Raw genomic sequence first — 71,586 nt, 5'->3', positions numbered from 1 at the left:
GTAGTGGAAGTTTTGGATGAATTAAACTGAAACTTGAAATGTGTTTTCAAATGCATGCAAACTTGTTTAAATTATATCTTGAGTTTCTGTGCTCCAAAAATTATGAAATTTTGTTGGTAAGCTATTCTTGCTTAGTATAAGCTCTGGTAAAAATTTGAGAGTCATTGCCTATATGATTTTTGAGTTATAGATTTTCATTTTATCATTGAATGATCCTTGTGTGAATTTTTGTAATTTATCTATGAATCCAATGACCTATGAAAATTTGTGAGGAATGTCCTAGTACCTTAAGGAATGCTAGGAAAAATATAAAATCTATTGCTTGACACTTTTCACTAGGGCTTTCCTAATTATGTCATTTTAAGCCTTTATGCCTTGTCATTTTTGTATTGGATGTTATACTTGCTCAAATGATGTGAAATTTTTATAGGAGTCTACCTGGAGCATGTGGTACCTACTATAATTTTTGTAGATTAAATGGTATAGTTTTCATATGTGTTTACCATTTCCCCTAATTAATTAAATAAATTAAGAAAGGCATTAAAAGAAATGAATTGGTGGTGAACACTTTACTTTCTGGTGTTCTTGTGACATGTGTGATAAGTGAGTAGAGTTGGTTTTGTCCAAGTATTTGTTTGCAACATAAGTTAATAAATATTTTCTGGCATTATGTCTTTCTGGATAAGTTCTCGGGACTTTACAAAGTTCCCCATGATATTTTAGTTTGCTAGGAATGTGGTGAATACAAAAGTTGTAGATAACTTATGTATCTAGCTCCTTGTCAAAATTTTGTGGCAATTGGCCCTAGTAGTTTAGGAGCTACAGCAGTTCAAAGTTAGATCACAGTTTTGCTTGCTCTCTGTCTTGTTGTACCTGATTATGTGGTTCTATAAATTCAAACTGTTAAAGTTTGGAATCAAGCCTTGAGGTCTGAAAATGAATTGTAGGCAATTTCATAAGCTTTCCAAATTATCTTGTGTCCTATCATTTTGATTTGTAGATCTCCAATTTTGGTCAGTTTACTATACCGCTATATAAGTTCCTGTTTGGCTGAAATACGAATGATTGTGTGTGCTCAGTTGTAATGTTCTTGTTGGTTGTTTAGGTGTTAGCCTAACTTGAGAACATGCTTAGGTGCAGGTGCTAGGTCCTTAACTGAAGATGAGCAATTGTATATTAGATTGTATAAACTTGGTAAGTTAAAGTAATTTGAATAGAGCTTAAGTCAGAAAATGCGGACTGCAGTAAGCATGTGCATTCCCTGAGCATTTCTAACTTCGTTCATGTGCATCCATGATATTTATCGTGCACATACATGCAATAGGTGTGCCGGAGGGAGTGACTGCTGCTGGAATTCGAGGGAGGCAGCCAGGAGGAGGAGCCCTGAGTTGCAGGCAATCGACGAAGCAGCCACCGAGGAGGAATTGCCCGAGTGCCCTGACCACCATCCTTCCTCTTTCCTGAAAGGCAAGCCCTAGGAGCATATTAAGTCTCCCATAGTTTTTACAAATATCATGAGTATCTTTTATTCAGTTGATGATGCATTAAGTATAGGAATTGGTTGGAACGAATTATTGCATTATATATCCATCCTTGTCCAGGTATCGCACTTGAATCCTATTTAAGTTCAGGAACGGGATTAAATGCTTAGCCATGCTTAGTGCAGGTAGAAGTCAGGTGATTTCCTATCACCTGCGAGCTTTAGGATGAGGTGGATCACGGTTGTCTATATTTGCTATCGTGGAAAAGAACCATATTAATAATGAATTAAGACCGAGCGGAGTCTTGTGTAGGGTTGGACATAGTGCCTCCGTCTGTGTCGTTTAAGGACTGATACGTTGTATGTCCTCATGTCATGTTGAACGTAGCCTAACACTTAGTTGGCCAGATAACTCGTTCCGACCATGAAGCCTAGTAGCTCGACTCAGGCCGGGAACGCAAGTAGTGTCGTGCATTCTGGAGGTAGTGAGGATGTGCAGAGAGCCATTGGCATAAGTCCAAGGCGGGTTAGAGTCCCAAGCAACCTTGGTAGAGTGGTTCTCTGAGAATGTCGATCTGTTCAGACTCGTGACTCCTGAATTGTGCCAAAGGTGACTTATTTGCGACCCTGATGGGGGAAGTAGGGTTTGTATTTAGGAATACCCCTCCAGCTGGATATGAATCGATTTGAATCGCCATCTCTCTCGGATAGTGAGAACTTGACTGAGCAGCGGCAACGTAGATTCAATTAATTTAACGATATGGTTAAATGGATGATGATGATAATGTTGCCATGATTTATACCTGCTATGGTTATTAATGTTTGCATCTTAATCAAATGATTGCTTAGTACACATGCTAATATAGATGATAGGTTAATGGCTAAAAGTCACTGCTAGCTCAGGTTAAGAGTTGATCATTATTACTTATGCTTTTCCGCAAAAAGAAAGTGTCAGCTAGATCCACTAAATTAAGCTATGCATGATCCTTGGTGTCATTTGTTTGGTTTTCGACGGGTAAGTCTAGCTGAGTACATTCTCGTACTCAAGGGTTTATTCCCTCTTGTTGCAGATGACCTTCTATATCAGGGCTTCTATAAGTATTGTCTCCACCCGGCGGGTGACGAAGACTAGATCATGGGCATGATCTCTGTTTCTCTTATCCGAATGCTTTTGCGGGTTGTGATTAGCAAACCAGTATTTGTATTTGAACTCGAGTGTATAAGTTAAACTATTTGCTTCCGCATACTTTACAACACTTGTTTTGTAATAATGATGACTCTGAGGTGATGTAATCTATTTGCAAACTAGTCTGTGAAATGATTGTAATATATGATATGTTATGTTGAATTACTAGGATCTTAGGTTGTATGCAAGTTGGTTTGAAATCCTTCGTGGTTTCAGTTGACTACCAGGGTTTATATGGGCTCAAGTGCGAGAAATTGATCGTTTCGACTATTGTTTTTGTACTTGTGCTCTTATAAATTGGTCGGTTTCTATGACAATCTTTATCTTTCCAATAGTCATAGCATGTGCCATCAAGGAACTGATGGTTTGCCTCCCACATGGTTGAACACAACTTGAGCCATCTTTTAACACCTGAGGTTGTTAAGCCTTCAATCAAATGATGACCACAGCTCTGATACCAATTGAAAGGTCATAATATGGCTAGAGGAGGAGTGAATAGCCTATTTAAAAACTCTACAAAACACTAGAACAATTTATTAGTACAACAAATGGACATAATGTAATTTTGCTCTAGCTCTACAAGGGTTACAAGCCACCTATCCCAATAATTCTAGTTGCTATGATCACTAGGCACACACAAGAGCTAAGTCACTACTCACTAAGCTAGTGTACTCTCAAAGACTAACTAAATAGCAACACTAACCAAACTAACAAGCTCTCAAAGACTAACTACACTAAAGAGCTTGGCAACTAGTTTGCAAGAAATAGTAAATGAGTGAGTAGGGTGATTATACCGTGGTGTCGAGGAATGAACCAATCACAATATGAAGTCAATCCAATCACCGGGAGAAATCCAATCACATAAGGGACACAAGATTTTTCTCCCTGAGGTTCACGTGCTTGCTGGCATCGCTAGTCCCCATTGTGTCGACCAACACTTGGTGGTTCGGCAGCTAAGAGGTGTTGCACGAACCTCATCCAACAAATGGACACCGCAAGGACCTACCCACAAGTAAGGTAGCTCAATGGACATGCGTAATCCAATACAGTACCTTTTGGCTCTACGTCCAGGAGAAGGTCAAGAACCCGCACAAGCAACCGATCGAGGCCGGAGATAATCACCAACTCTGCTCAACGATCCTTCAATCACTGGGCCATCTAGGCATCAGGCAAACACCAGGAGTAACAAGCTCACAACTAGTCCAATTCACCCAACTAGTGCCACTGAGATGATGCGAACTCAATGCAATGCACTAGAGGCTCACCAATCTCACTCAAATAATGAAATCAAGTGTGCAAGTGAGTGGATTGTGTTTGCTTAGCTCCCAAAGGTGTGCACAAGTGTATGAGACTGCCAAGAGAGTGGCCAAGGCCAGCCACACCCTCACCCTCTATTTATAGCCACATAAGCAAACAGAGTCGTTCTACCACTTGGAGCTATTTTTGCGAGGTCACCGGAATAGGGCAGTGCCAGGCATCGGACATGGTGGTGGCCTGCCCAACGATTGAAAACCAACAGGCTAGAAACTAGTCGTTGGGGCACCTGGAATAGGGTGGCGGTGGCACCACCATAGGGTTGGCAGGTGACCACCCAGCCGAGCCCCCCTGGTTTCCCTCCTCTCTAGAAAAAAGAGGCGGTGCACCGCCGTCACCATGGTGGTGACCATGGCGGTGACCATCCCAGCTTCGGTTGCTCTCAGGAATAAAGTGGCTGTGGCACCGGACAAGGGCGGCAGTGCCCATGGCGGTGCAGCACCCTCACCAAGGCGGTGCACACCGGACACTTTGGTGCCACCCCTCAAACGCTGCTCTCGGCCGAGCCTAGGTGGGCACCACCCTAGGGGTGGCGGTGCCACCGGACAGGCAGTGACGATGCCACCTAGGCACCTCCACTAGCCCACCAAGTTGCAAACTTTTTTGCGATTCGTTCCATGGCAACTCGAGCTACTCCCTGCAAATGATGCTAACTCTCAAAGTGTTTTATGAAAATATGTTAGAGCCAAGTTAGCATTTCTCAAAACATTTGCGATAAAATATTTTCGCTTGCTCTCCGATTGCGCACTAGGCCTAAATGCAATGCATGAAGTCCAACACCTAGTGGCACTAGATGACCAAATTGTCTAGTTGAGAACCCCTCTTAATAGTACGGCCATCTATCCTAAACGTGATCACCCTCTCTATAGTGTCTTGATCACTAAAATAAAATACCTATTTATACCTTTGCCTTGATCTCCATAGGGTTTTGTTTTTCTCTTTCTTCTTTTCCAAGTTGAGCACTTGATCATCATCACATGTGGCCATCTTCGTTATTTCATGTGATCAACACCTTCTCTTGAGTACCACCATGCTCCGCACTTGGATTGCACCAACCTAGCTCATATCATAACTCATGACAAAGGTTAGTGCTTAGGTTTCATCAATTATCCAAAACAAAACTAGGGCTTTCAGTAGCATGGCCCGTCAAGCACTGGTACATTACGATCGTTTTTGGACCTATTTTGAATTCTTAAAAACTGGCTTGTTTGGATCCCGCCCAGTTTACAAAGCCAAGATTCTTAAAAACTGCCAAAAACTAGAGGCATCCAAACAGGGCCTAAGTTGATAGATTTGTAACGAAATTATCATCAAATTGCTCTATTGCTAAGCATTCTAAACAAATTGGTTTATAGGCCACCAAAAACATTGGTCCAGCGACATGACATAATACTAAGAGCGATGACAGCAAAAGAAAGAACCATTGGTCGGAATATAATTTTTGTTTATTACTTTATAAAATATATAGATACATTTCCAACGAGTGGTTGTACTCGTCCACAAAGATAATACACCTAAAAATAATCCTCTCAAAGCAAGGATGATGGTCGCCTTGGTCGCTTTGGAGGAGGCCCGTCATCATTCATCGTCGTCATCGTCCTCGGGCTCCTCCTCCTCGTCACCGTCCTCGTCGTACTCCTCCTCAGTGTCCTCCTCCTCCTCCTCGATGTCGGAGCTCTTGTCAGGAATCAAATCAGGATCCATGTATTCCCTGGAGGCCTCCTTAGATGATGAGTGTTGCTGGACCTCATCCTCATCGGAGAACGAGTCGTAGCTAGGAAACTTGAAAAAACTGTCCGCCGACATGGTTCTATTTTGATGGAAGAATGGGATGAACAAGGAAGATGGGTGGTTTCAGAGGGCAGCGGGCTTGAAGAATATATGTAGAGCGGGCCAGCGCGGGGGGTGTTGGTATATAGTTGGGCACTGGGACACACTCTCATTTACTCACCTTCACTATTTAGTTATTTACCGCCGGTTCACCAAATGGTCGTGTAGGTGCGGCGGCCATAACGCGTATCTCAGTCGGCTCGGCATTCCAAACGACGGTGGAATTCAACCCCACTGCCGTTGCCGCATTGATGGTTTTCAACTGCCGGTTTCATTCCTTACGAGGCCTCCCTATCGGTCCAACCAACGATGGAAGTATCACACCGACGCTTTTATCGCTACGGCAGTGAAAGTGGTGATAGTGAAAAGTCAATCTAGTAGTAGTGAGTGGCAATATGGTTTTCTACACAAAATCTTCGAATTGGAATGTCTTGCTTTTAAGTTTCTTGTCATATATGCCCAGGCAATTCCAACTTCAATTTTTGGGATGATTTTTTGACCTCGCACGCAGCTGGGTCCGCACGAGGTCGGCTAGAGACGACGGCTCGTCCAACGCGAAGCCAGGGGTTAAAGTCCACATTACCTCCCTCAATTTTTACAAAAGTCTATTTTTTCTCTCTGAACTCTAAAACCGGGTAAACCGTCTCCCTAAACTTTTAAAACCGTTCGTTTTAACTCCTTGACCGGTTATAAGCAGTTTTCAAAGGCGGTTCGATCTTTTTTTATTTATTTCGGCTGAATCTTTGAAAAATCATAGTAAATCATAGAAAAATTATAAAATAAAAAATCTAATTTTGTTGAACTCCACATGAGTAGATCTACACAGTGAACATATAATATAGTATGATTTAGTATATTTTTTTGCTATAGCTTTAGATCTATGATTTTCTGTAATTAATTCATAGCTGTAGTTTGTATGGTCCTATTATGGTGAAATTTTTATGATGGACTAATTATTGTATACTTGAATTATAGTAAAAATTTTATACTCATTGGAAAATATATAACTTAGCTATAGATTTATAAATACTCCCTCCATACTAAAAAATGAAGTAGTTTTGGATAAGGCCTGGGTCAAACATTGGAAATATAAATCATGAATAACTTTTAAGTTGTTGACTTTAAAACGTGGAAAACCATATGTATAGATTTGTCTTGAAAAATATTTTCACAAAAATTTACATATATCACTTTTTAATAAATATCTTTATTAAAATAAGTAGTCAAAGTTATGCTTTGGAGATCGTGTCGCTGTCTAAAACGACTTTATTTTTTAGTACGGAGGGAGTACTTTTTAACGAGCATAAATGAAGAAAGGGTTCGAAAGAAGAGCGTGGATTAGGAAAAGCAGATTGAGAATTCAGGCGTACCCAATATCCATGTGGCACCGAATTCAAAAAAAAGTATCCACGTGGAACCCCATTTCCACATAATTTCTCTCTTGCACTTTTCAACAATGTAGAAATGTCTTGCAAACTTAATGAGATGTTTGTATGACAGTGATCATCAAAGTCAATAAGTAGCTCAGCGGATCCTCTTTGACACCTAAGCAATCTACAAATAATGCATAATTCAGCATAGTTCTGCATTGGCACTGGTATAATCTCAAAAGGCCACCTCCATACCTCTTTGATGGATGATGAGCCACCAAAATTTGTAAAAACCTAATAAGCGAGTCGCGAGTGTCTGGTTTGACCATCTACAGTTAATTTTGCAGGTACCATTAGCATTAATCATAAAAGAGGAGCAGGCAGCACATTAGTTGTAAGTTTTGATCATTTGACTCAAACCTTGTATGAACATGCAGGTTGAATGCAAAACTGTGTATGATCAGTCCTACTAGAAGATCAAACCAGTTTGAGTGCAATAATGTGCAGTTGAGTGAAATAATGTGCACATTAGTAGGGTTTAGGGTTTGATCATTTGACTCAAACCTTTATATGAACATGCAGTCCTACTAGAAGATCAAAACTGCGTGATCAAATAGCAGTTATCTCTGTGCATATGAGACTAAAAATAAATTTAATGGTGTGCAGCCTTTGTGACAGAACTCAAAGTGAAACGCCTCAAGTTTAAGGGCGTGTTTGGTTACACGCCATGGCTGGCCACGCCGTAGGTTTGGCGGTGCCGTAGGTGTGTGATGGGAAGAATAATGCCACGACACGCCACACCTTCGCCACAGACAAAAGGACAAGTCAGGGAAGCGAAACGACAGCTGCGGCAGCCAAAGTTTACATGGCAACTAAGCAGCGGCCAAGTTGCCGAACTTTTGGCGTGCAACCAAACACGCACTAACTTTCCAAGCATGTAAAGTATCTGACAGTTGATACACACTCAGAAGAGCTTGTGCCGTTGACATGTCACAAAAAAAAGTTTAAGGGCAATGTCCGTTCAGAGATCGTAGAATCGAAGCATAGCAAGCTACTTGCTGGACTAATGATAATTCATAACAGTCGATTAATCGTGAAACTAAGCTGCAATTTTCACGAGAATGTAAACTCAATAGAAATTTGATGCACATTATTGCACATGGACCAAACAAAGCAAACAAACGAAAAAAGAACAATAATACTTAAACGCGTTTGTCCGGTCCGATAGACCCGCTCATCTCTAAGTCTCCTCCATCTCTCTCTATCTAAAAAGATATCTCCCCACTCCACCTCGTCTGTTGTGGCTTCACCGCGCTGTGCCGCCATCCGCCTGCCCCACTCTACCTCGTCGCCACGGCCATCCCCAGATGCGCCCCATCCCCTGTCGCACCGCGCCGCATTCCACACGGGGCCCCAGTCTGCCTCGTCCGTCGTGGCCATGACATTCACTGCGCCACCACCACCCCGGCGCCACCAGAAGGTCACCGCCAGTCCATACATCGTCCCCCGCGGCCGGCCGAAGACACCGCGGCTGGAAGGGGAGTCCCGTGCCTGCGCCTGGGCGTACGTTGGGCTGTTGTTCTTGATGCCCCCCTCACCCGAGCTTATTGCTAGCTAGGCAGTTCCCCACTGGGTAGGCCGTGCCCACCGGCGACGCCGTGTTTCAAGTTCCAGGTGTTTCGAACTTATGTTTCAAGTGTTTCATCTGGATGTTGCAAAAGTAGATTTGGGATGTTGCATATGTTGCAATCCTATGTTTCAAGTGTTTCAGATGTATCTTCCTAGATTTTTCATCTCGATGTTGTATATGTTGCTATGGCTATAGACGCATGTTTCAAGTGTTTTAGGTGTTTCAGACGTATGTTGCAGGGGTTTCATCTGGATGAAGCAAAAGTAGATCTAGATGTTGCATATGCTGCTATGGCTATACACGCATGTTTCAAGCGTATGTCTCAATTGTTTCATCTATTTTAGACCTATGTTGCAAGTGTTTCATCTGGATATTGCAAAAGTAGATCTGGTGTTGCACATGTTGTAATGGCGTTGGCGGCTGGTGGACAGCGGCCTTCCGCAGCCACCTACTGCTGCTGCTGGGGCGCTCTCGTGGGTCAACATGTGGGCTCCTGAGGCCAGCAGACACATCCCCGGCGCCCGGCGCACATCCGCAGGTGGGGAAGGTGGTTGGGACCCACGTGGTTTTCCACATGTGGACGCACAGATAGGACGGGAAGCAGTGTCGGCGTGGTGGTCAGGGAAGAAAGCAGGGCAGGGTCCACACGATGGGGGGCAAAAACAGGTGGCACGGTTTCTCGTCTATTAGCACGACTGTGTGATCCACGTCCGACACGGAGCGTCCGTCCCGACCTCCAGGCACTAGTCCTTCCTAAAAAAGAAAGAAAGAAAGAAAAAATCCCCCCCCCCCGGTCCTCCCCCTTATCCGCCACCACGAAGCCCAAAACCCAGCACGCCGTCTCACCCCCAAATCCATGGCGCCACCGCACTAAACCCCCAACCGCCGGTAAGCCCTCTGCTCCCTGCGCCCAATGGCGCCTCTCCGAGCTTCCACTTCACCACTCCTTCCACCTCTCGTCTCGCTCCAACATCCACCGCCTCTTCATTCTCCTCCTCCTCTGCCGCCGCCGCGGCCTCGGCCTCCTCCCCTTCCTCCATCGGAGGCAATCGCGCGGCCCCAGCATCGGCACGCTGTGGCCGGAGAGGTGGGGCCCTCCGACCCCTCCCGTCCCGCCGTAGCTCCCGCTCCCGTCCCGTCCCCAACCACGTCCATCAACCGCATCATCCTCGGCCTCGCCTCCGATGACGGCAACCCTCCGTTACCGCATTCGCAATAGAGTTTCATAGAGTTGTTTCTAAAAATGTAGAATGCGAATGCAGTGAAACACGAATGAACAATCATTCTCAATGTATAGTTTTTTTTCCATAGATATTTAATTTTATAGCTCATCTAAACTTAGAAACCGAGCGAAGAGAGTTTCATCCACATAAACTCACATATTCTCTCTTCTTAAAAATCTTGACACATCATAAAAAATACTTATATATATGATATTAAATGTAGAGGAAACTATTATTGAGACTGGTCTAAGAAGATTTCAGAGTTGCTATCTAGCACTTCTAGGCTGGTCGTTTCCCTGTGCCTGGAGATAATGATTATGGTGGACTGAAACACCATGAGCATGGAAATGGACTGCCTTCACAGGCTCACAGCCACATCTGAACGGCGAACTGGCAATGTGTTTCCTTCACCCAAAAAAGAAAAAGAAAAAAAAACTGGCATGCTTTCTTTTGGGCGGCTTCGCAGTAAAAACCAACAGCTCTATTCCTAGCCCTTCCTCTTCGGTCTTCAGTTCTTCACTTTTTGACTCTGCAAATTAATAAAGGATGGACGAGAGTCGAGGAGATGGCGGTTGCGGAAGTTTGGTCCTGCTACTTGCTTGCCCAACGAAGAAACGAACCCAAGCCCTGAAACGCTGCAAGCTAAGCCGTGTTAGTCCCATGCCACGGTAGTCGTCTGGAATCTGGATGCCTCGTCCTCCGGTGCGCCAAAATTCCTGGTCCTCATGCCTGGATACCTCACCGGCTCCTCCCGACCTCCCGTGGCCAAGGGGCAAAATCCATCTGCTTCCGCTCCGTGACTTCATCGTATGTTCGAAGTTCGACGCCACGCCGGACCGCGGAAAATTTCTTTACCTTTCCGGCTTCCCTGCTTTTGGGATAGGACTCCCAACAACCTGCCTAGGTCTTGCCGTAGGTCAAGTACAGCAAAACCTTCGTGAGTATTAATAGAGAACCAATAGAAGCTAACTTGGAGTAGAATTTTACCGTAGAGGAGGTGGAGAAGAGAGAAGATAAAGAATACTGTAATAAAGAATCAACAGGAAGCTCTTATTGAATCCTGAGTCCTAAATGTGCAAATCAAATTTCCTATTTAAATTATACACCGTTGATTAATTTAATTCTGAAAGTGTACGTAGCATATGCTGTATAGATGCGTCACAGCCAAATAGGTTGATAAGTAGGAACAGTGGGATACTTTAGACTTGCTTGGATAATTCTGAAAGTGTACGTAGCATATGCTGTACATGGAATGCAGTTTCCCAGTAATAAAGCGACAGGAGTTCCCAGAACAAGAGAGCGGCCAGATGGACGATTCCGATGGTTGTGGTACGCTCTGGCGCTAAAGCTGATCGTTATATTCCTTCCATCCATGCTTAGTAGCCGTCCATTGTTTAACGAAACGTCGATTCGTACCATCCCTGCCCTCTTTTTGTTTCATATATAATGACATCCTGTCCTCTCTTTTTTTCTTCTTTTGACCACAGACATACTACGAATTGCCTACACGGAATCTTAGAATGTATGAACGCTGGACATGACTTGTTCTATCTGTATATATGAGGACGGATCACGGATTCGAATCACAACATTATATTATATATAGTGTAGTACAGGTAGAATTAAAATACAGGAGAAAAAACCCAGAAGAAATAAAAGTAGATAGTAGATATAGATAAATATATATTAGAGTACGCGAATTATTATTACTTATATGAGTACGGGTCATATGGGATACAAAAGGTACGAGGCCAGTTTTGAGAAGTAAAAAAGTGAGACAAGAAGAACAATTGAGAAAGTAAAAACATGGATTAGAAAAACACACTTCCCTACTCTATCCGTCCCCTTTTTAACTATTCTATGGCCTCGTTCGCTTCGCTGAAAAAACAAGCCGAAACACTGTTCTGACTGATTTGTTGCGAGAGAAAAACACTGTTCCAACTGAAAAAAAAAGCTGAAAAAAACGGATTATAAGAGAAGCGAGCAGAGCCTATAAATCAAAGTTTAACTAGCAAAAAAATCTAGGCAAAGAGCAGAGATAACCATTTTCAGCCATCCATTGGTACCGCTGTGGCTATACTCGCTCTGTCTGGGAAAAAAAAATAGGTTCAAAGCTAGAATTATGTTATTTTTTGAACGGAGGGAGTATAATATAACGGCAACTAGGACATCCTTTGTACCATGTGCACTTGAGCATCGACTAACACAAGCACGCTCTCCAGGCTGCAGCAACAATCAGCATCCCACGCAACGCAAGCAATCCATGGCAGGTCCACGCCCGGCCCCCTACCACTTGCCACTCATGCTGCTCGGCGCGTCGGTGGTCCTGTTCTCCGCCGTCGGCATCAGCAAGCCGTCTGCTGTCCACGCCGGGTGCACGTTCACCGGACTCCTGCTCTGGGTCCTAGGAGTGGCGCGCCTGGTACTGTTCGCCACGAACACGAGGCTGCCGCTGCCGGGAGGAGCACCCACGACAGCTGCTGGTGCTGCGAACTCCGCTGCTGTGGAGGAGAAGCCGAAGAAGCATTGCAGCATCCTCGGCCGTCAAGACCCGGAGCCGGCCATTTCCCGGGCACCGTGAAAAGCTGCGCCCCAGATGAACAGAGAGACGTCGTCGGTCCACATCTACTCCCACCGCTGTTTACGCGGAAAACTACTGCTACCGCTGCTCCAGCAGCAGTGCTTTCTGGTTTGCCGATTGTATGCTTCTTTATTTACTTGACGCGTGCATATATGACTGAAAATAAATTTAATGGCGTGTAGCCTTTGTGACAGAACTCAAAGTGAACGGATTAAGTTTAACTTTTCCAAGCATGCAAAGTCCCTGACAGTGACAGTTGATACACACTCAGAAGAGCTTGTGCTGTTGACACGTCACAAAAAGTTTAAGGGCAACGTCGTTCAGAGATCGTAGAAGCAGACCGAGCTACTTGCTGGACTAATGATAATTCATAATAGTCCATTAATCGTGCAACCAAGCTGCAATTTCCACGAGAATGTAAATTCAACAGAAATTTGATGCACAGCACACAGATGACAGACCAAACAAGCAAACAAACAAAATAGAAAGGGAAAAAAATATCCTTCGTTCCTCCCCCTTACCTGCCACCACCCACCACCAAGCCCAAAACCCCACACGCCCTCTCACCCCAAATCCATGGCGCCACCACGCTAATAAACCACCCAACTGCCGGTGACCGTTCCGCCCTCCGCTCCCCGCAGCCATGGCGCTCTCCGAGCTCCCACTCCACCACTCCTTCTGCCTCTCGTCCCGCCCCAACATCCACCGCCTCCTCTCCTCCTCCTCCTCCTCCTCCTCCCGACACGTCTCCTCCTCGTCCGCCGTCGCGGCCTCCTCCCCTTCCTCCACCGGCGGAAATCGCACATCCCCACCCTCCAGCAGCACTGGTGCGCCGTGGCTGCAGAGGTGGGCGCCCTTCGACCCCTCCCGTCCCGCCCCACCTCCCTCTCCCGTCCCGTCCCCGACCACGTCCATAGACTGCATCGTCCACCGCCTCCGCAACCTTAGCCTCGCCTCCAACGACGACGACCCCTCCACCTCCGCATCCGCTGCCGCGCCTCCCGACAGCACCGAGCGTCTCGGCGACCTGCTCGACCGCAGCTGGGCGTGGCCCGATCGCCAGTTTGCGGCCGCTAGCTTCGACGATGCCGTCCTCCCGTGGGAGAGAGACGACGAGCCCACGGGGCCGGCGAGGGACGAGGAGGACGGGGTTAAGAGGAGGCGGGTCAAGGCGCCCACGCTGGCCGAGCTCACGATTGAGGACGAGGAGCTGCGCCGGCTGCGCAGGCTCGGGATGACGCTTCGCGACCGCATCACCGTGCCTAAGGCCGGAGTCACGACGGCCGTCACGAAGAAGATCCATGACGCCTGGAGGAAGTCGGAGCTGATAGATTTCAAGGATCATCTAGGCGTAGATCAGTGGGTTTTTTCTCTTCTATTCAGGATAAACAAGTAGTTCGTCCTAGAGAGAGAACTAGAGGGAGAGAGAGGGATGTAGAGAGGCAGACCATCGGTGGGCTTGATTGGAGGAGGAAACCATGACGTAGGTATTGATGACGCGGGTGTTGATGTAGGGTAGCAGTGGAGTCCAGCGGCGGTGTCCATGGCACAGTGGAGGCGTGGTCCAGTGGCGGCGGCGAAAGCGGTGGAGCTTCCCGTCGCTCATAGCGCGCCCTCTCGATCGGACTAGGGTTAGGATGTCGGTGGGAATTGGCGGCCGCGGTAAACCTCGTGTCACGAGCCCCAGCCCCCACCTCCTATTCATAGCGCTACGTGACGGTGACCCACCGACCAGAAGAACGGCTAGGCGCCCCCGATCAAAGCGCGAGTCAGAATTCGACTCGGTCGTTGGACCGAGCTGGTCGGGCTCAAGTTCCACGAGGACCTCGCGCACGACATGAAGACAGCTCATCCGCCTGTCCTCTGATCTCGAGTTATGTGGTACTTGCAGCTTGTTCGTCGATACTGATTAGTTTAGTGACTCAATAGTGGCAATTCAACCTCGTTCTCAAAAAAAATAGTGTCAATTCAACCTGCATTGTCCAGTTATTTGCGGTGAATTTGAGTCTCACTTTGGTTGTCTTCCAAAACTGGATTCCTAACTAACACGAGTTTTTTTTTTTTGGCATTGATCAGCGATGCACAGGCGGATTGATCATATGGAGGTCTGGAGGGAGCAATTACAAAAGGCCTTTGAAATCTCAATCTCTAAGTGGTGCCTCACCACCAGTGAAGGGGGAAGAACGGAAGATCGTGCATTGTTCATCCCAGATGCCTCCAGCCCTCTTGAGAATGATATTCAGGGCAAGGATTTGGCTACGCAGCATGCAAACGTGTCCCAATTGAACACGCAGAATACTGAGGACATGACAAGAGGAAGAGCTGGAGTTCAATTAGATGCTTGATTAGCTGGGGCTGGGTCCTCGTTCTGTGGATTGTGGGGAACGGGTATTTTACCAGTGGATGTCGACTTGCTGCCTCAAACGATCCCTGGTTATAAAACACCATATAGAGTTCCTCCGACTGGAATGCGTTCGACGCTTACCAACGCAGAGCTGACTAACTTGCGAAAGAGCGAGGAACCGTCCATGCCATTTTGCTCTTCCACCATTCCTGACCTACTTTTGACTTTGCAAAGCAATGGACAAGGAGTCGAGGTGATGGTCCCGCTAACTACTTGCTTGCCGAGTGAAGAAACGAACCCCAAGCCCTGACAGGGCTGAAGGCTAAGCCATGTCACGACGTCCCTCAGTCCAACGGTGCGGTGGTCGTCTCTCGTGGCCAAGTGCCAAAAGTCCTGGTCGCCTCGCCGGGATGCCTCACCCGCTCCTCCCGTGCGTGGCCATGGGGCAAAAAGGAGCAAAATCCTGACCACCCGCTCCGTTACTTCATGGTATGGTCGAACCCTGCACACCGAATCGCACAAAATTCGATTCGACTCTTGACCTTTATCTTTACAAGCCCCGGCACCTGGCTTCCCAGCTTTTGGGACATGGCTATATGGGATCAGGATGGCCACTCTAAACAACCTGCCTGGGTCTTGCCGATTTGACGTAGATCAAATACAGCAAAGCCTATAGCTTAATAGAATCTTAGTGTGGAGAAGACACAAAGAATAATAGAGAATCAATAGAATCTCTTCTTGACTCCTAAATGCACAAATCAATTTTCTTTTTGGATAAAGGAATTTTATTCTTGCCTCTGCAAGAGTTTTGCACTCAACCGTTTATTATTACATCGTTTCAGACTTAATAAACAAATTAAGCTCTAAGCCTATTAGAAAGCAACCATCCTTTTTTGGTGAAGACCTTCATTGCTACAGTCTCCATCACTTGCCAATGCCTTTTTCAAGTTTGGTTGGTCTGCCTCCTTTTGAAGAATGGACTAGAACCGTGTCCAGTGGGACGTCCTGAAAATAACCTGTAAATCAATTTTTTTTACTCCCTCTATTTTAGTAAAGTTGTTCTAACTTTTCTACATACATAATTTTCATATATTTAAACATATTATATATTTAGGTGCACAGTAAAACTTACGTATCTGAAGGCCAGACGAAGACTTGGAAGTGGAAAGAGTAATCTGAGCTTGAACCCCTTTTGAGGACGATGGTCTATGGTTGGGTCTGCTACGGCCTGTTTGTTCTCTTCTTGTTCTGTTAGCTTTGTTGCCGTCCTGGAACGTAACTGCTGGAGTGCTGGTGGTGGTTTAGGCGAACTCAGCTTTAGGCGCCTCTCTACGTCTATGCTTGTTTTGTAATGCCGGTAACCCCAGCAGGTGTGGGTGCGAGTTTGTATCAAAACACGTTTTCTATAAAAGTCAGGTTTTCCTCTGTCAAAAAAGAAAAGTCAGTACGATTTATAGTATTTATTAAATTTTACATCATTGGTTAATTTACTTTTGAAAGATTTACATCGTTATCCTACGAAAACAGGCTTTTCCTCATCGGTAATCATTCCTTGATCATCACATGGATCGGCAAGTACCACAGAAGCTTCAATCTCTGATAGTAAGCGTTCTGCTCTATGTATTTTTGCCTGAGCCTGAACATTTGAAGAGAAAAATTAAGGAACAAGTAGTGACTAACTAAAGGAAGCAGAAAAGGAATTGCACAACTAGAAGGTAAGAAAGTCAACCTCACAACAACATATACACCACTAAATTGAAATATCCTAGTTTAAATGTAAGCTAACTTTTATCCTTTTCAAGCTATGGTAATTCAAGAAGAACAAACAGAATCTTTAGTGCTCACAATGGAAAGCTTGTGTTCGAGTTTCCTGTAAAGCTTTTGCTTTTCTGATCTACAAGAAGCTTCTTTCATTTCTTCTTGCTCCTTAGCAGTTACTTCTCTTCCCCAACGAGCTTGGGCCACCTGAAACTCAGCAAGAGTACCCACAAGAGCATGCCCATCTAAGCCATCATCCGGAGGTTGTGCAATCAAAACGTTTCTTCTCTGCTCCTCCGTATTCTGAACATCCTTTGTCAACTCCTCTCTTTCAGCCAACACAGCTGCCACAGATGTTGGGAGGAAGTCTTTTCCACGATATATTACAATGTAAAATTTATTTCGAAGAAGCAAGGTACCCCCTGTTAGATTCTGAGTAACATGAGAAGGAAAATTGTAAGATATTAAGCTATTCCATGAAGCTTGAACATACAAAATCACATATGGTACATCAACACACTTGGTTTGTATCTGTAGGGAGAAACTTTTGGAACTATAAGAAATTTCAACAACAACATTAACAACCCCAACTTGTTTGGGACTTAAAGACTTTGTTGTTGTTGTTGTTGAAATTTCTTATAGTTCCAAAAGCTTCTCATAAGCATTCTCTACTGCAACCTTACTGAACCATTCTCAACTTCAATGTTGGGAAGATAGAGTTTACTGTAAAGGAACCAAACTATGCAAGTATGGGAAGCAAAATTCCGTTACTAATATTTAATAAAAAAAACTGAATGATAAACTGAATGACAATCACTGTGCCGAACACCGTAGGCGGGAGCTGGAGCGGTAGGAGCCGTGCCAAACGGGCCCCGGCGTGCAAGCGTGGAGGACTGGAGGAGACAAGGGTCACATGGCGTCTGCCTAGGGTGGGCCCCTCACAGCAGTTTTGGCTGAGAGCCGATGCCTTCCACGCTCGAGAGGAGGTGGAGGCGTGGAGCAAAACGGATCGTCGGTTCCTTGATTCCTTCCATCCGTCCGTTGAATCGCGGTTCCGCGCCTCTATATAACGAACTTCTTACCAGGCACTCCGCCCTGCACTTAACCATCGACGAACACGTACAAGTACGGCCTCCAGTTTTCCAGTAACCAGTATCCCACGCAACGCAAACAATCCATGGCAGGTCCACGCCCAGCCCCCTACCACCTGCCACTCATGCTGCTCGGCGCGTCGGTGGTCCTGCTCTCCGCCGTCGGCGAGCCGTCTGCTGTCCACGCCGGGTGCGCACTCACCGGGCTCCTGCTCTGCCTCCTCGGAGTGGCGCGCCTGCTGCTGTTCGCCACGAAGCCGCCGGGAGGAGGGAGCTCCGCCGCGGTGACGTCGAAGAAGCATTGGAGCATCTTCGCCCGTGAAGACCCGGAGGAGGCCGGTCCACAGCGCCTCGGATGAACAGACGACAGTCCACACTTCCACAGCTACCGCCACCGCTGTTTGCCTGTTTCGCCGAATAACAGCTACTACTCCAGTAGCAATGCTTTGTAGTTCGCCGATTGCAGACTTCTTTATTTATCACTTCACCGGTTCACCCATGCATGACCGAAAATAAATCGTGTGGCCCTTGTGACAGAACTCAAAGTGGACGGCTCAAGTTTAACTTTTCCAATCAAGTAAAGTCTCTGATACACACTCAGAATTAGGACTGAGAAACTGAGAAGAGCTTGTGCTGTTGACACGTCACAAAAAGTTTAAGGTCAATTTTGTTCAGATATCGTAGAAACAGAGCAGGCTACTTGCTTGACTAAGACTAACTATAATTCATAATAGTCGATTAATCGTCAAACTAAGCTGCAATTTTCGCAAGAATATAAGGGCAGTCCCAATAAAAAAACTACTAGTTTCTATAACATAGGATACCGCACAAAAAAAGTACTGCTTTCCCACCCATGATTTCTATGAGTAATAATTATTTTCTCTTTCTCTCTCCAAACTCTATCTTCTTCCTCCAATGGGAGTGCGACACGAGCTCCCTAGAAACTGTTAGTTTCTCCCCAATGGCGATTTCATGGTTTCTTCTGCATTGGGTCAAAGAGTAGACCTGATTTCTTCATAAAGAAACCATTTCTATGATTTTTGCTCTCTTTCTTCATTAATTACGTTATCATGTCAGCGTTTTACCTACGTGACAAGTCATTTAATGAGGATAGAAACCATCATCAATGCATCATTGGGACTGCCCAAGAACTCAATAGAAATTTAATGCCACAATATTGCACACAGACGGACAAACAAGAAAAAAAGAATAGAAAAGAAAAAAAAATCGTAAGGTACTTTTCAGCGAAGTCACCACAAATCAATCTCTTGCGGTCCTCCTCCCTTATCCGTCACCACCACGCCCAAAACCCCACACGCCCTCTCACCCCCAAATCCATGGCGCCACCGCGCTAAACCCCCAAACCGCCGGTCCCGGTCCGCCCTCTGCTCCCCGCGCTCCATGGCGCTCTCCGAACTCCCACTCCACCACTCCTTCCGCCTCTCCTCCCGCCCCACCATCCACCGCCTCTTCCCGCTCCGCCTCCTCTCCTCCTCCTCCCCCTCCCGCCACGTCTCCTCCTCCTCTTCCTCGTCCGCCGCCGCGGCGGCCTCGGCCTCCTCGCCTTCCTCCACCGGCGGCAATCGCACATCCCCACCCTCCACCAGCACCGGCGCGCCGTGGCTGCAGAAGTGGGCGCCCTCCGACCCCTCCCGTCCCGCCCCTGCTCCCGCTCCCGTCCCGTCCCCGACCACGTCCATAGACCGCATCGTCCACCGCCTCCGTAACCTCGGCCTCGCCTCCGACGACGATGACCCCTCCGCTGCCACGGCCGCCGCGCCGGCCCCCGACGGCACCGAGCGCCTCGGCGACCTGCTCGACCGCAGCTGGGCGCGGCCCGACCGCCAGTTCGCGGCCGCCAGCTTCGACGATGCCGTCCTCCCGTGGGAGAGAGACGACGAGCCCACGGGGCCGGCGAGGGACGAGGAGGACGGGGCCAAGAGGAGACGGGTCAAGGCGCCCACGCTGGCCGAGCTCACGATCGAGGACGAGGAGCTGCGCCGGCTGCGCAGGCTCGGGATGACGCTTCGCGACCGCATCACCGTGCCCAAGGCGGGAGTCACGACGGCCGTCACGGAGAAGATCCATGACGCCTGGAGGAAGTCGGAGCTGGTCCGCCTCAAGTTCCACGAGGACCTCGCGCACGACATGAAGACAGCTCATGAGCTCGTTGAGGTTTGCACCATTTTGCCCCTGCCCTCTGACTCTGATCTCAAATTATGTGGCACTCCCAGCTTGTTCGTCAAACGTCAATACTGATTAGTTTAGTGATGCAATTGTGGCAATTCAACCTGCATTGTCCAGTTAATTGCGGTGAATTTGAGTCTCACTCAGAGTTATTGGTTGTCTTCCAGAAATGGATTCCTAACACGAGTTTGTGTGCATTGGATCAGCGACGCACAGGCGGATTGATCATATGGAGGTCTGGAAGTGTAATGGTGGTTTACCGAGGGAGCAATTACAAGAGGCCTCTGAAATCTCAAACTCTAAATGGTGCCTCATCACCAGTGAAGGGGGAAGAAGGTGCATTATTCATCCCAGATGCCTCCAGCCCTGCTGAGAATGATGTTCAGGGAAAGGATTTGGCTGCGCAGCATGCAAACATGTCCCAGTTGAACACGCAGAATACTGAGGACATGACAGAGGAAGAGCTGGAGTTCAATCAGATGCTTGATGAGCTGGGTCCTCGTTTTGTGGATTGGTGGGGAACGGGTATTTTACCAGTGGATGCCGACTTGCTGCCTCAAACGATCCCTGGTTATAAAACTCCATATAGAGTTCTTCCGACTGGAATGCGTTCGACGCTTACCAATGCAGAGCTGACTAACTTGCGAAAGTTAGCGAGGAACCTTCCATGCCATTTTGCTCTAGGTATTGCTTTCGACGGTGTCAATGTCACTTTTCCCTGTCATAGCTTTTACCAATTGGCAGCAAACGCCTTCTTATAACTTGCTAAACTTCATTGAAGGGAGAAACCGGAATCATCAAGGTTTGGCAGCAGCAATTGTTAAGCTCTGGGAGAAGAGTTTGGTGGTGAAAATAGCTGTCAAACGTGGAATACAGAACACAAATAATAAGATAATGGCTGAAGAAATAAAGGTTTGAATGCCATATTCTGATTTTTCCTCATTGACTGACATGACGACTTGGTAACTTTTTTTCCTGAAGGAATCTTCAAAAAATAGTTATGTCAGTTTATAACTTTGTCACAAAGCCCTGAATATAATACAAACACAGTTGTGTTATTTGAGGCAACTAAAAATCAAATGCTATTCCAGATTCTCTTAGCACTCTTATATTAAAAGACTCACTCAAAGCAAAAGGTTCCTAAAATAATGACTATAAATCAGTTTATAATTCAGTTTTTTTATTAAATATTAGTAACGGAATTTTGCTTCCCATACTTGCATAGTTTGGTTCCTTTACAGTAAACTCTATCTTCCCAACATTGAAGTTGAGAATGGTTCAGTAAGGTTGCAGTAGAGAATGCTTATTTTGCTTTAGCCTTATATTCCTATGTTGAAATTTCTTATAGTTCCAAAAGCTTCTCCCTACAGATACAAATCAAGTGTGTTGATGTACCATATGTGATTTTGTATGTTCAAGCTTCATGGAATAGCTTAATATCTTACAATTTTCCTTCTCATGTTACTCAGAATCTAACAGGGGGTACCTTGCTTCTTCGAAATAAATTTTACATTGTAATATATCGTGGAAAAGACTTCCTCCCAACATCTGTGGCAGCTGTGTTGGCTGAAAGAGAGGAGTTGACAAAGGATATTCAGAATATGGAGGAGCAGAGAAGAAACGTTTTGATTGCACAACCTCCGGATGATGGCTTAGATGGGCATGCTCTTGTGGGTACTCTTGCTGAGTTTCAGGTGGCCCAAGCTCGTTGGGGAAGAGAAGTAACTGCTAAGGAGCAAGAAGAAATGAAAGAAGCTTCTTGTAGATCAGAAAAGCAAAAGCTTTACAGGAAACTCGAACACAAGCTTTCCATTGTGAGCACTAAAGATTCTGTTTGTTCTTCTTGAATTACCATAGCTTGAAAAGGATAAAAGTTAGCTTACATTTAAACTAGGATATTTCAATTTAGTGGTGTATATATAGTTAATATGTTGTTGTGAGGTTGACTTTCTTACCTTCTAGTTGTGCAATTCCTTTTCTGCTTCCTTTAGTTAGTCACTACTTGTTCCTTAATTTTTCTCTTCAAATGTTCAGGCTCAGGCAAAAATACATAGAGCAGAGCGCTTACTATCAAAGATTGAAGCTTCTATGGTACTTGCTGCTCCATGTGATGATCAAGAAATGATTACAGATGAGGAAAAGTCTGTTTTCCGTAGGATTGGTTTAAGGCTTAAGTCATATTTGCCACTTGGTAATTTCTTGAACAATTATCTTCTAACATGCTCCACAGTTTCTTTTGACTGATCATTTTCCTTGTGTATTTCAGGAGTTCGTGGCGTTTTTGATGGTGTAATTGAAAATATGCACTTGCATTGGAAGCACAGGGAAGTTGTCAAATTAATTTCAAAGCAGAAGACTTTGTCATTCGTTGAAGAGACGGCACGACTTCTTGCATATGAGAGTGGTGGTATATTAGTTGCAATTGAAAGAGTTCCAAAGGGTTATGCACTCATTTTTTACCGTGGAAAGAACTATAGGAGGCCTATTAACATAAGGCCAAGAAACCTCTTAACAAAAGCTAAGGCATTGAAACGTGCAGTTGCTATGCAACGTCATGAGGTTAGTTTGCCTTATGAAAGTAGAGTTTTTTTATTGAAAATTCTTCTAGGTAACAGTAGAATCTTTCTGATTTCCTTTAAACTAATAATTTATTATGCAGGCCCTTAGTCAGCATATAGATCAACTGGAAAGCAATATCAAGCAGATGAAGTTGGATCTGGTATGTAACTTTTCATTAGGATTTTTTGGGGGGTATTGCACTGTATTATTTCCACAGCATCTGAGTTAATTTCTGGATGCATAGCAATACATATCATCAAAATTATGGCACTCCTGGTGGTTCCTTTCCTTTTCTTGATGACATTTCCTTTGGAGTTCTATAGATGCATTACAGTTGCTCCCTCAGCCTTCCTTAATCCCTTTATTTCATCAATATTTAGTAATTGCCATTTAGTTGTAGCAGTCCCTTGGACTTCCATGCTAGATTCAACAGAGGTGTGCCAGATAAATGTAGCTGCACTAATGAATATCTAATATGATGTAAAACAAAACAGGGTATTGAGGACTATGAGGAACAAGACGAGGATAGCTCAGATTCAGAAAATGAATATGGCATGGCAGTCACCTCTGCTAGCTATGATGAGGTATGCATCCTTTCCCAAACCGCATGCTGTCTGTTTCTGAACCACCATAAAGTTCACCCTTCCCTTCGGTGTCGCCAGGATCAAGATGATTTTGATGAATCAGCTGTTGAAGATGAATATGATGATTACGATGACGACGATGAAGATGAGGAGATTGACAGCTAGTGATTTGGAATTGTTTCTTGTGATGTGCTGAATTAATGATTCTCTGGACAGTGGTACTACTGTTTCTGGGACATTCGTGGTAAGAGAAAACACAGTTGCTTCTTTGGTTCCTTTTCTGTGTTTATATAGGATCGCAAAACAATATATGTAGAAAGTGTCACTCTTGCTGTTTATCTCTATATCTGTGGCATTATTTATCAAATCCAAGGGCAATATGTAGTAACAAGTCTCATTTATTTAGAGGTAAATCAACCAGACCTATGTGAGTGGATGGATATTGTTGCTGGTTTTTTTTATAGAATACGTCTCAATTCTCAAATAACTCAAATCTTTAGAAATACTTGTATAAACTTAATGCTCTCTCTATAGACTTTTTTTCTCGAGCCTGACAGAGGTGGCATATTTTAAATCCTTTCCTGTGGTTTCTCTTTCTGTTGTGTATGTAGATCGTGACCTGTTGCAGGACACAAGTTTGCTGATGGACCATCATGACCGGTACTGCAGCGTCTGTGATGCATGTGCTCCGTTTGTTCTTGGAATCTGGCGTAGAAGTGTTGGTGCTGATCTGGGAAACTTGTCGCACGATGTAATTTACGAGATCTCCCTGCATGCTTACAGCATCCTCTTCTTTCCTTTTTGTTTTGCCTTCTCATTTTGTGACTATATAACTTATAAGAGGGCTTAGGACTTAGGAGGTGTTTCCTTTTCCCCATTCCGCTCCAGAAAATATACCTGGACGCAAGCATTGTGTAACAAATTCCAGGCCAAATGCTCAAATTGTACACCGGTACAAGATAAAATTGGCCAACAAGTAACTGAAGGATGCCCCACTGTACAAACTTCTCTCTTCACCTATAATAAATATATATAATATTGGGGTGTGAGTCTCATTTCTTCTTCTTTTTTGAAACTCGTGTGAGTCTCATTTCTGTTCTTCTCGACGGACCTCGACATGCATCCATCCAATTGGCGGCGGCTGCCAGCCAATCAGCTAGAGTATTTGTTGATCTCAAGCCAATCAGCTAGAGTATTTGTTGACCTCAAGGTTTAATTTCCAAGTTTCAACCAGTCCTATCTCGAGAAGGACAGTAGAGTGTAGAGAGACGAATGAATGAATATTGGGAAGCTTGGCTCAGATTAATCTGCCCCCAAAAGACCATCATGCAACTGGGCTTCTTGCAGATAGTAGTATAATGCCCGTGCTAACGTAACGGCAGCATTTCAGGGATGCACATGACAACAACCAAATAACTATGGGCCTGTTCGACAGGACTGAAAAATACTATTCCGGCTGATTGTTGTGAGAGGAAAATACTGTTCTGGCAGGACGTGAACAGTGCCCCGCTAAGTGGCCCAGCCAGCCCCAGCCAGCCGAATAAGCTAGCCGAACACGCCTTATATTTTTTTTTCCAAGAAACAACCAAAGTGGTAGGAAGCTGAGTAAAGCACCAATTTTTTTCACGTAAAAGAAAAAGTACAAGGTTGCAAATTGAACAATTAGGACAGCTTTCATGACATCTCACCTCTGATGGAGTAGGCTGGTGTCATTGGTAGCATCATGGCCTGTTGCCCATCGGTAATCAACACAACCTGCGTCATTTCCAAACTAAATTTGAGCTCCGCCGGTTTGCAAGTTTCAAAGTTATAAAATTGTTTGCACTGACATTTATGCAGATATTCAGAAGGTTGCAATACCAAAGAGCTTGTAAAAAGCAGTCACCCTCTTACATTATTTGGGTTGCTGACAGAATTTTCATGCATCATATTATTGGCCGTCAGAACAGTGACTCTTAATCCCTTTGCATTGACACCAACTTCAAGTCAAGTCACATGTATTGTGAGCTTCACAGCATGAGATCCGAAGTTACTATCTGCAAAGGTTTTTGTGGTCATTTGAAATATTTCAGCACAGCACAGCAAGGAGTTCAATACTGTTGCCAAGAGTTGATGACTTCACGTCCAGGAGCCACCTGATTATCATGTTTTTAGATTTCACTACAAGTCTACAGGTGTTAACCAATAAAAAAGGTAGGTTAAATAGAGCAATAATATCCTGTGACCATGGCAAGCTCACTGAAGTCTGCACGGCTGTCATTGCGAAGAAAGCAACACTGATAAATGACCGAGCACATTAAACCAGAAAGAAAGGATTAGGCTGACATGAATTTTGTAACGGTAATTGAAACAAGAATAAGAGTTTTGTTCCAAGAAAGCATGTTCTAACCTGCAAAAATCATGTTTCTAAAATGGGTCTACAAGAACCCAGCATAGAAGTGTTTCATAGACCTAACGGCATGCAGTAGCATTAGTATTTTCAAGCATCCCAACAACACTAATGCCCTCCGCTTGAAGCACATCAAGAAGAAATTTTCCATATATTTCCTCTCCTACATGCCCCAGAGTGGAACAACCAAGCCCAAGCCTAGTTGCAGCAAAGGCTAAATTGCAGTTTTCACCAGCCTCCCAAAATTTCTGTTAAAGTGATAGAATACAAAATGTTCAGAACATACAAAAACCAGATATTGCATTACGTGGGGCTCATGAAGCGTTAGACATAAGTCACTCGTGTTCTTAGATGACAGAATAGTAAACATACTGATATACAATCCGGTTCTCGATATTTCTCCAGAAAGTAGCAACAAAAAATATAGCTACCAACTACATTTTTGCCGTTCCATTTCTGAAATCATGATCAGCCTCACAAAAACAGCTACGGATTACAAGCTTATCCATATTGAACCACCAACATCTGTTGTTAAGGCTCGACATATCCTCCACCCAGCTAAAAAACGACATAAAGTGGAAACAATGCAAGCCTTCCGGTCAACAGCGGAATTTGTAATAACCAAATAAAAAATCGCCAACGATCATACATTTCTGGTTCATCACACTATATCCAAACAACAAATAGCTCCGGAGCACTGTTTTGCCAACACGATTAGGGAAGGGTGACCATACCTGATTGGGCGGTGAGGCGGCGAGGCGCTCAATGTATGCCTTCCGCTACTCCCGCGGCTCGGGCGGGAGCTGGGGCACGCTGAGCACGACGTCGACGCAGAGGTTCCCGAGTGTGCCGATGTCCGTGTTGTTCCTCCCGTCCTCCCCGGCCTCTTGCGGCGCCCACGCCTCTTGGCCTCGTTGACCGCCCCCGAGACAGCGGCACCGACGATGCGCCACGTCCGCACCGCGCCGCCGCTTCCCTGCCGCAGCGTCGTCGTGCCGCCGCGTCCGCCCCGCGCCGCCGCCGGTGAGACAAATCGATGCCTCGCCCGGCCCATCCTCGGCACCGGCCTGTTGGATTCTGTCGACGGGATCTGGACGGAGCATGCCGGAGTACTCGAGCAGCGCGGTGAGTGCCGCCTGATGAAGCTGGACGCCGAGAAGTGCACGCTGTACCTCCTAGACGGCACGGGCGGCCGGCTATTCGCCTCGTCGTCCGGCCTGGGTGGCTACGGTGGCGGTCTGAGTGATGGCCGTGGGTTCCGCACGTGTCGACGGAGCCTCGGAGGCTGCAGGCGTCGCTGGGGCAGGGGCACGATCTCGCGTCGGGGTGCTGCGGTCTCGCGTCGCTGGGGTGGGGGAGCAGGCGGTCATTGGGGCAAGGCACATCCAAAAAGCAGGACCATCGGATGTGGTTGAGTAAGGAGAGAGAATGAGTGAGGGTTAATCCAGTGCGTATGTTTTAATGTGATCTTTATCTGTGTGTGTTTCGTGGAGTGGACGTAGTTTAGATTGTAACTGTAGATGTGGGATTTGTTTGGTGGCTGTAGGATAATTTGAAACGGTGTATTACATGGGTGGAGACAGAGACTAGCAACCACGTAGGAGCGGCGGCCGAGAGCACCCGGTGTGGGGGTGGCGCCGTGGTGTCTGCTGCTCTGCTTATGCATGCAGCACGGCGCGGGACGGCGGGAATGCGGGAGCGGGAGCGGGAGTGCAGGTGCAGCGCAGGAATCGTCAGGATCCTGAGTTCGTCAGCTTCTCTCGGCCCTTTGCGCATAGAGGTGCCTCGAAACCGTTGTTGGGCCCAATACAAGGTGGAGCTTTCCTTCCGGCCTGCGTGACTTTTGGCCCATGTACGAGTTACGGCTGTCCTTGACCTTGAAGATTAGCGATTGCTTCGACCTGACAGCGCGAGCGAAGCTGCGAAGGTGATAAATTCCAGCAGTGACTAGAGACTTTCAAAAACAGCCCTTTTATATGAAATTATTTCGGTCTCTACATAGTCTATGCACTCAACGACAAGGCATAACTGTAGTCTGTAGTCCTAGCTTCGGGCAGATTAAGATAAGAAAAAGCTCGCATAAATAAAGCAACATAATTTTGCAGGGAAAAAAACAAAGCCGCAAAACAACAAGCATTCTACCTCTCTGGCTTTGCTACTACACGGTTTTCTGTTCAAACATCCTTTTATGACCTCGTACTTGTACTTGAATTGAATGCTATTTTCAACGACAACAGTACAGTATTTTTTCCGGCCATGTTCGCTTGACTTATAAGTCGTACTTTTTTAGCCAACGAACAGTATTTTTTTCTCGTAACAAATCAACCAACCCATGGTTTATCAGCCGAGCAAACAGGACAACAATTATTGGAATGAACCCACACATATTGTACTCCTAGTCCTAGTCTCTAAAATGTAGTTGTAGCTGTACGACCGCACGGGGGCAAGTTGGGTGGAAACAGCCATTGACCATGCATACATTCCTGCTGTCCTTTTGCGCGCATCTTGGCAATTGGCAAGCATGCTCGATGCTCCACACACTGCTACAGAAAATATTTTGCACAATATTTTCATTTGGGGCTCTGAGGAGATCAGTCTTGGTTATTCGAGACAAGGCAGCCAGGCCAGCAACCGCCTCGGTTAAGAAGCGGGGCACCGTAATATAACTGCCTTGGTTAATGCATGTTAACCGAGGCGGACATTATAACGCAACCGTTTCGGTTAAATTAACCGAGGCGGTCACATTATAAGGCCCGCCTCTGTTTAATAGTGGCCCAGACAAGGCCCGGTAAAAGGTTCCTAGTGTATATACCGCGAGCAGCAAACCCTAACTTCCATCCCCACCTCTCTCTCCCTCAGTCGCGCCGCACAGTGGCGCCCCTCCCTCCGACTCCCTGCTCTACTCTCTCTCTCGCACTCTCTCTCTCTCTCCCTCTACTCTCTCTCCGTCGCAAGCGGGCACGGCGATGCGGGCTAGGCGCGGTGGAGCGGGCGTGGCCTCTCCGTCTCCTAGCAACGCGCGACCCTCCCCTCCTCTCCTAGCGGCGGCGCAGGCGAGTCGAGGCGGGCCGCGCGTGGGAGATGCGGGCGAGGCGGCCCTTCTCTTCCTCCGGCGTGGGGTGCACGACTGCCTCCTCCTCCGGCGTGGCCACGTGGCGGCGACGCCCATCTCCCCTCCCCCTCTCTCTCTCCCTCTCAGGCCCCCCCGGACCCCAGATCCGACGGCGAGGGCGAGGAGGAGCCTGGATCCGACAGCGGGGAGGCCAGATCCGGCGAGCTATGGCGGCGGCGGTGCGTGGATGGGCTCGCCGAGCCTGTCCATGGATTTTTCTTTTTTTTCGTTTTTTTAATTGATTAACCGAGGCGGGCATTTCAACCGCCTCGGGAAAGATCCATTTACCGTGACCTTTTTCATCGAGGTGGTTGCGATGCCCGCCTCGGTTAATTTTTTCTATAGTAGTGACATCAACCCAGGCGAATGTTTTCATGTGAAATCAGTGCAAAGTATATTGGCCGATGCCGAACAGCTAGTCTAGCTGCTACTTGCTTGCCACGCGAGCATGCAGATGCAGGCGACGACCTAGCTAGGCCACGCTAAACAATTGAGCAACTTGGTCAATCGGGTGTCGCATTGTGACGCCGCTCGCCATGCAAGCCGGGAGGCCGCATCATGATCACGAGGGAGCAAAATGGGCAGGATAATGCTCTGGACCTCGTCACTTGATTCCTAGTTGCCCCTATTTTATGGGCAGTGGTACGTGTAACATACCTATATGCCTGGATCTTTCTCATCCAAAACACTGCCATGTGGTTAAAAAGAACGATAATGATACGATTAAGACGTCCGGATGGACGGACGTCTCCCACCGCTCACTCCCGCACGCATCGCTCGTCCAGCGACCCTATCCGCTCGTCTTGTGTCTGTGCGCCCTGATGCTCGTTGCGCCGTTTCCTCCTTGCGTTGTCGTGCCCATCCGCCCACCCCCACTCCGCCACACCACCGCCGGTCCCCCGTAGCGCGCGCTCCCGCCGCACCACACCCGATCCCCTACGGCCTCCTTCGCGCTGCATTCCCCACCAGGCTTAGTCTCCCTCGCCCGCCTCCGCCGCGCTGCCTCCTCGCCGAGGCCACATCCACCGAGCTGGCGAGCCACGGTCACCTCCACCGAGCCGGCGAGCCTCCACGACGGATTCTCCAGCAAGTAGGTGAGGGGGACGAGATTCATGTGACGCCGCGTCTGCCGGCGAGTTGCGCAAGCCACTACCGCACAACGAGGTCCATGTGCCGCCGTCGACCTCCGCACCGGCGTGCTTCCATTCAACCAAGCAAAGCCCATGTTATAAGAATATGTTTCAAGTGTTTCAGATGTTTCATCTGGATATTGTAAGTGTTTCATCTTGATGTTAAAGAAGTAGATCGGAATGTTGCACATGTTGCGGTGACTGTACACGTATGTTTCAAGTGTATGTTCCAAATATTTCATCTCGTTTTTCAGACATATGTTTACAAGTGTTTTCACACATATGAAGTGTTTTCAGGTGTTTTTTGCAAGTGTTTCATATGCATGTTTCGAGTGTTTCATATGTATGTTGCAAGTGTTTCATATGGATGTTTTAAAAGTAGATCTGGTGTTGCAGCTAGTGTTTTCAGATGCATGTTTCATGTGTTTCATCTGTCTTCAGACGTATGTTGCAAGTGTTACATCCGGATGTTTCAAAAGTAGATCGAGTGTTGCATCTCTGCCTTCGCTTTTCTGCTGCCTCACCTTCGCCTTGGTGTCTCCTCCCCCTCCTCCTCTCGGCGCCGGCTGGGCATCCGCCGCTCTCTCCCCCTCTTCTAGATGCTAGCGTAGCCACCTGCTACAGTGTTGGTCGCATGCATGCGCGTGAGAAGCAGAGGGGGTGCGAGCGGGGACTCCCCATGTGCAGTCGGGAGGCATGGGCCTCGCGTAGGCGAGGGCAGGATGCAGGTGCGCGGGGGGAGACGGAGTGCAGGCGCGGACATCGATCACTAGCATTGCCGAGTAAAAAGAATCTAGTACTACCATAGTATATCTATATACAATAAGTCAGTATAACACACAAAAATAATCAATCAAGCTCATATATAGTATCAACAAGAATTATCTGCTCCAAGCAGTGGCGGACCCAGGATAAGAATTCACCTATGGCAAACTTTCTACTACATTTTTGCATGACAAAGCAACCACCATCCAATATGCTATACCTTCATTTTAAATAATAAGATGTTTTGACTTTTCTAAATAGTACTTATATATATATATATAGAGAGAGAGAGAGAGATAGAACTGTTACCCGTAGCTGGCTATAAAATAACTTATTCTGTAGCCATTGAGTTACGATAATTACTATGTTAATTTACGAGATTATAGTAACTCCTTACTAAGTGATTTACTATAATGTTATGGTAAATATCCCCATGTGTTATAGTAACCCAACTATCGTAAATATGTATTGACATTATCGTAAATTAGTATATAAAATTATCGTAAATGGAGGTGGCTACAGAATAACTTATTTTGTAGCTGGTTACTGAATATGCTCTCCATATAATAGACTTATTGTTCTGTAGCTGGTCGCAGAATAAGTTATTCTGTGGCCACTTTGAGTTACGATAATTACTATACTAATTTACGAGATTATGATAACTCTCTCATAAGTAATTTACTATAACATTATGGTAAGTATCATCTTGAATTATAGTAATTATCGTAAATCACTTATGAGAGAGTTATCATAATCTCGTAAATTAGTATAGTAATTATCGTAACTCAAAGTGGTCACAAAATAACTTATTCCGCGGCCAGCTACAGAACAATATATATATATATATATATATATATATATATATATATAGGACTACTATCCTGTAGCTGGCTACAGAATAACTTATTCTGTAGCCACTTTGAGTTATGATAATTACTATGTTAATTTACGAGATTATAGTAACTCCTTACTAAGTGGTTTAATATAACGTTATGGTAAATATCCCCATGTGTTATAGTAACCCAACTATCGTAAATATGTATTGACATTATGGTAAATTAGTATATAAAATTATAGTAAATGGAGGTGGCTACAGAATAACTTATTTTGTAGCCGGCTACTGAATAGCCTCTCCCTATATATATATATATATATATATATATATATATATATATATATATATATATATATATATATATATATATATATATATATATATATATATATTAAAAACGATTGTATTAAAAGACCAAAACATTTTATTATTTAAAATAGAGGTAGTAAATGGCAACATTGGCTCGTGCATTCGTATGGATTAGTGGCCAATTAGCGCGGTAGCAGCCATTGATTCAGATAGAAGTGCACAGCCGTATCCGCTACGATCCCTTCGCATGCTCGTGCTCATGATAAAATCATTTATACTTAGGCCATGTTTAGTTGCTCCAAATTCCAGAATTTGGTACTATGCAAAAAGAAGATTTCATGTCACATCAAACTTACGGTACATGCATGGAGTACTAAATGTTGACGAAATCAAAAACTAATTACACAGTTTGGTTGTACTTTGCGAGATGAACGTTTTGAACCTAATTAGTCAACGATTGGACAATTATTACCAAATACAAACAAAACGTTACAGTGTTGCTACAATGTCACTGATTTCAGCCGGCGCCGAATCGGGAGCGAACTAAACGCGGCCTTAGCTACTTGCAAGGCACCACACATGCTCACGCGACCTTTTCCGCTGCGGCCCGCTCAGTATGAAGCCATGAAAATACGACGTGTGCGTATACCACGCGTCCCTAATGGCAGTTGACGGCATGCATGTATGTAAGTGCCGAATCGATCATCTCCGCAGGGATAGGTCTGGCCGGCGGTGAGGACTGGCGGCTGCCAGATTGCTGGGTCATATCCGCCCGTGGCTCCAAGATTCAAGTTCATGCATGCATGATGTTCTACTGTCACCTTATCTCCGAATAATAATAATAAAAGAAAGAAACATGACACATTGGCACAAGTATGTGGTAGCTGCTGCTGCAAACATGCGCCGCCGACCAGCAAATATACATATGGTTAGCTAGTACGAGCAGCAGCTAGCTAGCTACTGGAGGAGAAAGTGACAAGAGGAGTAGATAAGCAGGGACTATATGGATCACAAGAGACGAAGCAGAAAGCCAGCGTTCGTCCAAGCAGAACCAGCAGGCACAGCAGCAGCTGCGTCTCGCTAGTCGCTACAGGACACGCTTCGGTTGTGGTGGTGGGTTAAACAACGGCCCTGCCCCTGCGCTAGCTTAGCTTTCCCCTGCCAGCCAGCTCTGCGCGAGCGGCCTTTGCCCTCGCTGTCCCGCAAGGCTCCAAGCCCGGAAAGGCGTCGTCTCCGTCGTCGGCGTCGGCGTCGTCGCGACGCCTCCGCGACCGGGAGCATGCCAACGCAGCGACATGACGGCTGCCTCCACTACGACTCTCCGAACTGGGCGTAGAATAGAATATACTAGGACCCGGCCACTAGGTCGATGATCGGTCCGGATAATAGTTGGCCTTCTCCCCATCCACCTCTTGTTTATTTTAATCTAATGGTGCGCTGCCGCTCAACTGATGGAGGTCAATGGCGTTGTTAAATAATGAATGGACAGTTCACTCATGCAAGCGTCAATGGCAGAAAAGACTATTGTATGGTTCAAGGGGCCGCCAATCATTTTGGCAGGAGCAGCTTCCAGATAGAGTTTTAAATTCTCCCATCATTTTGAGTTGTTAGGGGGTGTTTGGTTCCAGGGACTAATTTTTAGTCCCTGTCACATCGGATGTTTGGACATTAATTTAGAGTACTAAATATATTCTAATTACAAAACTAATTACACAGATGGAGACTAATTTACGAGACGAATCTATTAAGCCTAATTAATCCATCATTAGAGTATATTTACTGTAGCACCACGTTGTCAAATCATGCACTAATTAGGCTTAATAGATTCGTCTCGCAAATTAGTCTCCATCTATGTAATTAGTTTTGTAATTAAAATATATTTAATACTCCAAATTAGTGTCCAAACATCCGATGTGACAGGGACTAAAAAATAGTTCCTGGAACCAAACACCCCCATAGTCTTGGACCGTAGTCAGAGGCTACTCTTTTTTTTTAATACCTCGTCCCTTCAAATACAAACCGTAGTTTCTGAACTTACGCACGGACACACACCACCCAAATCTCCTATATGGGACATCCGCATGCGAGGCAACAGGAAATTATTTGCTTGCACAAAGCAAGCGGTGCAGAACCGGGTTCGAACCCCGACTGGTCAGCTCCGACCACTGGAGCTTTGCCGTTGCGCTATAATTTGAACTTAAGCTCTCAGGCGGGCTCAGGGAGGAAGAAGACGGCCAGCAGGATTTATAGCTCTAAAACATGTTTTAATAAATAACCATCCATACTAGTTGACCTTGCTTACGTGATCATCTCGGTGAGCATTTCTCCACCGGACGGCACCGTACTTGGTCAAGGAAGAGCTCTGATTCTACGAGGAAGGGAACACGGTCTTCCACGACCGTTGCCGCTCTCCCTCGTAGAATCAAAGCTCCTCCTTGATGTCCGTTACCACTCGGCAGAGAACATGCTCGCCGAAATGAACACGGTCCGCAAGTTCAACTAGTACGGATTTTCTATAATTTTCTAACTATTTTCTAAGTTTTTCATTTCATAAAAAGTTAAAATAAAATGTTTAGTCGCGGAGTCCATAGAAATGACCATATTTTGACCTAGCAATGCATTGCCAATTGTCATTGCGTTGCATTGCACCCCGGACCGGACTCCAGGCAATAAAATACTATGGTCGATCGATGCCGTTCTTTGTCGTACAATCGCACGGTGATGGCCGACGGACCCGTTCAACCACCAAATCTGTCAGGCCCGTAATTAGGCTTAATAGATTCGTCTCGCAAATTAGTCTCCATCTATGTAATTAGTTTTGTAATTAGAATATATTTAATACTCCAAATTAGTGTCCAAACATCCGATGTGACAGGGACTAAAAAATAGTCCCTGGAACCAAACACCCCCTTAGTCTTGGACCATAGTCAGAGGCTACTCTTTTTTTTTAATACCTCGTCCCTTCAAATACAAACCGTAGTTTCTGAACTTACGCACGGACACACACCACCCAAATCTCCTATATGGGACATCCGCATGCGAGGCAACAGGAAATTATTTGCTTGCACAAAGCAAGCGGTGCAGAACCGGGTTCGAACCCCGACTGGTCAGCTCCGACCACTGGAGCTTTGTCGTTGCGCTACACGCGCGCCTGCTAGTCAGAGGCTACTAGCTATGCCATCAGAGGATGCATTTCTTTCTTTACTACACATCCACTACTAGATTCTTAAAGAGGAAGTGAAAAACACCAGATGTACAAATGATCGCATATTCCCTTTCCTTTTTTGAATGACGTGCAATTCTCACGGCTTTATAGTTATCTTATCTTAAAAAAAAAAGAATAAACCACTCATATCTCTTTTCTATGCAATATGAAACACAAATACAAACACCCATATACATGTATGAATACTCACTCCTATACATGTACACGTACACACCTTGTCATCTCAGATTGGGCAGATATAGCCTTATTATAGTTATATAGGGATGCAAGACGGATGATCGGAACCTGCAAATAGGCTTATTTTTTGCGGGTACTACCCTCAAGTACCCGTAAAAATTAAGTCTATTTGCGGTTCAGATTTAACCTGCCTTATCCCTAGGTAGATACTAGAGTTTTGTTGAGTTAGAGAGAAACTGTGAGCGAACATATGGCGATTAAATATACTCAAGGTGGCCATGTTTAACCAAATTCGTAGCTGCCAACGTAGTTGTCAAAATTTTGTCATGCTAGAATTTGGGTTGGTTAGAAGGTGCGACAAACTAGACACATGCTTAGCATGTCACACATCAATAAAAAATGGCCGTCACTCCCTCTACATACAACAAGCGGATTAGATCATCTTATGTAGTACTAGGCCTCAGTTTGGATTTTAGTTTTTCCTCGCTAATAGGTTCATAGGTGAAAAGGTGGCCTATTAGCTCCCCTTATTTGGATCCATCCTTATTAATTTTATATATTACTTCTAGCACCAAGGATCTAGATAGGCCCTAGTACTATACTTATCTCCGGACCTATTTGGTAGAAGTTCACTTCTAGATTTTCTAGCTCTGCTCCTTGGTTTTCTAATGAAGTGATTCTACTTGATTATTGCGAGGGGGAGGCCGGGGAGCAGGTGAGAATTGATTCTAGAGTGAATCTTATGGGTTTTCAACAGGAGCAGTAGAGAGCAGGCTTTTTTTAGCTCTCACCTCCCAATGTAAGTGGAGAAGTGATTCTTGCCTGCTCCTCACCTGAATCTGTGCGAGATTTAGCCGTTTGGCTGGGGATGAGTGATTCTCATGGAGAAAGACTTCCAAAGAGCCTTGCCAAACGGCCCCTTCATCTATCCTATCGCTTATGCACTCACCGACAAAGCCATGCTAAGTTAACTTCATTGTAATTAATTAGCCAGTGTCTTCTTATATACCACTGTACTTTGCCCTTGCTTTATGATGGCTTTTATATTCCTATAGTTTGAAGCTTCTCTGTAGATGGATCTACACTGCTTATGGTTATAATCGAAACGAGCTTGTAGATTGGTTTAGCTAATATGTGTGTGCGATGTGATTAGTCATCGTCATCTTGTTGGTCTACTCCTATAAATGTAGGTAAAGAAAAAATATATACATTTTTCATGCCAAATTTTTGCTTGATTAGAAGGTGTGGCACAAACTAAGCACATTCATAGTGCACCACACACATCAACAATACATGACTACGTACAAAAAACAGATTAGATCGTCTTACTCTTTGTTACTAGAACTCTATGTATCTCCATCTCTATCACATCGCTTATGCACTCGCTCACAGAGGCACACTAAGTTAACTTCACTACAAATTAGTCACTATCTCCGTATGTAACACATTTGTCCTTACTTCATCATGGCTTTTATTATACATTTCGAAGGCTCAGTTTATTATAGATGGATTGACACTTATCGTCATCCTTGAAACCTGTCCATTGATTTAACTAAGGGATACGTGATGTGATTAGTCGTCGTCCTTGAGACTCACTTATTGTGGTCTAATCCTAGATATAGTCACAGAAAAGGAGTCACTTGTCAGCCAAATATTAGTTTGAGGATATATGCATGACAACGACAAACAAAACATGCAAATGGTTTCAAGTGCAGCCATAACACTATAACAGCCAGTGATAAGCTTGAGGGCAACAACTCATAAATAAATAAATCTTGCAAACTACGAAGTATTTTTTATTATCTAAACGCCATCAACTGTGTATGGATGACGCATATGCTTGATGTAGACAGTTTATAGATAAGTATTGGAGTTTAAAGTTCCATGTCCTCTATAAGAGTGTATATATATTTCAATTGGACAGTTTCTCTTGCTCTATGAAACTAGTGTTTTCGCTATAGGTCGAGTGACAGATGCCACGCACTAGAATAATTTCATGATCGATGTGCATTCTTATGTGTGTGTTTCTACTTGGCAATGAATACTACTAACCACGTCACGTCATCTCACAAAAGATCATGGAGAGAATAGGTCTGTTTGGCATGGCTCCGGCTCTGACTCCATCTTCGATAGCAACTTCTACGGAGTAGTCATACCGAAACACTTTTCGAGGAAGAGCCGTTTTTGGTGAACAGTAGCGAAGCCGGAGTCGTTTTGAGGTGAGGAGCCAGAGTTGCAAAAAGTATGGGGAAATTTAAATTTTTGTCTTCCTTGTGGATGGCACTCGTCCACTTGCCAACCTTGTTTTGACACCTATAAATTCACCACATGAAAAGTAAAATGTGTTTTATTTTTGCCACTTTTGGCGACGTGGCACTCTAACTCACCCTTCCAGCGTAGAGAGAACATGGGAAATGAACTATTTTGTCCCTGTTTCCTTATCCTCTTGCGCGGGCCACTTGTCATCACCTTCCTCCCACTCCCACCTTCCATCCATGGCGGCGAAGAAGCCAGCCTGGCACAGGGTGATGGAAGGTGGGACCAGGAGCTAGGAAGGTGATGACAAGTGGGCGCATGAATTACCACAGTGTATAGTTCAAAAAAAAAGCGTGCCAAACCAAAGGAAAGTAATGTACTCCTATTCAGTGTTGAATGTAAAACGGTAAGCAGTTGATCACTTGTCATTTAAGTATTTAACCATTGTTCAAGCTAAACGCCTAATGAAATGGGTAAAATGACCGTTTGAACAGTATAAATAGAAACAAGGAATCACCGCATAACATTTAAACGATGTGTAAATAAATAGGCTTTGTTTACACTTTAGAGGATCAGTTCTCCTGCTACGACTACGCGCTGCGTTGACAGGCCGAGAAGACATACTCAAATTGGCCCTGGTAGTAGAAGTAGGAAATAAGAACCCATGCGACACTGCACGTCCTTTAATTTGGGTGCTCAAAATCAGGTCCCAATACGTCGACGCGCTCCGTGCCGCTTTCCCGTTGGGCGTGGGCGGGTACGTACCAATGCAATTCAGTTCACCCAAATCCCAAATCCCACCCACTGGCCGCTGACCACCAGCTATTGGCTATTGGCTATTCCAGCGCCCGATGAAAGAAAACTTTGCCACCGATCGTATTCGCAATTTCGCATCATATCTCCCGCTTTTTCGCATGCATCGCCGGCGTACTTTTTGACCACGTACGGCGTCCAGGCTTTTGCATTGGGGCCCAGCTTAGATGCAAAATTTTTTGCAAAATGAGTACCGTAGCATTTTCGTTGTTATTTGACAATTAGTGTCCAATCATAGTCTAATTAGACTTAAAAGATTCGTCTCGTGGATTTCGTCTAAACTGTGTAATTAATTTTATTTTTTATTTATATTTAATGCTTAATGCATACGTCCAAAGATTCGATGTGACGGAAAATTTTGAAAAATTTGATAAAACGAAGTGGAACTAAACAGGCCTCGGGTCGGAGCGATTCCGATCCCTCGCACAGTCGCACCCCATGCAGGCGCGCAGGTCCATCCTTCTGCTTCAATTCCCTCTCGTTTTCGGCCTATCTTCGCCTCGAGATCTCGGTACTCTCCGCTCGATTTTGCCTCGTCTTGTTTTCAGGTCCGGTCTACTTTGTGCTGCCTGTCGTGTCCAATTGCGCTGCATTGCATTGCGCGACGGCTCTGATGCGTGCCGGATGGATGCCATGCCAATGAACGAACGAACCAAACCAAGGACGACGAGGTATCAGATTGCTAGCTAGTTGCATGCACGCGGTTGCTTTTCGGTGCAGAGACAAAAAGCTACAGGAGGGAGCGAGCTCACTCTCCGGCAAATCTTCTTCCCGCGCCGCGCATCTATACACGGGCAGGAGCCGGGACGCCGACGCCGCGCTTTTTGCAAGTGCGTGCATCTATGTAAGAGATTGGTCCCTCTTTATTATGTTTTTATTTATCATCCTTTGCAAAATTATCTAGCCACCCCAATTTATCGAAAATATATTCTATGTAAATATATTGCATGATTTTATAAATATTTTTCAATATAATCTCGATCAAAATTAAGATGTTTTTGACTTGTACTGATATATTTTTTCTTTGTATTTTATTAGACCGAGAGAGTTCACGCAAGCAGCAACGGCATCCCTCGTACTCCCCCATCTCTAAATAAGTGTCGTCGTTGATGTACGTACCGCAAGTTTGACTTAATTTGTAGAAAATACATGCGATATTTATATCTCGAAATAAATTTATTAAAAACTAGACTTAATAGTACTAATTATGTACCATAAATATTAATATTTTTTAATATAAATTTAGTTAAAATTATTTCTCGAGAAACGCAAACGACAGATATTTAGGGAGAGAGGCAGTCACCGCCCACAAAGGTCAACACGCCTGATTGCCTGATCAGTCCACTCGCAGCATCTTTCTCCCCCCATCTTTTGCTCGGAATCATCACCTTATATCTTCTTCCTTTTTGGTCTTTCTTTCATTCACGAATAATATCATAAATCATCCTTGCAGTATCTCATCGATTGTCCTTTGTGCAGGATATATCTACCTTTTCGTTACTAGTAAATCCCAGATAGAATGGAACCACGCTTCAGCGTTGGTCATGTGTTGAACGTCCACATACCCCCGAGTATAATTTCTTTCTTTTCGCTATACTACTACTAAACCAGATGTAAGAGGAACAACTGTCCTCCTTTATTCCTTTTTATACTCTTAGCAAGCAAAAATAATAAATAACAACAATTATACTCTCTCTCTGTTCCAAATTATAAGTCATTCCGAGAGTCAAAGCATCTGAAGTTTGATCAAATTTATAAATTAAAATAATAACATTTATAATACTTAATAAGTATCATTAAATTTTTCATTGGCTATATTTTTTATAGTATACATATTTGATGTTATAAATCTTTATAATTTTTTTTATAATTTTATTTAAACTTGAGATGTTTTGACTCTCTAAGAACGGTGGAACAACTTATAATTTGATATTATATAAGCTGGGGCCAGTTGCAAATTAGTATGGTACTCGCAAAGGTGCTTCCATTCTTGCAAGGCAAAACACAGGACTGGCTACTGGCGTCTGGGGCGACATGCACCAGCTAATCCTTGCAGTCGCATACAGTACTTGCATCAGTGGACAGCTCGTGCTCGTGCTCGTCTGCCGCAGCCGTAGACAGAGTAGTAGTACACCGTACGTAGGACACATGGAGGCCACAGCCCACAGCTAGTGCATGCCTTTGGGCAAACCATGCAAAGGACAGACAGACGACAGACGACAGACGGTAGACGGACGGACGGGCGAGCGGCGAGCCCCATTCTCACCCTTTCCTTCCATTCCAAACCGTCGTTCCAGGCATCTTTTTCATTTTTCCGTTGCCACGGAAGTTCATGCAAAAGGCTGACCCAATCCTATCAGTGTCAGGCTCACGAAACCAGAGGTCCGTCCAGATTCCAGACACCAGATCAGGAGGCCAGTCGCCCAGTCCTATGGCCTATGGAGTGGCTACTGGATAGCGCGGCGTCGAACCAGCCGAGCGGCGAGCGCAGCCTGCGCAGCACAAGAACCTGAAAACCATGGGGAGAATAGCGAAGGCAGCTACTGGTGGTCTAGAGCGAGGAGCACCCGCGGGGCTATGGCCTATGGGCTACTGGTTCAGCTTCTCTCGCTGGCGGCACTGGCTGCCTCTGCCTGGTGTGTGTGCATGGCTGTGTAGCGTACGTACAGCCATGTGGCCATGTGATCGAGCGAGTGGCGTGGCCTGGGCAAATGCCAGGGCCCTGTGTGGGCCCCCAGCTCCTCGACCAGGCGTAGCTTCGGTTTGGTGGCACATAGTACTAGGGACGCCGTGTCCTCTGCATGCTCTGGCTGGCCTTCTCTTCTCGGCTCCTCCTCTCTTTCCTTGCACTGCACTTCTTCGCGCGCCAGGCGCGTGCAGCGGCCGTCAGAAAATGGCAGGGACCAACCTTTCTCCCCGTTTCTCTCTTTTTTACAGGTACTAGTACTACGAGGGACCAGGTTTTACAGCAAGACGGCTAACATTCTCGGTGGTTCTGGTATAAATAAAATGGTCCATGTAATGTCGGGACTACTATTTATACAATACAAACTATCATTATGTGTGGTTTACAAAGAAACTTTTCTTTTCATCACGCCTCACCTTTATTTCCTCTCCCTCTTCTTTTTTAGCATAGACCACATTCTCAAATCACTATCACAAGTGTAGAGCACCTAGTTTTTTTATCCGATCATACATAGCACTTGGCTGCAAGAGAAAACAAAAGCAGCGTTGGGGAAGGCCTCACACACAACGCCATCAGGCCTGCCTTTCCTTTTTCCTGTCCGCACATTCTTCTGTGACTGGATGGGTGCGGTTATGGGTGCAGTGCAGTCGAGTCGTGCTCGTCTCCATCCTCATCCTCAGCCGCTACGCCACTGGATCATCCACCGGCCACCGGCCAGGGGGCGAGAGGCATGGCCGCATCATCACCAGCCATGAGTGGTCAAGCCACGAGACGAGCACGACTGGAACCCGGAGGCAGGCCCAAAGGCCGGCTGGCCGGACGGAAGGGAAGGGAGAAAGGCAAGGCCTCGTTGAGTTCACGAAATTTTTTTTTTGAAAATGGTACTGTAGCACTTTTATTGTTATTTGACAATGAGTGTCCAATCATAATTTAATTAGGCTTAAAAGATTCGTCTCGTGAATTTCGTCTAAACTGTATAATTAATTTTTATTTTTTATTTATATTTAATACTTCATGCATGCGTCAAAGATTCGATGTGACGAAGAATCTTGAAAAATTTTGCAAAATGGAAGGCACCCAAAAGAAAAAGGGGAGCGCGGAACGAAACGAAACCTGTCGTGTCGTGCGCGGCAGCGCGGGGCAGCCAGCCAGCCAGCGCCGCGGCCTCTGGACCCGGCCGGAAAGGCGAGCCGGGACCGGGAGTCCGGGACGGCGGGACCCCGATCCAACAAGGTGTACCTCTGGACGACTGGACCCCGAGTATCGGGGGTGGAAGCGGACGCGCGCGGACCCGACACGATGGACCGTGGACGGGCGGGCGGGCGCCACCACCTCAGCAGCCAGTGCCCGGCCGGCCCCAAGCGGCTGGAGCTTGCCGTGTCCGTGTGTGTGCCTTGCCTGCCGAATCCAAGCCAAGCGCAGCGTCGCGGCCACCCGCACGAGCTGCCCACCAGCCGCACACCCGCGCGCGTGCCCCCTCCCACTCCCAGCTATGCTCGGCACGGAATGTTCTCGCCGCCTGCGCCCGCCACCCGTGGGACGACACCAGACGCTTATTATAATAACCACGCCTCTGTCCGGCGGTCTGCCCCTGGTTTTGTTGGCATCATCCCCCTCGCTGCGTACCCGGGCACGGACAGCCGGCAGCGGCAGGGGAAGCTGCCGCTCGCTGCCGGCCGGCGCTGCAAGCCGGTGGGCATGGAGGGTCATCCGGACAGGACTCCCGCATGGCCGCGACCGCCATCATGATCCGGCGTACAGCTTCCGCTTTTCACCATGTTTATGTTCCTGTTGATTTCAACCAGCCACCAGTATTTTTCTCTTATAATAAATCAGCACTAGTCAACTCAAACCAGCCCAGAAACCAACCAGTCAAACACGCCGTTTGTTGAGAGTGTTTAGTTGGGTGAATTTTGGATTTGGGGCTACTGTAGCACTTTCGTTTTTATTTGGAAATTAGTGTTCAATCATGATCTAATTAGGCTCAAAACTTTCGTCTCGCGATTTCCAACCAAATTGTACAATTAGTTTTTTTTTCACCTACATTTAATGCTCCATACACGTATCGCAAGATTCGATATAATGAATACTATAACACTTTTTTGGATTTTGGCCTGGCAACTAAACACGGGCTTCAGGCCTAAACGTCCCCGCGCGCATCGCATCGATCGTGTCGTGACAATTGCTTTCAGAGTGTCGAGCACCACTCCTACAAAGCCTGTGCTGTGCCTACCGCTGTCGGCCTCTCTGCTGCCTGTTGCCCCCCTCGCTGTCTCGGTGATCGGTACCGGTATAAGAGTACACACAACGGGTCGACCAGGCAGGGGCATTGGCAGTTTGGCACTGGCACGGCGCGTTGCCCCTGCCAGACAGCAGGGCCAGTGCCACCGGCCCACCCCACCAGTCGTCCAATCCATCAGCCGGTGCAGGTATCGGGCGGCGGCGGTGGCCGAGGAGGGAATAGCCGAATAGGGATTGAGATTTTGGGCGGCAGAAATACGGGGGGGAAACCCTCGCGAAAACTCAAAACAGGCGCGCAATAAATCCCAACAAGGCAGCAGGCGCTGGCGCTGCGTGTATCTCCTTCGCAAGAGACAAAAAAAAGAAAAATCATTCACAAACACGGCGGTCCTAGGGCGGCTGATTCGGATCGGGCACTAGCTACATGACCACCCTCCTCGCCAATAGGATCACTACGCTCGTGCGCGCTCCTCCCATGGCCGCCGCCGTCGCTGTCGCCGGAGGGAGGAGGCCATTGCACCGGACCTTCGCGCACCCGCCGCCGCCGGAGGAGGAGGAGCACCAGCAGCGCGCGTGCCGCAGCAGGGGATCCTCGTCCTCCTCCTGCTCGGCTTCCTCTTCCTCGTCGTCGGCGCCCGCCCGGGGGACGGGCACGGGGATGGTGGTGATCGTCGGCGCCACGGGCACCGGGAAGACCAAGCTGTCCATCGACGCCGCGGAGGCGGTCGGCGGGGAGGTGGTGAACGCCGATAAGATCCAGCTCTACGCCGGCCTCGACATCACCACTAACAAGGTGGCCCCCGCGGACCGCCGCGGCGTCCCGCACCACCTCCTCGGTGCCATCCGCCCCGACGCCGGCACGCTCCCGCCATCGACGTTCCGCTCCCTCGGTGCCGCCACGGTCTCCTCGATCGCCGCCCGGTGCCGCGTCCCCATCGTCGCCGGCGGGTCCAACTCCCTCATCCACGCCCTCCTCGCCGACCGCTTCGACGCCGACGCCGCCGACCCGTTCTCCTCGTCGTCTCGGGGCCACTACCTGCCCGCGCTCCGCTCCCCGTGCTGCCTCCTCTGGGTCCACGTCGACGACGCGCTCCTCGAGGAGTACCTGGACCGGCGCGTGGACGACATGGTGGGCGGCGGCATGGTGGAGGAGCTCCGGGAGTACTTCGCCACGACCACCGCCGCGGAGCGCGCCGCGCACGCCGCCGGGCTGGGCAGGGCCATCGGCGTGCCCGAGCTGGGCGCCTACTTGGCGGGCCGCACCAGCTTCCGCGCCGCGATCGACGACATCAAGGCCAACACGCGGGACCTGGCGGCCGCGCAGGTGTCGAAGATCCGCCGCATGGCCGACGCCTGGGGCTGGCCCATCCAACGGCTCGACGCGTCCGCCACCGTCCGCGCACGCCTCCAGGGCGCGGGCCCGGACGCGGAGTCGGCGTGCTGGGAGCGCGACGTGCGCGGGCCCGGGCTCACCGCCATCCGGAGCTTCCTGCTCGAGCTGGACGGCGACAGCATCATCCGCCCCGTTCGCAACAAAGCGACCCACTAATTCGTTGCGAGAGAAAAACACCGTTCCAGCTGAAAAACAAACTCAAAAGGACGAATCATATGAGAAGAGAAGCGATCAGGGCCGCATCAATGGCAGCGCTGAGATAGAGCCGGAGCCGCGGGTGCGATGCTGCGACGTGGTGGGGTGAGCTCGATCGGTCCTGCTGCTGCTGTCACTTTCCGGGCGGAGTTATTCGCGTTACGGCGCAAAAAGGGTGCGGGGGCTTTTGGATTCGAGGGTTTAGTCCGCCGATTTTGCAGCGTCCCGGCGGCGCCCTCCTGCCGCCGACCGGTGGGGTCCGGCGAAGGGCACAGTGAGTGACACGGAGACGAGAGAGACGAGAGGGAGAAAAGAAAAGGCTTCTTGTTAGTTAGTGTTATTATTAGTGTAGGCAGAGAGAAGCATTTGCAGAGCAGAAGGGAAGGAGAGAGACTGTGAATTCTTTGTTGCAGAGGAGAGGGGTTTCTTTTCTTCTTTTTCCTTTTCCTTTTTGGTTCGTCCGTTTCCTAACTGCACCACTCACTGTATGTACTACTAATCCAGTAGACAGTTCAAATTTTGAAATATATACTTATGCAGTACAGCTGAGCCTGCTTCATTTGATCTTTTCGCCACTGTTTGTCCTGTTCCCATAACGCATTCTGCATTTCCGTGTTTCGCCTTGAGCAAGGGGTTTGCGTCGGCGGCTCACCTGCTCCATCTATCTAGTAGCGCAATCTGCTGCTCCAGTTTAAATTTAAAATGGGGGGTGAAGAGAAAGGTGACAAATGCCATGGTGGATGATGGTTTGGCAGGCTCTCTCCTTCAGGCAGGCGGTTAAAAAAAAAGTAATCGCTGGAGCCACGGCACGGAGGGATGATTGGATGGTAATCCCGCCATGCTTAGTGTGTGATTGCTGCTGATCAGGGGGAGTTGGGCGTGTGAGTTGGTGCCTGGTGTTCTTGCTGTTGCCAGCTAGGAAAACAGAGCGGCCGTTCGACTCCAGTTTCCTTGCTTCCTACTGCTGCTCGTCTACTGCCCCTTCTTTTTCTTTTCCTTTTTTTTTTCAGTTTTCTCGTTGTCTCCACGCATGCCTGGATGGGATTCAGGAACGAAAAACATAATTCAGTTAAATGATGAATTTAGAGGCAAGCTAGGGTTTTTAGCGATCCTGTTCGTGTTTTGCCATTCTCGTGTCCCGCTTGCCAGAGTCTCATGCTGCTTTGTTACATCACTTTTGGATTTCCATCGAATCTCAATATCTCATCACGCTGCCCCACAACAATATCCCTATTCCAAGTTTTTTTTTTCTATTTTAGTTTTTGCAAAGTCCTAGTACTCGAACACAGTACAATCTGCATAGTTATGTTGGACCCAATTTGCATAGTTATGTTGACTCTCTCGCCCCCGCGTCGCCTCCCACGCGGGCGACACAGGAGGCCGCCCCGCATACCCTAGCGCCGCCCCCTTCCTCCCCCTTCTACCACCGCGCCGCTGCCGGAGCTGGCTGCCGGCATGGCCGCTCGGCCGGCAGGGATGGCGGCAGCAGGGATCTCCCTCCCATGCGAGTTGGCAGCGATTGTGACAGCTGGCCGGCGGCTCCTCCCCGCGCGAGTTGCATGGAGCTCGCCGGGGAGGGTTGCCGCGGCTATGGCGACGTTGGCTGGTGCCCGAGCTGGCACAGGGGAGGGCGGCGCGACTCACCTTCTTCTCCGCGTCTCTCTCCTCCTGGGCTTGACGGCGATGGCGGCGACGACCGGGGCAGCCGGCCCAGTGCCTGGGCGGTCAAATCCGGGGCCTGGGCAGTCGGATCCGGGCCCAGACGGCTGGATCTGGCTAGGAGCCGACGACACGTCCGGTGGCAGTCTGCGGCGGTTGCGGCGGCGACCGGGCTCGTGAAGGCGCTAGGGGCGGCGCTCTCCTTCTCTACCTGCCCGGCCTAGGTTGCGGCGGCGGCGGCCGAGGGGGCGTCCTGACGGGCTGGCCTGCCGGCGGCGCGGCCAACCGACGGTTCGCCCCCAACGGCAGGTAACGGCCAGGGTGGACGCGGTTGCGCCGGGCTGGCTACGGACGGCGCCGTGGTTGTGGTCAAGACGGAGGCGACAGTGTTGGCAGGGGGCGTCGAGTTCGGGGCTTGGCGTCCGTACCCGGCGGCCCCAGGGCAGGGGGCGTCGCCCACATTGGTGGGACATGCGTCTGACGATGACTAGCGGTGTTCGGCAGCATCAGCGCGCGGGTGCTTCAGCCGTTGACGGCTTCGACGTGCGGCAGGGGGACGCGCGCGACAGAGGGAGGCCGGGGTTCAACATGTCTGGTCGGCAGGGGTGGTCGACGTAGCTAGGTGGCTGCTGCGAGCAGCCGGTGCGTCGATAAGTGTGAGTTGTGAGAGCATGATCGGATACACCACCGATCTAGGGTGAATGCTTATATGATGCTGGAGTAATTACATGTTCTACGCATGTTTTACAAAGGTATCTCATGTGTGGGTATTCCGTCTGTTGAGGCGATGCCGTCAATAGGACGATGATTCGGGTAGTTACTACCGTTGTACACGTTTCTGGGGATTCGTGTAGAGCGTGTAGATAAAATTTACTGCTTTTATGCATTCATTGGGAATTGGGCTAAAATGAATCTTCTGCAGGTACATAACAACGTTATCGTGTAGAACGTATTAGATACATATTTGAGAGATCGTTTGTATGCCACCGAATTCGTCGCTAGAATTTATTTATTTCATAAGTTTGTGAGAACGTACGGCACGTACATACATCATATTACTTGTGCATTTCATTCATGTCATGCATTCCTCCCCTTATAAATTGATTATCTCATTTTGATAAAAGTTGTATCACCTAAAATATGTTCCCACGGGGTAATAAAAGAAATTTTGCTACAGATGGCCCGCACGAAGCAGACCGCCCGTAAGTCCACCGGAGGAAGAGCACCTCGACGTCCGTTGGCCCTGAGGGAGCACCGCACCACGGACACCTTCTTGAGCGAGTTTGGCATGCCGACCTTGCTTTGGAGAGTGCTCCATGATGTGGGGTACCCAGAGGGTCAAGAGCCGGTGTACTCTTGGAATGAGAGCCAGTTAGCAGAGGATGGACTTGCAGTGGTAGAGATCATAGTTCTTGCTCTTGGTGATGCTCCAGATTGGGATGGTTGGCACTTGGAGTTTGAGGGTCGCACTCCTGTTGAGGGTGCAGAGGGAGCAGCTTTCCGTGTCATCAGGGATATCATGAGCAGATTTCCCAGTGAGCTTGCAGCAGCTCTAGCTGGCACCTTTCCTAGGGATGATCCTCGTGATGCTATTTGGGTTCAGCCTCAGGGAAGTGCCTTGGTCAGAGGTCTAGCTGAGGGACAGGCTAGCGACAACCATGCTATGAGTGCTATGTTCGCCGCCATCAGAGCGTATGAGGGTCTTGAGAGTACCTACTGGACTTTGACTGGCTTACGTAGTCATGATAAGCTCAAGGTAAGAAAGCAGAAGAAGAAGCAGGCACGTGCTATAGCTAGTTTGCAGGAGCAGTTGGCTGATATGAACTTACAGCGAAACCAGGCGGTTGAGAGAGGTGATAGAGCTATGCAGCGGGTGCATACGTTGACTCAAGCCAACAACAATGCAGACCGCATGATTGGACAGTTGGTTTAGGAGAGGAATGAAGCCTGGGACGAGAGGGACCTTCTGCTGCAAAGGGTCGATGAGCTAGAGGAGTACAACATCAACCTGCATGAGGAGTTTCACGCGCTCTACAATGGGGTTGGCCCATATGCTCCTCCAGACGCCGCTGGCATGGACATCGACGACGACGATGAGGACTAGCCTGTAGTTTCACCTGGGGGCGATGGTGACGTCTCCGATCCCGATGACGGCCTCGAGGAGTAGGCTAGTTGCCTTGCACTAGTGTTTAGGTCCTGTCGCGATGACCTTTCTTTTGTTGGCATGTAACCTAATGTATCTGGCTTCGAACTTATGAGACTGGCATGTGATTGGAACTTGGCTAGGAATGTGATATCTGAACGCATAAAAGTCTAGTGTATGTATGCTGGCAATTTGGTTGTATGGACACAATGTTTGCTGTTGAAGCAATTTAATTAGTGACGTTGTTTTAATTGGGATGCGATTATTGTGCCTCTGTTTTATTGTATGAATTTATTCTCTCCAGTAAATTTAGTTTGGCATAATTTTTTATTCACTCACAATTATTACAGCTTTACTCAAGCATTATGTAACACCCCGGCGTTATGCCTGCATTTAAGCACTGCAAATCACGCATATCATGCATCATCAAGCATCCAAATCATACATGCCTAATCATGTGAATAACAATTGAAACATTGCTTTGAAACATCTAAAACATGCGTGAAACCTGAATGTTGCATACACCTGTTTAAGAGTTGTTTTGCCCTGATTTTGCTTGCTAGGTTAGTAAAACATGTTTGGCTACTATTGTAAATCATCTAGCAATGTTTAGTTCAATTTTTGGAGCAAGGTTTGTATTCAAATTAATTCAAAATTTGGCTTCAAAAATAAATTCCCCAAAATTAGGGTTTTGAGCTAAACGTGGACTTTGATCTTACAATTCAAAATCTATAAAGAATTTGGCTGTGGTCATAAAAGCAAAGTTGTAGAGAATTAAATTCTAGTCAACTTTCATTTTTGGTACATTTTCAAAAGATGTCATTTTCTTGCTCAAAATAATATTTGAAAGATGGCATTTAAAAATTCCTTGAAATTATATTTGGAAAAGGATTTTTCTCCTTCGCGGGCCGCCGCCTCACTTCTGGCCCACGACCGAAGTCGGCCCAGCCAGCATCCCGCGCGCCTCGCCTCGCCTCGGCCCAGCCCAGCGCCGCGTTGGCCTGCCTCCGCGCGCCTGCTCGCTGTCGCGCCGCGCCGCGCGCCCGACCGCGGCAGAGCTCGCCCGCCGCGTGGCGGCCATGCGCCGTCGACGTCGCCGCGCGTCGCAGCCGGCCTGCGCACGCGCCCACGCGCCCGCCTACACATGCTGGTGCCGGTGCGCTCGCTCACTCCCTCCCGCGCTGCCTTCCCTCTCCGCCAGAGCCGAGCGCCCCCAAGCTCTGCCTCTCGCCGCGCCGCGCACCCGCCGGCGCAATTCGTCGCGGCTTCCCCACCTCGGCCGGCAATCACACGCCCGCAGCTCCGCCTCACCCTCCTTCAAGCTGTGCTCACATTTGCGCCGCCTTCCGAGCTCAGGTAGAGTCGCCTCAGCCTCGCCACCGATGGCCATGGCGCCGCCGTGCTGGGCCGCCATGAAAGTCGCCTTCCTCCTCTTCTCCAGCCCTGCCTAGCTACCCTACCGCACTCGCCATCTTCTCGCGCATCCCGTGCGCCCGCCAGCTCGCCCTGCCGTGGCCGGGGATGGCCGTCGGCCTCATGGCCGAGCCACGCCGCCGCGCCAGCGCAAGCGCCGACGAGGCCTCTGCCTCAGCCAGCCAGGCCGAGCCAGGCCGTGGGCCGACGCCCGCCGGGCCGTCTTCCCCTCCCTTGCGCTCGGGCCGCGCAGGCCAAAAGCGGCCGTGGGCCAGCTGATTTCCAGCGGGCTGGCCCAGTAGCGTTTGAATAAATGGTTTTCAATTTATTCTTTATTATTTGAAATTTGAAATGGTTTGAAAAATGTTTGGGTACTCAAAGTTGTTCCAAATCTGTTGAAATAAATTTGTCTAGGTTCCTTATCATCAGATCTACTTGGGAAAAATTGTGCATGTCATTTTTGAGATACTTTGCTGTAGAATTTTATTTAATCATGAATATTGCTGATAACTTGAAAAATATGTAGAAAAATCTATAGGCTTCAGAAAAATATGATTCCAAGTTTGTTAATCTCCTTATGTCATGTATTTCCTAGGAAAAATATGTTTCATGCATGTGTTGTGGGAAAATTTTGAGGTGTAGTTCAAGTCCCTTTAATAGCTGATTTTTGTTATTTTTGCTAGAGAGCAAACTTTGTATAAAACATGCATGTGATAATTTTTGTACAGTCATTGTATGCTATGAAGAACATAGGAAAAATACTAACTCTATTGTTTGACACTTTTCATAGTACAAAGTATTTTCATGTACAAAATTATGCCATAGCTTGTTATTTTTGTGTAGGCTAATCCACTCATTCAAACACCATGAAAATCTGATGGTAGACTTCTTAGGGTAATACTATGCTCTAGTAATTTTCTAAGATTTTTCTAAGCAAGAAAAATAGAGGTTGCTATTCAAACCTATTATTAATTAGGGTTTAATTAAGCATTGCTTTATGTGTTTAAGAAATTAGCAAAGCTTTGGTGTATCTTTGAAGCATTTCATAAAATATGTTGACTTAGCATATTAGTAGTAGAAGAGAATGCAGTAGATAACATGTGCTTGTAGTATATTTTTCTTGGATGATGTTGACTACCTTGCATTCAAACATATCCATTGTATTCATCTCATCCGATGCACCGATTGCATAAGCACTTACGCACATTGCATCATACAGGATCGCAAACCGAGAGCCCAGTCATCATACCCGAGGAGCCCGAGGAGCAGTTCGAGGTGCAGCCGCAGGAAGTGCCGGAAGCCGACGAGGAGGACGTTGAGGAACTTCCGGAGTGCCCCGATCACCGCCCGAGCTCCTTCGAGAGAGGCAAGCCCCGGAGCATTTTTCTCCCGGTTTGCAATTATTTAATTAAATGCTTTACTTTAATTGATGCATTACGTTCAGGAGTTGGTTGCAACCGTTGCTGCATTATACCTTGTTTACCTTTGTTATACTATATCCTTGTTACCCTGGTATCCGCAGTCGAGTCAATGCTTAGCAGGCTTAGACCGGTAGAAGTCAGGTGATTCCCTATCACCTGCGAGCTATAGGTGGTTACCTGGATCTGCTTGGATGACTATGAAGTCATGGTATAACTAAGTGTTAAATGAAGTTGAGACCGGACGGAGACTTGTAGAGTTTTGGACTGTAGTGTTTCCGTCTATGTCGATTAAGGACTGACCGTTGTTGGGCCTCGAGTCATGTTGAACGCATGCCTTATATTTAGCTGGCCGGATAAAGTACCTTCCGACCGCGAAGCTGGGAGATTTTTCGGGCCGAGTAGATTGCCCGCAGCGCACTGTGCCGGAGCAGGTGTGGTAGGACATGGGGGCGAGATGATAAGACCAAAGTGTAGTCGGTTGGCCCCCGGGTACATGTGGTTTCTGGCAAACTCGAGATACCTAGAAAGTTGGCTCGGTGATCAATATCTCACTTTAGCGGGTGAGTGAGGTTTGTGTAAGGAATAAATTACCAGCTGGTTAGAAATCGATTCGAATCACCATCGCTCCTGGATAGTGAGCACTTGACTTGAGTGACTTCATCGTAGTAAATGTTTATGGAACACTTGGACAGTTATAATGAATATGACAGTATGGAAGTTGTTTAATGATCATTGATTATCGCTATCTGCTTAATCACATGTTTACTCTAGTATAGGTGCAAATCTAGTCGACAGGTTCATAATAATTAACTTGGCAATAATGCTTTTAGAAAGGTTCTTGAAATGCTAAAAATGCTTCTTTTGCAAATGAGTCAGCTACCCTACTATAAAGCCCTTCATAATCCTTGGTGTCACTTATTTTCGGTTATGTCGGGTAAGTCTAGCTGAGTACCTTCTCGTACTCAGGGTTTTATTCCCACTTGTTGTAGATGGGCAGATGTATTACGGCTACTATATCAACTGCCTGTATCCTGCGATGGGTGATGCTTAGGACCATGGGCATGGGCATTCCTTACGTCTCATCTGATGCTTTTGTTAGAGATGATCATTTGCTGGCACTATATTTAAACTCCGCGTGAGTGTGTGTGTGGTTTGAACAAATGACTTCCGCTACTTTTATTCGAACTGGTTTTGTAATAACTATGTTGAAACTCTGATGTATCTGAGATTGTGAACTTTTATGTAATATGTGATGGTGACCGCTAGACTTATTACGATCTTGGCTGGAATGGAAGTTGGTTTGAAATCCTTCGTGATTTCACGGACTACCGGGTTATACGGGCTTAAGTTTGCTAAATCGTCTGCTTTGGCGGATGATTTTCTTACTTAATTTCGTATAATTGGTCAGTTCTATTACACATTACTTGTTGCTGAAATATGCAGATGACAAATACTCGCTGTACCACGTATGAGGCCGCTAAGACCGATGCTAACGGTGCGGGGACCGGTGGTGGTGGTGGAAACCACGGCAACAACAATGAGCCTCCCCATGAACCGCATTTGCCACCTCCTCCCCCGTTTACCCCAGAGGTGTTCCTCGCACAGTTGCTCGGGAGTCAACGCAACACGGAACAATCCCAGAAGAACATGGAGGATTTTCTGCGTACCATCACCAACAATGTTCAGCGCGGTAACAATCAGGGTGGTGGCATTGGGGTGAATCAATATAGCAGCTTCAAAGATTTTATGGACATTAGGCCGCCAATATTCAAGGAAGCAACGGAACCACTTGATGCTGAAGAATGGATCAACACTATGGAAGATAAATTCCATGTGTTGAGGATGACTAAGGTATTGAAAACCGAGTATGCTGCACATTAGTTGCAAGGACCAGCGGGAATGTGGTGGAAGCACCATCGCACCACCTTCCCTCCAAATGCTCAGACTACGTGGAGAGAGTTCGCTGAAGCCTTCCGTGGAGTTTATATTCCACCCGGGTTGATCGAGATGAAGTTGGGAGAGTTCTTGGCGTTGAATCAGGGCACCAAGACCGTGACGCAATATTTGCATGCCTTCAACAACTTGTGTCGTTATGCTCCTGACATGGTTGACACTGATGCTAAGAGAATCGCCAGCTTCAAGAGAGGACTCAATCCAAAGATGATGAAGCATGTGGGTACCAACACCCGCGCCAGATTCAATGACTTTATCAGTGATTGTCTGAAGCAGGAAAAAACAACAATGCCAGCACCGCAGCTAAGACTCACAAGAGAGCCCTAGAAGGTGGTCTGTCCCAAGCAAGAGCACCTACGGGGGGTCGTCCTCCCTATCATCCATCTGCACCTGGCGCTAGGTTCAGGCCACCTCAGCAGAGAGGTCAGAATTTCTAGGGACCCTAGAAACCTTACAAGATGGCAGTACAGTCTAACAAGGTAGCCGCAACTGCGGTACAGGGTAGTTCCAAGGGAGCTGTGGGATCTGCTGGTACAGTAAGGGGACCCTGCTACAATTGTGACCAACCCGGCCACTTCTCAAGGTTCTGTCCTTATCCGCCCAAGAAGAAGCAACCGACCTATCCTGCTCGGGTGCATAGTACGACTGTGGATGAGATTCCTGAGGGAGAGCCCGTAACCGCTGGTAAGTTTCCTGTCAACGAAAACCCTACAGTTGTTCTATTTGATTCTGGATCATCGCATTCTTTTATGAGTCAAGCATTTGCACAGAAACATGAACAACTATGCATAGAATTGGGTTATGGTTACCGTATAAGTTCAGCAGGGGCTAATGTTTTGACCAATCGGATGGTTCGAGGGGCAACCCTTGAATTAGGTAGCAGGAAGTTTCGAGTGAACTTGATAGTTATGCCTAGACTAGTTCTGGATGTCATTATAGGGATGAATTGGATGAAGGATTGGGGAGCAGTTATAGATACTGGAAGTCGGGTACTTACCCTTAAGGATCCCCTAGGTGAGGGTACTTTCCAAGTACCATTGCCTCGGAGAACAGACCTTATAAGTGTGACATATGCTACTGAAGTTATTTCTATTCATCAGATTCTGGTAGTGTGTGAGTTTCCGGATGTATTCCCAGACGAGTTACCTGGTCTTTCGCTAGATAGGGATATTGAATTTGGAATTGAGTTAATCCCCGAAATAGCTCCGATTTCAAGGAGACCCTATCGGATGCCTCCAGACGAATTAGTTGAGCTGAAGAAGCAACTAGAAGAGTTATTGAAAAAGGGGTTTATTCGGCCAAGCAAGTCTGAATGGGGATGTCCCGCCTTATTTGTGAAGAAGAAGAAAGAGGGCACGTTGAGAATGTACGTAGATTACAGGCCACTTAACGTTGTAACCATCAAAAATAAGTATCCCTTGCCTCATATTGATGTTCTGTTTGACTAGTTAGCCAAGGTTAAGGTGTTCTCAAAGATAGATTTGAGATCCGGTTATCATCAGACCAAGATTAGGCCCCAAGATATACCGAAAACCATATTTTTCACCAGATACGGGTTGTATGAGTATCTTGCCATGTCCTTTGGCTTGACAAATGCTCCTGCATACTTTATGTTTTTGATGAATACAGTTTTCATGCTAGAATTGGATAAGTTCGTGGTTGTGTTCATTGATGACATTCTGGTGTACTCCAAGAACGAGAAGGATCATGAAGAGCATCTAAGAATTGTCTTGACCAGACTTAGAGATCATAAGCTGTATGCTAAGTTTAGCAAGTGCGAATTCTGGTTGAAGAAAGTTCCTTTTCTTGGTCACATTCTATTAGAAAATGGAGTTTCAGTCGATCCAAGTAAGGTGCAAGAGGTTATGGATTGGAAGGCATCGACCACAGTTCCTGAGATTAGGAGTTTCTTAGGATTAGCCGGTTACTATCGTCGTTTTATACCGGACTTCTTGAAGATTGCCAAGCCAATGACAAGTCTACTACAGAAAGATCACAAGTTCATGTGGATAGAGGAGTGTGAAGCAGCTTTCCACACCTTGCGGAAACTGTTGACCACTGCTCCTGTTCTCGCACAATCAGACATTAAGAAACCATTTGATGTGTTTTGCGATGCATCGAAAACTGGATTGGGCTGTGTTCTTATGCAAGAAGGTAGAGTCATTGCTTATGCCTCACGTCAATTGAGAAAGCACGAGGGCAACTATCTGACATATGATCTTGAACTTGCTGCAGTTGTGCATGCCCTAAAAATTTAGAGACATTATCTACTTGGTAATGTGTGCAATATTTTCACAGATCACAAGAGTCTCAAGTATATTTTTACCCAATCAGAGCTGAACATGAGGCAGCGCAGATGGTTGGAATTGATCAAAGATTACAACTTGAATGTGCAATATCATCCTGGAAAGGCCAATGTAGTGGCAGATGCTTTGAGTAGAAAGTCACATTTCTTGAATGTGCAGCCATTACTTGAAGATGGGTTCGATCTGATGCATCCTGCTGTGTTACATAGTATTCAGATTAGTTGCTCTTTGGAGAGTAAGATAATAGAAGGCTAGAAAATAGACAAGGGAATATTCCACATCAAAGAGAAAATAAAAGAAAAGCCGTCTAAGCACTTTAAAGTGGATGAACAGGGCGTGTTGTGGTTTGACGACCGTCTTGTGGTTTCCAAGGATCGAGAGCTTAGGAATAAACTCATGGATGAAGCTCACCTTTCTAAGCTATCTATCCATTCAGGAAGTAGTAAGATGTATCAAGAACTAAGACCTCGTTATTGGTGGACCAAAATGAAGAAAGAAGTTACAGCATATGTTGCCAGATGTGACACGTGTTGTAGAGTGAAAGCTATTCATATGAAACTTGCCGGTTTGTTGCAACCTTTGTCCGTACCTAGTTGGAAGTGGGATGATATAAGTATGAATTTTATCTCGGGTTTACCCACTACTCAAAAGGGACATGATTCGATTTGGGTGATTGTGGACCGTCTTACCAAGACCGCTCATTTCTTGCCTGTCAAGACAGAATATAGACCACCTCAATATGCCGAGAAGTATATCGCAGAAATTGTAAGGTTGCATGGTATACCAAAGACTATAGTATCTGATAGAGGGCCACAGTTCATGGCTCACTTTTGGGAACATTTACACAAAGGCTTAGGAACTAGTTTGATTCGTAGTACCGCTTATCATCCTCAGACAGATGGTCAGACTGAACGAGTGAATGCTGTTCTAGAGGATATATTAAGAGCCTGTGTGTTGTCTTCTAGGGTATCATGGGAGTCATGGTTACCATTAGCTGAGTTTGCTTACAATAATAGTTATCAAGAAAGCATCAAGATGGCTCCATTCGAAGCTTTGTATGGCAGACAATGTAGAACACCATTGAATTGGGTCGAGCCAGGAGATAGAAGGTATTATGGCATTGACTTTGTAGAAGAGGCCAAGAAGAAAGTTTATATTATTCAACAAAATATGAAGGTGGCCTAATCGTGTCAGAAAAGTTATGCAGATAGAAGAAGGAGACCCCTTGTGTTTGAAGTTGGTGACTATGTTTATCTGAAGGTCACGCCAATGAAGAAGAAACGGTTTGGAGTCCGAAGAAAGCTTGCCGCTAGATTCGTAGGACCATACAAGATCTTGGAAAAGAGAGGTCCAGTAGCTTATAAGATAGAGTTACCTGAGACAATGAGTACCGTATTCCTAGTTTTCCATGTATCACAACTCAAGAAGTGTTTGCGTGTCCCGGAGGAAAGAATAGAACCTCGGGACATCAAACTCAAATAAGATTTGGTGTATCATGAGCAACCAGTCCATGTGTTAGACACTAAAGAACGTGCTACTCAGAATAGTGTGGTGAAAACATACAAAATACAGTGGAATCATCATGATGAGGGAGATGCAACTTGGGAAACGGGAGAATATCTACAAAAAGCTTATGAAGATTTTTACAACAAATGATTCATAACCCAAATCTCGGGACGAGATTTTTATAAGGGGGGAGGGCTGTAACACCTCGGTGCTAAGCATGCGTTAACATTTTGCAAATCATGATCATAATCATTATTATGCATTCATAAGCATGACATGAAATATAGAATTGAAATATATTAATGAAACAGGTATGTGTAGTTTTGTTTTAATAGATTGGATGCTATGTTTGTTTTGCCATGTGTGTACCTTGGTTGATCACTTAGACAACTTAGAAGTAATTAGAATGCATTTTGGAGCAAAGTTTATATTCAAAATTTTGCCAAATTATGCTTTTAAAAATAATTCTTCAAAAATTGGGTTTTGAATTATTATTGATTTTTATTTGTAATTCAAAATCTACTTGGAATTTGATTTTGGTCATAAAAGCAAAGTTGTAGATCTCGAAAAATGGAGCAACTTTCATTTTTGCACCAAATCTTGAAAATGATTTTTTGTTGCTCAAAATGATGAATTTGGGGTTGTTTGAATTTAGATTTTAAAAAGAAAATCGTTTCATTTCCTTAGCGGGCTGCCGCCCTCGCTTCTCGGCCCACGGCCGAAGCCGGCTCGGCCTGCCTCCGCGCCCGCCGCTCGCTCGCCCACCCCGCGTCTGGCCCAGCAGCGCTTCGCCGGCCTAGGCCCACGCCGCGGCCGCTCCCGCGTGCAAACGCGCCCGCCTTCCCCGCCTGCCTGGTCACCACGCGGCGCCCGTACACCGGCGGTGAGGGGCGGTGCGTGCTCCGATCGGTTGTTCTCCGCCTTCAAAGCTGTCCGAACGCGCGCACGCCATCCTGTCTCCTCCTCATTTCTCTCCAGTTCAGAGCTCCACGGGAGCTCTCGCCACCGAGCGCCGCCGCTGCCCCGTCGGCGACGTACCCCTCCTCCCACGCCTTTTTCTTCGATTCCCGCTGCCAGCAGCTCCGCCTTGGGTCCCTGCCTCGCTTGCGCTCGCTCGCGGCTGCCGTCGTCGAGGTAAGGGCCGAGGTTGGCCGCCTCCTTTCTCTCCGGCGAGTGCGCTGCCGCGGTCGCGTGGACCGTCACGCCACCGGACCAACTCCACTCTTCCAGTCGGTGCGGCTCAGCGTGGTGTGCACGCTGGCATCGCCTGCGCCACTAGAAGAGCTCGCCGCCGGTGAGCACCGGTCGGCGGGGCTCCTCCCCTGCTCTCGGGTCACTGACCCGTGGGGCCGCAGGGCCCAGCTGCAGTGGCCGGTGGAAGTTTCGGGTGCACAGCACCGGGTGCACCCAGCGTTTGCGCCCGGCTGATTTTCGTTTTTGAAAGAAAAAGATTTCTGGAAAATGCTTTTAAAGGATTCTAAAATAAATAGTTGCTGCTGTGGTGTCCCAATTTTGGTGAAACAAATTTCTTTGTGTTTTTTATTCTTAGATCTACAATATAAAAATGTTGCATGTCAGTTTTGGGATACATTTATGTAGAGCTTTATTTAATTCTTGATATTGCTGATATCTTATAAAATGGTTAGTAAATCCTATATGTATCAGAAAAATATGATTCCAAGTTTGTTACTCTTCTTGTGTAATGTACTTTCTGTGAAAAATATATTCCATGCATGTCCTGTATAAAAATTATGAGGTGTAGTTCAAGTGCATTTAATGGCTGATTTTTGTTATTTTTGCTAGAGAGCAAAATTTGTATAAAACATACATGTGATAATTTTTGTACAGTGATTGTATGCTATAAAGATCATGGGAAAAATACTAAATCTGTTGTTTGACACTTTTCATAATACAAAGTATTTTCACATTCATAATTAGGTCCAAGCTTGTCATTTTTGTGTAGGCTATTCCACTTATCCAAATGCCATAAAAATCTGATGGTAGACTACTTAGGATAGTACTGTGCTATGGTAATTTTCTAAGATTTTTCTAAGCTATAAAAATAGATGTTCCTATTCAAACCTATTATTAACTAGGGTTAATCAAATGTTGCTTTGTGTATGCTTAAGAAATTAGTGGAGCTTTGGTGTATCTTTGAAGCATTTAATGAGATGTGTTGACTTAGCATATTAGTAGTAGAAGAGAATGCAGTAGATGACATGTGCTTGTAGTACATGTTCTTGGATGATGTTGACTACCTTGCAATCAAGCATATTCATTGTGTTCATTTCATCCGATGCACCTTTTGCATAAGCACTTACGCACCTGCATCATACAGGATCACAAACCGAGAGCCCAGTCATCATACTCGAGGAGCCCGAGGAGCAGCTCGAGGTGTAGTCGCAGGAAGTGACCGGAGCAGACGAGGAGGACGTTGAGGAACTTCCAGAGTGCCCCGATCACCGCCCGAGCTCCTTCGAGAGAGGCAAGCCCCGGAGTATTTTTCTCCCCGGTTTGCAATTATTAATTAAATGCTTTTACTTTAATTGATGCATTACGTTTAGGAGTTATTTGCAACCGTTGCTACATTATACCTTGTCTACCTTTGTTATACTATATCCTTGTTACCCTAGTATCCGCAGTCGAGTCAATGCTTAGCTGGCTTAGATCGATAGAAGTCAGGTGATTTCCTGTCACCTGCGAGCTATAGGTGGTTACCTGGATCTGCTTGGATAACTATGTAGTCATGGTATAACTAAGTGTTAAATGAAGTTGAGACCGGACGGAGACTTACAGAGTTTTGGACTGTAGTGCTTTCGTCTATGTCGATTAAGGACCGACCGTTGTTGGGCCTCAGGTCATGTTGAACGTATGCCTTACATTTAGCTGGCCGAATAAAGTACCTTTCGACCGTGAAGCTGGGAGATTATTCGGGCTGAGTAGATTGCCCACAGCGCACTGTGCCGGAGCAGGTGTGGTAGGACACAGGGGCGCGATGATAAGACCAAAGGGCAGTCGGTCGGCCCCCGGGTACATGTGGTTCCTGGCAAACTCGAGATTCCTGGATAGTTGACTCGGTGACCGATACCTCACTTTAGCGGATGAGTGAGGTCTGTGTAAGGAATAAATCACCAGCTGGTTAGGAATCGATTCGAATCGCCATCGCTCCTGGATAGTGAGCACTTGACTTGAGTTACTTCATCGTAGTAATGATTATGGAACACTTGGACAGTTATAATGAATATGACATTATGGAAGTTGTTAATGATCATTAGTTATCATTATTTGCTTAATCACATGCTTGCTATAGTATAGGTGCAAATGTAGTCGACATGTTAATAATAATTAACTTGACAATAATGCTTTTGTAAATATTTTTGAAATGCTAAAAATGCCTCTTTTTGCAAATGAGTCAGTCACCCTACTATAAAGCCCTTCATAATCCTTGGTGTCACTTTATTTTCGGTTATGTCGGGTAAGTCTAGCTGAGTACCTTCTCGCACTCAGGGTTTTATTCCCACTTGTTGCAGATGGGTAGATGTATTATGGCTACTGTATCAACTGCCTTTATCCTGCGATGGGTGATGCTTAGGACCATGGGTATGGTCATTCCTTACGTCTCGTCTGATGCTTTTATTGGTGATGATCATTAGCTGGCACTGTATTTGAACTCCGTGTGAATGTGTGTGGTTTTGAACAAATGGCTTCCGCTACTTCTATTTGAACTCGTTTTGTAATAATTATGTTTAAACTCTGATGTATCTGTGATGCAAACTTTTATGTAATATGTGATGGTGACCGCTAAACTTATTACGATCTTGGCTGGTATGTGAGTTGGTTTGAAATCCTTCGTGATTTCACGGACTACCGGGTTATACGGGCTTAAGTTTGCTAAATCGTCTGCTCTGGCGGATGATTTTCTTACTTAATTTCATATAATTGGTCTGTTACAGCTCGCTCCACGTTTTTTTAGCCAAACAATTTTAACTCCATACACTCTATTCGAGGAAAAAGGGTGGAGTTGTGAGAGCACCTAAAGATGTGCTCCACAAACTATCTGGAGTTTGTGGAGCAGTCCCAAACACCCCCTAAGAGCAAGAGCGCGTATTTAAATTTTTTTCAAATGGCTCAAACTATGCTCAATATTTTTTGTAAAATAATAATTGCATTAAGTGATCATTTGTATTTTATCAAATTTCTATGAGTTTATCAAAATATTTTAATAAAGTTAAATTTGAACTTAGTTAACCCATACTTCTATGTACTACTACTTTAGAAAAGATAACCAATTATTTAATTATATTTCACTTATCTTTTTTGGGCATACATTTACCTTGGGCTTGCAATCCACTCCTAATGGATATCCGATAGAACTATCCGAACTAGCTATCCGGATTATCTGATTCCCATGGGCATCGCCCATCTTATATTTGTATTCGATATTTGAAAAAAAAAATCTGAATCCGTATTTGACATCCAAAAGAAAATATGTCTGAATCACTATCCAATCTTCTTCGGTTGATCAGACGGTCAGAAAATCCCTATACCCCTTACAGCTCTAGGGATATTAGTGTGAAACTTTGGATCAGGATGAGCCTAGCCTAATGGCAAGAACATTGTTACATAGTTTCAAAAAAAAAAAAAAACATTGTTGTTTAAAAAAAAAAAGGAACATTGTTACATGGTTCAGGTAGTATTTGCAGGCGATTCATATCAGTGGGCCTCAGTGTTAAGACCGGTTGGGCTATCTCGGCCCAACCGTCGACCACCTGGTCCACCTCCCTCGTTCCGTCTCCCTCCTCGCAACGCATTCCTCTCGTCCATACTACGCCGCCGCCGCCGCCGCCGCCGCCGCCTTCTTGCTCACCGCCGACAGTGCCTCAGTCCAGAATCCAGATCGAGCCTCCCTCTTCCCAGATCGGGTCCTAGCTGGGATACTGCCGCCGCCCAACGCCAGGTGCCGAGTCCTTCGCCGGCGAAGAGCGCCGACCAGGTATTCCCACCCCCCTTCTCTTCCCTGTCTGCTGTGCAAAGCCGAGTTCCCAAACTCTAACCTCAAGCCATTTGTTTATTTGATGCCTACTAACTTATTCCAATTCTATTCTTGTTGGGTCTGAAGTACGAGATTGAGGAAGATGGCCATGTTCTCATCCGCGCGCCTTGCCCTCCGCCGAGCTGCCTCTCTTGGGGCGGGCCTCTGCCGTGCCGCGGAGGATCCCTTTTCGCGAAGGCTTCTCCATGGGCAGCTCCTCCCACGTTCCTTTGCCTCCGATGCATTCGGACACAACAGGGTATCTCTATCTTATCCCAACTCTCTTGATTGATTTCATTCTCGATCTATTAGGTTAATCTAGGAGACCATGCATCTAGCCCCAGGCAAATGGGGTTGTGTCAGACATTTGCCTTGAAGGCAATTAGTTTTCCTTTCCACTTTGAGCAGTCAACCTTAGTGTTAATTACAATATTAACCATGACTTGCATCACTGTCTCTATTTATGATGGCGTTGTGTCATGTTTATATCATCATATCAGACTTTTCAGACCTTACAAATGCTATTTTATTCTCTAGCATGTTTTGAGGGCACGCTGTGTGCACTCTATGGTGTTTTAGATTCATTCGGATAACAAAGAACTGCAGCGTATTGTTACCCAAAAACCATTGATAACAACTCTGGTTTTGTGATTAACAGAAGACGTGTTATTAGCATATTATCTAGTTGATAAATATCCACATCATACCATACACCAATCCATAAACCATAAAAGTTTAGCTTCGACTCTATAGGTTTCATTTGAGCAAATAAGGTGCCACTTTCAGACACTACTTATTAAATACAAATTCACATCTAACTAGAAAGAGAAAACTGAGAAAGCTAGTGAAGTGAAGATATCCAAGTTACCAGGTTCTGCTGCCCTCAAGGCATTGTATGATCTCTAGCGGCTTTCTACCTGTCAAGCTCGATAAGAACTACTTCCAAACATCTCTATACACCATTCGTTTCAAAATCCAAATTGCAAGTCATTTTGGTTTTTCTTGGTACATAGCTTTTGCGATGCACCTAGATATATATCTAGATATAGAAAAGCCAAAACGACTTACAATTTAAAATGGAGGAAGTGCATCGCTTTTTCTAGGTTAGTTGGCCAGTCATTGCATACCTCCAGATGTTTTTAGATTGTGCGCAACAAAATTCATGGCAGTAGGTACAGTTCTTTAATCTAAATTCATGAGCTACAGGAAAAAAGTGAGGGCCATTTTATAATAAACAACTTACATCTTTTATATAAAAAATAAGTCTTAGCCAAAAAAAAATGACATCAAGAGTGAATGGCAATATTAGCCAAAAAAAAAAATGACATCAAGAGTGAATGGCAATATTTGCTAACATGCAAGTTATCAGTCTTACAGTGTTGCATGTTTTTTTTTTACTAATAAGGTTAAATCAGTGGAAAACAGAGCTGCAGCAAAAAAATAATCACTGAAGATATTGTTCTTAGCAGTCAACACCAGAAAGACGACGGAAGGCCAGTATTATTGCGGAGAAAAAAAGAAGAGTGTGTGCTTCAGTCAGAAAGTACCTAGTTTCCATAGAACTCTTAGCAATTTCTAGACAAACTTTTCATATAACTTTTTCAGTGGACAATGCACATGTCACTAAAACATGGAAGGTGAGAGAGCTTACCTGATCCATATCCTACAGGAGGATCCGTCCCGTGTAAGGAAACATGTTAGTCTTACATACTGTACAAAACAAAAACTGTGACAGATATTTAATTTTGGCAACCCACAAATAGCTGCATGACTGCAAAAAGAAAAAGTTAAATAGCTGCGGTTAAACAACAAGGGTCATGGGCCACTCTTTTAGCTGTAAGATATTTATGAGACAAAGAAAACTCCTGTTATAACAACTTTGGTGTTTCAAAGATGGCCATCGTCCACAATGACCGTGATCCAGTAAGGTCACATTAAGAATTCTCGCAGGATCCAATCTAGAAGAACCAGCTGCAAGTTCATCAGCATCTGAATCATCACACTTGACTACTTGAGATAGCACCTAGATCCTTGTGTGAAGCCCAGGAACGAAATTATTCCCCTAAAAAGTGTGCAAGATGACGTAACCTAGCTGAGCCAAATATGAACACAGAAATATTCAAGGTCATTCAAAATGGCAAGCACCACTCTGATCAGTGCATGGCAGGAACTTAATATATGACAGGGACACATCACCACCATTTTTGTTTGATGTGAAAAATTGGAGAATGAAAAACAATAGCTACCTCGTGACTTTCTCTGGTTGGTCAGTTCTTCTTACAAACCATGACTTTCTCTGGTTAGTCAATATCTCCTGAAATCATCACCTTTCATTTCCTTTCTCTGGTTGGTCAATATCTCCTGAATCATCACCTTTCATTTCCTTTCTCTGGTTGGTCAGTTCTTAAAAACAGTTATTCTTATCATGTTTGTATCTCAAAAAAATCCACATAATAAATCTGAAATCCAATAGTGAGGGGAGGCCGAAGAGCCTTCGAGGGATTCGATGGCGGGAGTGAAGAAGTGCGGTGGATTCGGCGGCTGGGTGAGGGGAGCAGAAGAGCCATGGGGGATTTGGGGAGCAGAGGCCATGCGGAGTAGTGGGAAGTGGGTGACCGGGTGGGAAGGCGTTCGACCAAGTGGGGTGCCAGAGTGCAAAATGGTTGGACCATGGACACACTACATACTTTTTAAGTAAGAGAGAAGAGAGATCAGAGATGTCCAAAGTGTTAAGGATATCCTACTGGAGTGAGTGCATCACTTTACTGTTGTAATTTCATAATTTTCAAAGTGAAGTTTGTCAATCTTGGACTTTTTCATGGGTTAGGGATTTTCTTTGGTGTATTTTTTATGAAAAAAATTGATTCCATTCTATTCACAACAACATATAAACTTGTCTGCCATTTGTGGTTGATTTCCCTGACGCTACAGCTGTTGGTGATGGTATTGATTAATGTTCATTCCCTTGCATAGTATTTCATATAGTTGTAGGTTTCTCATCTCCGAACCTACACAAGTGCTTGCAAATATCCTGATCGTATCATGAAAAGTAACTAAAAGCTGTTGCATTGGAGCTTGAAATTGAGATGATAATATCAGCAAGGATGCAACATGTTTTCACATGAGTTCTTAATTTTAGAAGTGTGTAGCTTTTCTTTTCATTACATTCTGTAAAGAATGAAAAAATGTCTCCACTGCTTGTATATTTCTGTGTTGCTTGTTTTAGCCACATGCTCTTACCCCATTTTTCATTCTCCATGTGGAACATTGATATTATGCCTTGTAAACCATAGAATATTGAGATCACATTGCATCAATCACTGCTTATCAGAATTTTAACAGAATCAAATTTGTTTATCCAGCCTTTCCCACCTTCTGGGTCTGGAATTGCAGATATGGATCCACGTCAGAATTTTAATAGTTTTAATTTTGTGCGTCAAGATATTCATGCTAACGCACAGGTCAACTTGAACAACACAGATAATGGTGCGGCGATGTAAGTAGGCAAATGTAATTTTAATTCAACGTACACATGTATTTGTCTATTCCATTATTTGCTGATTACTCATTTTCGCTTCATTCTGGCTTGACATAAAGGTCCAGGACAGCAACTGGAGAGAAACCTTTCAGCTCAAGGGAGGGCTTCTTATTCAGCTCTTCGCGTGCCTTTACTAATGACCATGAACAATATTCTAAGAAGAAGAGAGATTTTGTCCATGTCTTGCTGAAGAGAAAAAAGACCTTTGTGACTGTGACAGACTCTAGCGGGAATAAAAAGACAGGGGCCTCCGCTGGTTGTTTGGAGGACAGGAAAGGGCGATCCCGTCTCTCTCGGTATGCTTCTGAAGCAGTCGCGGAGCATGTCGGACGATCCGCCAGAAAGATGGGTTTAAGCTCTGTTGTCATGAAAGTGAAAGGGGCTTCTTTCTTCAAGAAGAAGAAGAAAGTGATCTTGAGCTTCAGAGAAGGTTTCCGAGGCGAAAGAGTGAGAGATCGATCTCCTATCATGTACATCCACGATGTGACCCAACTTCCACATAATGGATGCCGACTCCGCAAGCAACGCCGGGTGTAGTTTCTGAGTGAACTGGAATTAGAGTTGAGTTTAAAGAAAGAAGTGGGAAAGTATGGAAGGTGATACCAAAACCTTTTGTAATCGGTTTGCTGTTGGCCTAGTTGACTTAATAATATGGACATGTATTGTGTCTCTTGGATCTGTGCGACTTGAGTCGGTAGTGATTTTTGGGCAAATCAACCCTGGTTTTTGCATGACATTAATTTGCTCGCTCAATGAGTTATAGACAATTCTTCAAGTTTTGTACTGGCGTAATAATGCTGTTAAGTTGTGATTTGTGAAATGTCTGTGGCGGTATGATATGAGGCCTTGAATTGAGAGCCGGGGATGACCCTCTCAAGCTTTGATCTAATTCTTGCCGCCTGATGACCTGAACACGTTCATATCTCTTTCCTGTTTTCAAAGAGGCCATGTTTGTCTTTCCTGTTCTTGCCATGTTCTTGACAGTAGAAGTTCGCCTGATGACAGTCTCCCGGACCATAAGCAGTTCCTTGTACTGTTACTGGAGATGGCAGCAGGCCTTGGCCCTTGGCGCTCACGGAAAGGGTGGCGGTGTTCACCGCCTGCAGGTTCCAGAGTGATGACTAGAAAGCCAGGTGCGGCTTTGCCGCGCCCTTGCTAGTTGCTACAGCAGCGAGCCGACCATTGCTACTAATAAATGATTAAAATTTTGAGTCCTCTGATGTGTAGGACTTGAGCACATGAGCTCGAATTTTTTTTTGTATATATGCAACAACAATTACGAGCTGATATGTTGGCAGCTGAATATTCACTTATGTAGATCGACTACTAACAAGCTGAGAAAAGTCATAAATGAACAAATTTGCATGGACTATACCAGCATCGTTTGATCTGTGAGCCATACTTCAGAAATAATCTTGGTGAAAGTGTAATAGGGGGTAACTCATAATAGATGCAGCTAAATTTGTCTTTCTTGCACTCGAGATATTGTAAAGTAAAGGCTTGTAAAAAGGGCTTCATGTAAGTAGAGGTCAAAACTGAATATGCTGTATAGGTAAGTTTATAACTACAGATCAGGTCGATTGTGAGCGTAGGAAAGTAGTGCGCCCGTGCATGACACGGCGATCATTGTAGTGTAGCACACTTGCATGGTAGGAGGACGCAGATGCAATGCAATGCTATTTGACTGGTTACCACCTAAAGGACAAAGATATTATGTCATTATTATTTGACACGCAAATGACCTGTGGTAGTCGAAATTAGGTGTCTCTGGGCATACATATAGTGTGCCAAACTAAGTTTCTCCCTAGCTAACTAAAACAAATTTCTAGGCAAATATTAGCATAGAAACACTCTTCCTATATAAACAACAATCACGAGTTCCAAACATCATAAATTCAACTAATTGATTTTTTCTAAATAGTGTATTACCTGGAAGGCTGGAACAACTGTGCTCTTAGCAGGTTCAACATATTATGTATGTCCTAATCTTGAGATTCCAGGTCTTGCATCATGTTAAATTGTAGGAATTGAAGTTCAGGGTTTCATGTTATGGCATTGCAAATTTCAGAAACAATTAAAGCTTTAGAATTCCACAATCAAACTACAATATGCTACATGTAGTTTACGTTATGATTGGCTAACATAAGGGATGCATCGTGCAGAGCATGGACTATATACTAAGCAAGAAGCAGTAGTATGAGGTCAAGTAGTTGCTAATATTCAAAGACTCAAAGCAATGAGCAACAATTTTTACACTGAAAATTTTAAATTGTGCCAAGCTATGCAGCATGATAACCATGGGTCTAGGATATACTTTAAGACACAGAGCAAGGATACTTCAACTTCAATGATACACTCCCACATGGTTCCAGTATTGCACACTTTCTTTGCCTGAAATGAGGTAGAAATTTAACATGGCCTCATTCAGAGATAGAGCAAGGATACATGCGCCCGGAGACTACGGTGTTCCACGTATTGGCCCCGTTCGGCTTGCTGAATCTTGACTGAAAATGATTGAAAAACACTGTTCTGACTGAATTGTTGTGAGAGAAAAATACTGTTCCGGCTAAAAAAACAAGCCGAACAAGCCGAATATGGGGTAAGCCGAACGGGGCCATTATGTGTATCTTACCCTTCTATTAGTATCTGATTTAAACATTAAATTTTGTCAATGGAATTAATATTATTAATATTTATAGCGAAACATTTAGTGCAATTAGTACCTTAGAGTTTACAATGGAAGGTTGAATTAAGAGATCATCTATTACTGATTATGAGGATTTTTTACTTGAACTAAATCATTCCAAGGATATTGAAGTAGTTGAGTACTGGTATTATTCTATGGCTTGTGCAGATCCAACTGTTGTACCCATATGAGATCTGTACAACAAATTGTCAAAGTTAATTAGATTGTTATTTCATCAGATTTTGTATTCACCGCTCAAGGATGCAATTGCAACGAGCGTGCCAAGGAGGAGAAAAGCAGCCGCAAACATTATGTAACCAGTTTCTTCAAAAAATTGGAGGCAAGTCTACAAAGAAATGCAATTTTAGAGGCTTAGCTGTGGGACCCGCTGGCCAACTGCTCCTCGTGAACCCACCGCCGGTCCTTCAATAGTCTGCAGCACGGGTTATATCATATAGAGACAGTAATACATACAAATTATATAATAGGTTGTCTTTTAGATTATCTACAAGATAATTAATTTTTATACAGACTCATAAATTAAGGTGATAAAAAATGGCTTGGGAGCATGAGCCCTTGTTGCACAACGGTGTTGGAGCGGACGATATAGCTCCGAAGCACGAGTCCTCATCGTCTCTTTACGAAGAAACGGCACACCCATCTGTTCGGCTGAGTCGAGAGTTTTTTGCAAAAATGACATCTCCCAGACCGAGAAAAGACCACCGTTGTACGTGCCCTAACTCCCGAGTGTAAAATGCTTCCGAGAGGCCGAGACCTGGTACTTGAGATGAGCGGAGAGGTCATGGAAGCTATGCTGACACCGAGGCTGACGAAGACGCGGCTCACCACGAGCTGCGCGGGGTCCGTGGCCGACGCCATGACGACCGAGGAAGAGGCAGCACGGGCCGACGGTGGAGTAGCTGCGCGCCTTTGCCGCGGGGCCAGCATGGCTGGCCGCCATGGGGCCTCATGCGCGACGCGCGTGCGGAGACGCGGCGGGCTCCCCGACGCAGCTCCAGGCGGGCGGCGCGGCGAGCTCCTCGGCATATCTCCAGGTGTGAGGCATGACAGGCTGCGGCGAGGTTCGAGGCGAGTCGCGCAGTAAGCTCCCCGGCGTGACAGGCTCCAGGCGGTCGGCCGGGTGACTGGCTGCAGGGCGGCGGGGCGGCGGCGCGGTGGCCCAATCACCGGTCATGGTAGCGCGAGGCGCCGTCTGGCCCAGTGCGACCGCATCCCGCGCCCAGCCCAGGCGCACCGGGGGTGGCCACAGCTCGGCCGTAGGTGCCCCGTGGCCGGCTGTCCACGTCGGTGGCTGCACTGCCCGTGAGCAGCACGGCCCGCGCGACGCTCGTGTTGTGAGCCGGCGAGCTGTGCTGGGCCTGAGCGCCCCCGAGGCTGACCTCTTCTCGGCCGGAGGGAGCCCGGAGCGGGCTGGCCACGGGCATGCACGACGCGGCCGCGCTGCTCGCGTCTCTGCGATGAGGTGGCGCGCGCTGGGCGAGCGAGTGGGGGTTAGGCCGGCGGCGAGGAAGGTGAGCGCCGCCGTGTGCGGATGGCCGAGGCCCAAGGCCCGAGGCGTGGCCTAGCCGCGAGCTCGGGGGGAAGATCTAGAATCGCCGGTTGCTTAGCCCGTTTCAGACGTCCGATCGAAATCGGATGAACAGGCAAAAAAAAGAGCGACGTGGCCCAATGAGGTGCTAGAGTTTGGCTCAGGTTGAGTAGAAAGGAAGAGATAGAACAGAAGTAATTAGTCAGGAAAAGCGAATAGAATAGGCCTACTGGGCTGACAAAAGTACCTCGTGGCCCATAAGTTAGTACGAAAGCCCATAAGTGAGTACGAAAGAGAAACCCATCCATGACCGACAGGAAGGTTCTCTTCTCTGCTACGGGAATGGGAATGGGATCAGTGCTACAGGAGTCTGGACTCTGGACACACTATCTAGCGCCACAACTGCGTGGACTTCTTTATTTATTGCAACATGAAGTTCAGGCCCCTTGCCGAGAGACTCGAGAGAGAAGAGTGATGTGCATGTGCTGGCTTGCAAGACGGCAATGGGCGTTGGTGGCTCAGCGGAGTTACGTTGGGCTTCGTTGTTTTTCCCCTGGGTATAGCGCTTTCGGGGCTATACTTTTGTTGTATCTTTTTTGTGCTATATATCAGTAGATTGTTTGGTATCATTCATTAAACATATTAAGCAACTATACTAGTTTTTTTTACCTCAAAATAACTTGTAGGCTCGATCGACACGTCATCAGTTCGTTTTTTTTCCCGAACAAATGTCGGCACTTCACTTGTATGCAATGAAATGGCAGCTTTAACCTCAGTTCACTACTTAGGAGCAAGAGCAACCTCGTCTTGCTCTGCCTTGCACTGATAAAGGTTCAAATCTGAATGGCAGCAAAAGGAAATGGACAAATGGTCGATCAGCCAGTGCAGACGTGCGATTGTCAAACGTGTCTGGAAACACCGTGTGCAGAGTGTTCAGCTCCGCCACCGAGCGTCTCGGGGGTTGGAAACGTTAGCAATGGCTGCTCCACTGCACGATTGGCAGTACAGTGCTGGAGGCATCATACGCCGGAGCTCGGACAGTCGTCCGGCCAAATTATCTAGAGACAACGGAGGCGTCACATTCCCATGTCACCATCAGTAGCAAGACATTCAGCATCTGAAGATTCACCCAGCGTCCAACGAGGATTGGGATCCTGGTCTCAATCTCAACCACACACGTCCACACGTACGAATACAATATAGTATATAGCCATCTATGTAGGACCGAGACAATATTCCTAAACAAAGATAGCTCTCTCTACCTGCAACTTCCGAAGATCCAATGCATTGACTACAACATTGTATTTTGTATGCTTACATTATCTACCATCGACATAACTTAAAAAAAAAAAAACTCGGCCTACGGTGGGCAGACAGCCCCGCAACTTTGTGCTTAAGGAAGAAGACCTTCTCACGCAGGCTGAGAAAACCCCCGAACACCGTGTCCCGCCCTTACACAGGGGCCCATTACCCTGTGAGTAAGCCGGTCCGTTACCTGTGCTTTGGGAAAGTCGAGACAGACGAGGGGATTTTTTTGGTGGGTACCAGAAATTCTGGCCACAGCGGGCCTTAACTCCGGTTGGCAGGCAGAGGCCTTAAGCCTCACCTCCTGGCCAGTCGAGCCGAAGCTCGTCTCCCATCGACATAACTTACGTATGAACAAACCACTCAGTTGCAATTGTGGCACCCACACCGAGCCCTGTTGCTCTTGCTGAT

General features: G+C 46.2%; 3 protein-coding genes and 1 pseudogene across 3 annotated transcripts; all 4 read left to right on the top strand.

The window, feature by feature from the left end:
• Positions 1-13,257: 13,257 nt before the first annotated feature.
• LOC136516061 (CRM-domain containing factor CFM3, chloroplastic/mitochondrial-like) lies at positions 13,258-15,182 on the top strand (annotated as a pseudogene).
• Positions 15,183-19,082: 3,900 nt separating this feature from the next.
• Positions 19,083-24,158, top strand: LOC136516522 (CRM-domain containing factor CFM3, chloroplastic/mitochondrial-like). Its single transcript, XM_066509927.1, has 10 exons — positions 19,083-19,982; positions 20,201-20,678; positions 20,776-20,906; positions 21,464-21,808; positions 22,029-22,185; positions 22,261-22,553; positions 22,654-22,713; positions 23,048-23,137; positions 23,216-23,381; positions 23,749-24,158. Exons 1-9 carry the CDS (start codon positions 19,209-19,211, stop codon positions 23,300-23,302), a joined length of 2,415 nt encoding a protein of 804 aa, XP_066366024.1. The 5' UTR covers positions 19,083-19,208; the 3' UTR covers positions 23,303-23,381; positions 23,749-24,158.
• An 18,955-nt stretch (positions 24,159-43,113) lies between these two features.
• Positions 43,114-45,212, top strand: LOC136518002 (adenylate isopentenyltransferase-like). The gene is made up of 2 exons (XM_066511656.1): positions 43,114-44,601; positions 44,705-45,212. The coding sequence occupies exons 1-2, from the start codon at positions 43,501-43,503 to the stop codon at positions 44,771-44,773; spliced, it is 1,170 nt and encodes a 389-aa protein (XP_066367753.1). The 5' UTR covers positions 43,114-43,500; the 3' UTR covers positions 44,774-45,212.
• A 16,603-nt stretch (positions 45,213-61,815) lies between these two features.
• Positions 61,816-66,410, top strand: LOC136517160 (uncharacterized). Its single transcript, XM_066510683.1, has 4 exons — positions 61,816-62,058; positions 62,185-62,356; positions 65,460-65,593; positions 65,695-66,410. Exons 2-4 carry the CDS (start codon positions 62,201-62,203, stop codon positions 66,170-66,172), a joined length of 768 nt encoding a protein of 255 aa, XP_066366780.1. The 5' UTR covers positions 61,816-62,058; positions 62,185-62,200; the 3' UTR covers positions 66,173-66,410.
• Positions 66,411-71,586: the final 5,176 nt, after the last annotated feature.

Source organism: Miscanthus floridulus, chromosome 17, assembly GCF_019320115.1.
Source record: "Miscanthus floridulus cultivar M001 chromosome 17, ASM1932011v1, whole genome shotgun sequence".
NCBI classification, from domain to species: domain Eukaryota; kingdom Viridiplantae; phylum Streptophyta; class Magnoliopsida; order Poales; family Poaceae; genus Miscanthus; species Miscanthus floridulus.
Note: the sequence above shows the minus strand (reverse complement) of the source record. Positions and strands in the feature narration are given on the sequence as shown.

Excerpts from the sequence above, each read along its gene's own strand:
- LOC136517160 (XM_066510683.1), top strand. The coding sequence starts at position 62,201 with ATGGCCATGTTCTCATCCGCGCGCCTTGCCCTCCGCCGAGCTGCCTCT. Across the intron at positions 62,357-65,459 it reads ATGCATTCGGACACAACAGG|CCTTTCCCACCTTCTGGGTC; the intron begins GTATCTCTATCT and ends TTGTTTATCCAG. Across the intron at positions 65,594-65,694 it reads ACAGATAATGGTGCGGCGAT|GTCCAGGACAGCAACTGGAG; the intron begins GTAAGTAGGCAA and ends CTTGACATAAAG.
- LOC136518002 (XM_066511656.1), top strand. The coding sequence starts at position 43,501 with ATGACCACCCTCCTCGCCAATAGGATCACTACGCTCGTGCGCGCTCCT. Across the intron at positions 44,602-44,704 it reads GCGACAGCATCATCCGCCCC|GGCCGCATCAATGGCAGCGC; the intron begins GTTCGCAACAAA and ends AGAAGCGATCAG.
- LOC136516522 (XM_066509927.1), top strand. The coding sequence starts at position 19,209 with ATGGCGCTCTCCGAACTCCCACTCCACCACTCCTTCCGCCTCTCCTCC. Across the intron at positions 22,186-22,260 it reads TAAGTCATATTTGCCACTTG|GAGTTCGTGGCGTTTTTGAT; the intron begins GTAATTTCTTGA and ends TGTGTATTTCAG. Across the intron at positions 23,138-23,215 it reads CCTCTGCTAGCTATGATGAG|GATCAAGATGATTTTGATGA; the intron begins GTATGCATCCTT and ends CGGTGTCGCCAG.